Source organism: Mobula hypostoma, chromosome 12, assembly GCF_963921235.1.
Source record: "Mobula hypostoma chromosome 12, sMobHyp1.1, whole genome shotgun sequence".
Classification (NCBI taxonomy): Eukaryota; Metazoa; Chordata; class Chondrichthyes; order Myliobatiformes; family Myliobatidae; genus Mobula; species Mobula hypostoma.
In genome coordinates, this window is record NC_086108.1 from 60,022,495 (window position 1) to 60,094,583 (window position 72,089).

Below are 72,089 nucleotides of genomic sequence, written 5' to 3' on the forward strand. Positions count from 1 at the left end.
GGGAGTGACCCACTCAGGGAAATCAGAGGGAATGACCAACGCAGGGAAATCACAGGGAATGACCCACTCAGGGAAATCACAGGGAATGACCCACACAGGAATATCACAGAGAATTACCCACGCAGGGAAATCACAGGGAATGACACACACAGGGAAATCACAGAGAGTGACCCACACAAGAAAACAGATGGAATGACCAACGCAGGGAAATCACAGGGAATGACCAACTCAGGGAAATCACAGGGAATGACCCACACAGGAATATCACAGGGAATTACCCACCCAGGGAAATCACAAGGAATGACACACACAGGGAAATCACAGGGAGTGACCCACTCAGAGAAATCACAGGGAATGACCCACAGAGGGAAATAACACGGAATTACCCACGCAGGGAAATCACAGTGAATGACCCATGCAGGAAAATCACAGGGAATGACCCACTCAGGGAAATCACAGGGAGTGACCCACTCAGGGAAATCACAGGGAGTGACCCATGCAGGGAAATCACAGGGAATGACCCACCCAGGGAAATCGCAGGGAATGACCCACCCAGGGAAATCACAGGGAATGACCCACAAAGGGACATCACAGAGAATGACCCACTCAAGGAAATCACAGGGAATGACCCACACAGGGAAATCACAGGGAATGACCCACACAGGGACAAGGAATGACCACTCAGCAAAATCACAGGGAATGACCCATTCAGGGAAATCACAGGGAATGACCCAAAGAGGGAAATCACACGGAATGACCCACGCCGGGAAATCACAGTGAATGACCCACGCAGGGAAATCACAGGGAATGACCCACTCAGGGAAATCACAGGGAGTGACCCACTCAGGGAAATCAGAGGGAATGACCAGCGCAGGGAAATCACAGGGAATGACCCACTCAGGGAAATCACAGGGAATGACCCACACAGGAATATCACAGGGAATTACCAACGCAGGGAAATCACAGGGAATGACACACACAGGGAAATCACAGAGAGTGACCCACTCAGGGAAATCACAGTGAATGACCCAAAGAGGGAAATCACACGGAATGACCCACGCAGGGAAATCACAGTGAATGACCCATGCAGGGAAATCACAGGGAATGACCCACACAGGGAAATCACAGGGAGTGACCCACGCAGGGAAATCAGAGGGAATGACCAATGCAGGAAAATCAGAGGGAATGACCCACTCAGGGAAATCACAGGGAATGACCCACACAGGGAAATCACAGGGAATTACCCACACAGGGAAATCACAGGGAATGACCCACGCAGGGAAAGCACAGGGAATGACCGAAACAGATAAATCACAGGGAATGACCCACGCAGGGAAATCACAGGGAATGACCACTCAGCAAAATCACAGGGAATGACCCATTCAGGAAAATCACAGGGAATGACCCAAAGAGGGAAATCACATGGAATGACCCACGCCGGGAAATCACACTGAATGACCCATGCAGGGAAATCACAGGTAATGACCAACGCAGGGAAATCACAGGGAATGACCCACACAGGGAAAACACACGGAGTGACCCACGCAGGGAAATCAGAGGGAATGAGCAATGCAGGAAAATCAGAGGGAATGACCCACTCAGGGAAATCACAGGGAATGACCCACACAGGGAAATCACAGGGAATTACCCACGCAGGGAAATCACAGGTAATGACCAACGCAGGGAAATCACAGGGAATGACACACAGAGGGAAATCACTGGGAATGACCCACGCAGGAAAATCACAGTGAATGACCCATGCAGGGAAATCACAGGGAATGACCCACGCAGGGAAATCACAGGGAATGACCTGCGCAGGGAAATCACAGGGAGTGACCCACTCAGGGAAATCACAGGGAGTGACCCACTCAGGGAAATCAGAGGGAATGACCAACGCAGGGAAATCACAGGGAATGACCCACTCAGGGAAATCACAGGGAATGACCCACACAGGAATATCACAGAGAATTACCCACGCAGGGAAATCACAGGGAATGACACACACAGGGAAATCACAGAGAGTGACCCACACAAGAAAACAGATGGAATGACCAACGCAGGGAAATCACAGGGAATGACCCACTCAGGGAAATCACAGGGAATAACCCACACAGGAATATCACAGGGAATTACCCACCCAGGGAAATCACAAGGAATGACACACACAGGGAAATCACAGGGAGTGACCCACTCAGAGAAATCACAGGGAATGACCCACAGAGGGAAATAACACGGAATTACCCACGCAGGGAAATCACAGTGAATGACCCATGCAGGAAAATCACAGGGAATGACCCACTCAGGGAAATCACAGGGAGTGACCCACTCAGGGAAATCACAGGGAGTGACCCATGCAGGGAAATCACAGGGAATGACCCACCCAGGGAAATCGCAGGGAATGACCCACCCAGGGAAATCACAGGGAATGACCCACAAAGGGACATCACAGAGAATGACCCACTCAAGGAAATCACAGGGAATGACCCACACAGGGAAATCACAGGGAATGACCCACACAGGGACAAGGAATGACCACTCAGCAAAATCACAGGGAATGACCCATTCAGGGAAATCACAGGGAATGACCCAAAGAGGGAAATCACACGGAATGACCCACGCCGGGAAATCACAGTGAATGACCCACGCAGGGAAATCACAGGGAATGACCCACTCAGGGAAATCACAGGGAGTGACCCACTCAGGGAAATCAGAGGGAATGACCAGCGCAGGGAAATCACAGGGAATGACCCACTCAGGGAAATCACAGGGAATGACCCACACAGGAATATCACAGGGAATTACCAACGCAGGGAAATCACAGGGAATGACACACACAGGGAAATCACAGAGAGTGACCCACTCAGGGAAATCACAGGGAATGACCCAAAGAGGGAAATCACACAGAATGACCCACGCAGGGAAATCACAGTGAATGACCCATGCAGGGAAATCACAGGGAATGACCCACACAGGGAAATCACAGGGAATGACCCACACAGGGAAAACACAGGGAGTGACCCACGCAGGGAAATCAGAGGGAATGACCAATGCAGGAAAATCAGAGGGAATGACCCACTCAGGGAAATCACAGAGAATGACCCACACAGGGAAATCACAGGGAATTACCCACGCAGGGAAATCACAGAGAATGACCCAAACAGGGAAATCACAGGGAATGACCCACGCAGGGAAATCAAAGGGTATGACCCACCAGGGAAATCAAAGGGAATGACCATGCAGGGAAACCATAGGGAATGATCCACGCAGGGAAATCACAGGGAATGACCCACCAGGGAAATCAGAGGGAATGACCCACACAGGGAAATCACAGGGAATGACCCACTCAGCAAAATCACAGGGAATGACCCACACAGGGAAATCACAGGGAATGACCCACACAGGGACAGGGAATAACCCACTCAGCAAAATCACAGGGAATAACCCACGCAGGTAAATCACAGGGAATGACCACTCAGCAAAATCACAGGGAATGACCCATTCAGGGAAATCACAGGGAATGACGCAAAGAGGGAAATCACACGGAATGACCGACTCAGGGAAATCACAGGGAGTGACCCACGCAGGGAAATCACAGGGAAATCACAGAGAGTGACCCACTCAGGGAAATCACAGTGAATGACCCAAAGAGGGAAATCACACGCAATGACCCACGCAGGGAAATCACAGTGAATGACCAATGCAGGGAAATCACAGGGAATGACCCACACAGGGAAAACACAGGGAGTGACCCACTCAGGGAAATCACAGGGAATGACACACACAGGGAAATCACAGGGAATTACCCACGCAGGGAAATCACAGGGAATGACCCACGCAGGGAAAGCACAGGGAATGACCCAAACAGGAAAATCACAGGGAATGACCCACGCAGGGAAATCACAGGGAATGACCACTCAGCAAAATCACAGGGAATGACCCATTCAGGAAAATCACAGGGAATGACCCAAAGAGGGAAATCACATGGAATGACCCACTCAGGGAAATCACAGTGAATGAGCCACGCAGGGAAATCACAGGGAATGACACACTCAGGGAAATCACAGGGAGTGACCCACGCAGGGAAATCACAGGGAGTGATCCACGCAGGAAAACAGAGGGAATGACCAATGCAGGGAAATCACAGGGATTGACCCACACAGGGAAATCACAGGGAATGACCCACACAGGGACAGGGAATAACCCACTCAGCAAAATCACAGGGAATGACCCACGCAGGGAAATCACAGGGAATGACCACTCAGCAAAATCACAGGGAATGACCCATTCAGGGAAATCACAGGAGTGACCCACTCAGGGAAATCAGAGGGAATGACCAACGCAGGGAAATCACAGGGAATGACCCACTCAGGAAAATCAGAGGGAATGACCCACACAGGAATATCACAGGGAATGACACACAGAGGGAAATCACAGAGAGTGACCCACTCAGGGAAATCACAGTGAATGACCCATGCAGGGAAATCACAGGGAATGACCCACGTAGGGAAATCACAGGGAATGACCCACACAGGGAAAACACAGGGAGTGACCCATGCAGGGAAATTAGAGGGAATGAGCAATGCAGGAAAATCAGAGGGAATGACCCACTCAGGGAAATCACAGGGAATGACCCACACAGGGAAATCACAGGGAATTATCCACGCAGGGAAATCACAGGGAATGACCCACGCAGGGAAAGCACAGGGAATGACCAAAACAGGGAAATCACAGGGAATGACCCACGCAGGGAAATCACAGTGAATGACCCATGCAGGGAAATCACAGGGAATGACCCACGCAGGGAAATCAAAGGGAATAACCAATGCAGGAAAATCACAGGGAATGACCCACGCAGGGAAATCACAGGGAATGACCTACACAGGGAAATCACAGGGAATGACCCACATAGGGAAATCACAGGGAATGACCCACGCAGGGAAATCACAGGGAATAACCCACGCAGGAAAATGACAGGGAATGACCCACGCAGAGAAATCACAGGGAATGACACAAAGAGGGAAATCACACGGAATGACACACGCAGGGAAATCACAGTGAATGACCCATGCAGGGAAATCACAGGGAATGACCCATGCAGGGAAATCACAGGGAATGACCTGCGCAGGGAAATCACAGGGAATGACCCACTCAGGGGAATCACAGGGAGTGACCCACTCAGGGAAATCACAGGGAGTGACCCACACAGGGAAACAGATGGAATGACCAATGCAGGGAAATCACAGGGAATGACCCACTTAGGGAAATCACAGGGAATTACCCACACAGGAATATCACAGGGAATTACCCACCCAGAGAAATCACAAGGAATGACACACACAGGGAAATCACAGGGAGTGACCCACTCAGGGAAATCACAGGGAATGACCCACAGAGGGAAATCACACGGAATTACCCACGCAGGGAAATCACAGTGAATGACCCATGCAGGGAAATCACAGGGAATGACCCACGCAGGGAAATCACAGATAATGACCCACTCAGGGAAATCACAGGGAGTGACCCACTCAGGGAAATCACAGGGAGTGACCCATGCAGGGAAATCACAGGGAATGACCCACCCAGGGAAATCGCAGGGAATGACCCACCCAGGGAAATCACAGGGAATGACCCACAAAGGGACATCACAGGGAATGACCCAAACAGGGAAATCACAGGGAATGACCCACGCAGGGAAATCAAAGGGAATGACCACGCAGGGAAATTACAGGGAATGATCCACGCAGGGAAATCACAGGGAATGACCCACCAGGGAAATCACAGGGAATGACCACGCAGGAAAACCACAGGGAATGATCCACGCAGGGAAATCACAGGGAATGACCCACCAGGGAAATCACAGGAAATGACCCACACAGGGAATTCACAGGGAATGACCCACTCAGGGAAATCACAGGGAATGACCCACTCAGCAAAATCACAGGGAATGACCCACACAGGGAAATCACAGGGAATGACCCACACAGGGACAGGGAATAACCCACTCAGCAAAATCACAGGGAATGACCCACGCAGGGAAATCACAGGGAATGACCACTCAGCAAAATCACAGGGAATGACCCATTCAGGGAAATCACAGGGAATGACCCAAAGAGGGAAATCACACGGAATGACCAACTCAGGGAAATCACAGAGAGTGACCCACTCAGGGAAATCACAGTGAATGACCCAAAGAGGGAAATCACACGGAATGACCCACGCAGGGAAATCACAGTGAATGACCCATGCAGGGAAATCACAGGGAATGACCCACACAGGGAAATCACAGGGAGTGACCCACGCAGGGAAATCAGAGGGAATGACCAATGCAGGAAAATCAGAGGGAATGACCCACTCAGGGAAATCACAGGGAATGACCCACACAGGGAAATCACAGGGAATTACCCACACAGGGAAATCACAGGGAATGACCCACGCAGGGAAAGCACAGGGAATGACCGAAACAGATAAATCACAGGGAATGACCCACGCAGGGAAATCACAGGGAATGACCACTCAGCAAAATCACAGGGAATGACCCATTCAGGAAAATCACAGGGAATGACCCAAAGAGGGAAATCACATGGAATGACCCACGCCGGGAAATCACACTGAATGACCCATGCAGGGAAATCACAGGTAATGACCAACGCAGGGAAATCACAGGGAATGACCCACACAGGGAAAACACACGGAGTGACCCACGCAGGGAAATCAGAGGGAATGAGCAATGCAGGAAAATCAGAGGGAATGACCCACTCAGGGAAATCACAGGGAATGACCCACACAGGGAAATCACAGGGAATTACCCACGCAGGGAAATCACAGGTAATGACCAACGCAGGGAAATCACAGGGAATGACACAAAGAGGGAAATCACTGGGAATGACCCACGCAGGAAAATCACAGTGAATGACCCATGCAGGGAAATCACAGGGAATGACCCACGCAGGGAAATCACAGGGAATGACCTGCGCAGGGAAATCACAGGGAGTGACCCACTCAGGGAAATCACAGGGAGTGACCCACTCAGGGAAATCAGAGGGAATGACCAACGCAGGGAAATCACAGGGAATGACCCACTCAGGGAAATCACAGGGAATGACCCACACAGGAATATCACAGAGAATTACCCACGCAGGGAAATCACAGGGAATGACACACACAGGGAAATCACAGAGAGTGACCCACACAAGAAAACAGATGGAATGACCAACGCAGGGAAATCACAGGGAATGACCCACTCAGGGAAATCACAGGGAATGACCCACACAGGAATATCACAGGGAATTACCCACCCAGGGAAATCACAAGGAATGACACACACAGGGAAATCACAGGGAGTGACCCACTCAGAGAAATCACAGGGAATGACCCACAGAGGGAAATAACACGGAATTACCCACGCAGGGAAATCACAGTGAATGACCCATGCAGGTAAATCACAGGGAATGACCCACTCAGGGAAATCACAGGGAGTGACCCACTCAGGGAAATCACAGGGAGTGACCCATGCAGGGAAATCACAGGGAATGACCCACCCAGGGAAATCGCAGGGAATGACCCACCCAGGGAAATCACAGGGAATGACCCACAAAGGGACATCACAGAGAATGACCCACTCAAGGAAATCACAGGGAATGACCCACACAGGGAAATCACAGGGAATGACCCACACAGGGACAAGGAATGACCACTCAGCAAAATCACAGGGAATGACCCATTCAGGGAAATCACAGGGAATGACCCAAAGAGGGAAATCACACGGAATGACCCACGCCGGGAAATCACAGTGAATGACCCACGCAGGGAAATCACAGGGAATGACCCACTCAGGGAAATCACAGGGAGTGACCCACTCAGGGAAATCAGAGGGAATGACCAGCGCAGGGAAATCACAGGGAATGACCCACTCAGGGAAATCACAGGGAATGACCCACACAGGAATATCACAGGGAATTACCAACGCAGGGAAATCACAGGGAATGACACACACAGGGAAATCACAGAGAGTGACCCACTCAGGGAAATCACAGGGAATGACCCAAAGAGGGAAATCACACAGAATGACCCACGCAGGGAAATCACAGTGAATGACCCATGCAGGGAAATCACAGGGAATGACCCACACAGGGAAATCACAGGGAATGACCCACACAGGGAAAACACAGGGAGTGACCCACGCAGGGAAATCAGAGGGAATGACCAATGCAGGAAAATCAGAGGGAATGACCCACTCAGGGAAATCACAGAGAATGACCCACACAGGGAAATCACAGGGAATTACCCACGCAGGGAAATCACAGAGAATGACCCAAACAGGGAAATCACAGGGAATGACCCACGCAGGGAAATCAAAGGGTATGACCCACCAGGGAAATCAAAGGGAATGACCATGCAGGGAAACCATAGGGAATGATCCACGCAGGGAAATCACAGGGAATGACCCACCAGGGAAATCAGAGGGAATGACCCACACAGGGAAATCACAGGGAATGACCCACTCAGCAAAATCACAGGGAATGACCCACACAGGGAAATCACAGGGAATGACCCACACAGGGACAGGGAATAACCCACTCAGCAAAATCACAGGGAATAACCCACGCAGGTAAATCACAGGGAATGACCACTCAGCAAAATCACAGGGAATGACCCATTCAGGGAAATCACAGGGAATGACGCAAAGAGGGAAATCACACGGAATGACCGACTCAGGGAAATCACAGGGAGTGACCCACGCAGGGAAATCACAGGGAAATCACAGAGAGTGACCCACTCAGGGAAATCACAGTGAATGACCCAAAGAGGGAAATCACACGCAATGACCCACGCAGGGAAATCACAGTGAATGACCAATGCAGGGAAATCACAGGGAATGACCCACACAGGGAAAACACAGGGAGTGACCCACTCAGGGAAATCACAGGGAATGACACACACAGGGAAATCACAGGGAATTACCCACGCAGGGAAATCACAGGGAATGACCCACGCAGGGAAAGCACAGGGAATGACCCAAACAGGAAAATCACAGGGAATGACCCACGCAGGGAAATCACAGGGAATGACCACTCAGCAAAATCACAGGGAATGACCCATTCAGGAAAATCACAGGGAATGACCCAAAGAGGGAAATCACATGGAATGACCCACTCAGGGAAATCACAGTGAATGAGCCACGCAGGGAAATCACAGGGAATGACACACTCAGGGAAATCACAGGGAGTGACCCACGCAGGGAAATCACAGGGAGTGATCCACGCAGGAAAACAGAGGGAATGACCAATGCAGGGAAATCACAGGGATTGACCCACACAGGGAAATCACAGGGAATGACCCACACAGGGACAGGGAATAACCCACTCAGCAAAATCACAGGGAATGACCCACGCAGGGAAATCACAGGGAATGACCACTCAGCAAAATCACAGGGAATGACCCATTCAGGGAAATCACAGGAGTGACCCACTCAGGGAAATCAGAGGGAATGACCAACGCAGGGAAATCACAGGGAATGACCCACTCAGGAAAATCAGAGGGAATGACCCACACAGGAATATCACAGGGAATGACACACAGAGGGAAATCACAGAGAGTGACCCACTCAGGGAAATCACAGTGAATGACCCATGCAGGGAAATCACAGGGAATGACCCACGTAGGGAAATCACAGGGAATGACCCACACAGGGAAAACACAGGGAGTGACCCATGCAGGGAAATTAGAGGGAATGAGCAATGCAGGAAAATCAGAGGGAATGACCCACTCAGGGAAATCACAGGGAATGACCCACACAGGGAAATCACAGGGAATTATCCACGCAGGGAAATCACAGGGAATGACCCACGCAGGGAAAGCACAGGGAATGACCAAAACAGGGAAATCACAGGGAATGACCCACGCAGGGAAATCACAGTGAATGACCCATGCAGGGAAATCACAGGGAATGACCCACGCAGGGAAATCAAAGGGAATAACCAATGCAGGAAAATCACAGGGAATGACCCACGCAGGGAAATCACAGGGAATGACCTACACAGGGAAATCACAGGGAATGACCCACATAGGGAAATCACAGGGAATGACCCACGCAGGGAAATCACAGGGAATAACCCACGCAGGAAAATGACAGGGAATGACCCACGCAGAGAAATCACAGGGAATGACACAAAGAGGGAAATCACACGGAATGACACACGCAGGGAAATCACAGTGAATGACCCATGCAGGGAAATCACAGGGAATGACCCATGCAGGGAAATCACAGGGAATGACCTGCGCAGGGAAATCACAGGGAATGACCCACTCAGGGGAATCACAGGGAGTGACCCACTCAGGGAAATCACAGGGAGTGACCCACACAGGGAAACAGATGGAATGACCAATGCAGGGAAATCACAGGGAATGACCCACTTAGGGAAATCACAGGGAATTACCCACACAGGAATATCACAGGGAATTACCCACCCAGAGAAATCACAAGGAATGACACACACAGGGAAATCACAGGGAGTGACCCACTCAGGGAAATCACAGGGAATGACCCACAGAGGGAAATCACACGGAATTACCCACGCAGGGAAATCACAGTGAATGACCCATGCAGGGAAATCACAGGGAATGACCCACGCAGGGAAATCACAGATAATGACCCACTCAGGGAAATCACAGGGAGTGACCCACTCAGGGAAATCACAGGGAGTGACCCATGCAGGGAAATCACAGGGAATGACCCACCCAGGGAAATCGCAGGGAATGACCCACCCAGGGAAATCACAGGGAATGACCCACAAAGGGACATCACAGGGAATGACCCACTCAGGGAAATCACAGGGAATGACCCACGCAGGGAAATCACAGGGAGTGACCCACACAGGAAAACAGAGGGAATGACCCAAAGAGGGAAATCACAGGGAATGACCCATGCAGGGAAATCACAGGGAATGACCCACCAGGGAAATCACAGGGAATGACACACCAGGGAAATCACAGGGAATGACCCACACAGGGAAATCACAGCGAATGACTCACTCAGGGAAATCACAGGGAATGACCCATTCAGGGAAATCACAGGCAATACCCAAACAGGGAAATCACAGGGAATGACACACACAGGGAAATCACAGGGAATGACCCACAAAGGGACATCACAGAGAATGACCCACTCAAGGAAATCACAGGGAATGACCCACACAGGGAAATCACAGGGAAGGACCCACACAGGGACAAGGAATGACCACTCAGCAAAATCACAGGGAATGACCCACTCAGGGAAATCACAGGGAATGACCCACACAGGGAAATCACAGAGAATTATCCACGCAGGGAAATCACAGGGAATGACCCACGCAGGGAAAGCACAGGGAATGACCAAAACAGGGAAATCACAGGGAATGACCCACGCAGGGAAATCAAAGGAAATGACCACGCAGGGAAACCACAGGGAATGATCCACGCAGGGAAATCACAGGGAATGATCCACCAGGGAAATCACAGGGAATGACCCACACAGGGAAATCACAGGGATGACCCACTCAGGGAAATCACAGGGAATGACCCACTCAGCAAAATCACAGGGAATGACCCACACAGGGAAATCACAGGGAATGACCCACACAGGGAAATCACAGGGAACAACCGACTCAGGGAAATCACAGGGAATGACCCACACAGGGACAAGGAATAAACCACCCAGCAAAATCACAGGGAATGATCCACGCAGGGAAATCACAGGGAATGACCACTCAGCAAAATCACAGGGAATGATCCACGCAGGGAAATCACAGGGAATGACCACTCAGCAAAGTAACAGGGAATGACCCATTCAGGGAAATCACAGGGAATGACCCAAAGAGGGAAATCACACGGAATGACCGACGCCGGGAAATTACAGTGAATGACCCACGCAGGGAAATCACAGGGAATGACCCACTCAGGGAAATCACAGGGAGTGACCCACTCAGGGAAATCACAGGGAGTGATCCACACAGGAAAACAGAGGGAATGACCAACGCAGGGAAATCACAGGGAATTACCCACCCAGGTAAATCGCAGGGAATGACCCACACAGGGAAATCACAGGGAATTACCCACCCAGGGAAATCGCAGGGAATTACCCACCCAGGCAAATCGCAGGGAATGACCCACACAGGGAAATCACAGGGAATTACCCACCCAGGGAAATCGCAGGGAATGACCCACACAGGGAAATCACAGGGAATGACCCACACAGAGACAGGGAATAACCCACTCAGCAAAATCACAGGGAATGACCCACGCAGGGAAATCACAGGGAATGACCACTCAGCAAAATCACAGGGAATGACACATTCAGGGAAATCACGGGGAATGACCCAAAGAGGGAAATCACACGGAATGACCCACGCCGGGAAATCACAGTGAATGACCCACGCAGGGAAATCACAGGGAATAACCCACTCAGGGAAATCACAGGGAGTGACCCACTCAGGGAAATCACAGGAAGTGACCCACGCAGGAAAATCAGAGTGAATGACCAACGCAGGGAAATCACAGGGAATTACCCACGCAGGGAAATCACAGGGAATGACACACACAGGGAAATCACAGAGACTGACCCACTCAGGGAAATCACAGGGAATGACCCAAAGAGGGAAATCACAGTGAATGACCCACGCCGGGAAATCACAGTGAATGACCCATGCAGGGAAATCACAGTGAATGACCCATGCAGGGAAATCACAGGGAATGACCCACTCAGGGAAATCACAGGGAGTGACCCACTCGGGGAAATCACAGGGAGTGACCCACGCAGGGAAATCACAGGGAATTACCCACGCAGGGAAATCACAGGGAATAACCCACGCAGGGAAATCACAGTGAATGACCCATGCAGGGAAATCACAGGGAATGACCCACTCAGGGAAATCACAGGGAGTGACCCACTCGGGGAATTCACAGGGAGTGACCCACGCAGGGAAATCACAGGGAATTACCCACGCAGGGAAATCACAGGGAATGACCCACACAGGGGAATCACAGGGAATGACCCATACAGGGAAATCAAAGGGAATGACCACGCAGGGAAACCACAGGGAATGATCCACGCAGGGAAATCACAGGGAATGACTCACCAGGGAAATCAAAGGGAATGACCACGCAGCGAAACCACAGGGACTGATCCACGCAGGGAAATCACAGGGAATGACCCACCAGGGAAATCACAGGGAATGACCATAACAGAGAAATTACAGCTAATGACCCACGCAGGGAAATCACAGCGAATGACCACGCAAGGAAATCACAGGGAATGATCCACGCAGGGACATCGCATGGAATGACCCACCAGGGTAATGACAGGGAATGACCCACACTGGGAAATCACAGGGAATGACCCACTTAGGGAAATCACAGGGAATGACCCACACAGGAAATCACAGTGAATGACCCGAACATCGAATTCACAGGGAATGACCCACGCAGAGAAATCACAGGGAATGACCCACGCAGGGAAATGACAGCGAATAACCCATGCAGGAAAATCACAGGGAATGACCCACGCAGGGAAATGACAGCGAATAACCCACGCAGGAAAATCACAGGGAATGACCCACGCAGGGAAATCACAGGGAATGACCTACACAGGGAAATCACAGGGAATGACCCACGCAGGGAAATCAGAGGGAGTGACCCACTCAGGGAAATCACAGGGAATGACCCATTCAGGGAAATCATAGGGAATACCCAAACAGGGAAATCACAGGGAATGACCCACTCAGCAAAATCACAGGGAATGACCCACACAGGGAAATCACAGGGAATGACCCACGCAGTGAAATCACAGGGAATGACCCACACAGGGAAATCACAGGGAGTGACCCACTAGGGAAATCACAGGGAATGACCCACACAGGAATATCACACGGAATTACCCACGCAAGGAAATCACAAGGAATGACACACACAGGGTAATCACAGGGAGTGACCCACTCAGGGAAATCACAGGGAATGACCCAGAGAGGGAAATCACACGGAATGACACACACAGGAAAATCACACTGAATGACCCATGCAGGGAAATCACAGAGAATGACCCACGCAGGGAAATCACAGGGAATGACCCACTCAGGGAAATCACAGGGAGTGTCCCATGCAGGGAAATCAGAGGGAATGACCCACTCAGGGAAATCACAGGGAATGACCCACACAGGGAAATCACAGGGAATTACCCACCCAGGGAAATCGCAGGGAATGACCCACGCAGGGAAATCACAGGGAGTGACCCACTCAGGGAAATCACAGGGAATGATCCACGCAGGGAAATCACAGGGAATGACCTACACAGGGAAATCACAGGGAATGACCCACGCAGGGAAATCAGAGGGAGTGACCCACTCAGGGAAATCACAGGGAATGACCCATTCAGGGAAATCATAGGGAATACCCAAACAGGGAAATCACAGGGAATGACCCACTCAGCAAAATCACAGGGAATGACCCACACAGGGAAATCACAGGGAATGACCCACGCAGTGAAATCACAGGGAATGACCCACACAGGGAAATCACAGGGAGTGACCCACTAGGGAAATCACAGGGAATGACCCACACAGGAATATCACACGGAATTACCCACGCAAGGAAATCACAAGGAATGACACACACAGGGTAATCACAGGGAGTGACCCACTCAGGGAAATCACAGGGAATGACCCAGAGAGGGAAATGACACGGAATGACACACACAGGAAAATCACACTGAATGACCCATGCAGGGAAATCACAGAGAATGACCCACGCAGGGAAATCACAGGGAATGACCCACTCAGGGAAATCACAGGGAGTGTCCCATGCAGGGAAATCAGAGGGAATGACCCACTCAGGGAAATCACAGGGAATGACCCACACAGGGAAATCACAGGGAATTACCCACCCAGGGAAATCGCAGGGAATGACCCACGCAGGGAAATCACAGGGAGTGACCCACTCAGGGAAATCACAGGGAATGATCCACGCAGGGAAATCACAGGGAATGACACACGAAGGAAATCACAGGGAATGACCCGCTCAGGGAAATCACAGGGAATGACCCATTCAGGGAAATCACAGGGAATGACCCAAAGAAGGAAAGCACACGGAAAGACCCACGCCAGGAAATCACAGTGAATGACCCACTCAGGGAAATCACAGGGAATGACCCACACAGGGGAATCACAGGGAATGACCCATACAGGGAAATCAAAGGGAATGACCACGCAGGGAAACCACAGGGAATGATCCACGCAGGGAAATCACAGGGAATGACTCACCAGGGAAATCAAAGGGAATGACCACGCAGCGAAACCACAGGGACTGATCCACGCAGGGAAATCACAGGGAATGACCCACCAGGGAAATCACAGGGAATGACCATAACAGAGAAATTACAGCTAATGACCCACGCAGGGAAATCACAGCGAATGACCACGCAAGGAAATCACAGGGAATGATCCACGCAGGGACATCGCATGGAATGACCCACCAGGGTAATGACAGGGAATGACCCACACTGGGAAATCACAGGGAATGACCCACTTAGGGAAATCACAGGGAATGACCCACACAGGAAATCACAGTGAATGACCCGAACATCGAATTCACAGGGAATGACCCACGCAGAGAAATCACAGGGAATGACCCACGCAGGGAAATGACAGCGAATAACCCATGCAGGAAAATCACAGGGAATGACCCACGCAGGGAAATGACAGCGAATAACCCACGCAGGAAAATCACAGGGAATGACCCACGCAGGGAAATCACAGGGAATGACCTACACAGGGAAATCACAGGGAATGACCCACGCAGGGAAATCAGAGGGAGTGACCCACTCAGGGAAATCACAGGGAATGACCCATTCAGGGAAATCATAGGGAATACCCAAACAGGGAAATCACAGGGAATGACCCACTCAGCAAAATCACAGGGAATGACCCACACAGGGAAATCACAGGGAATGACCCACGCAGTGAAATCACAGGGAATGACCCACACAGGGAAATCACAGGGAGTGACCCACTAGGGAAATCACAGGGAATGACCCACACAGGAATATCACACGGAATTACCCACGCAAGGAAATCACAAGGAATGACACACACAGGGTAATCACAGGGAGTGACCCACTCAGGGAAATCACAGGGAATGACCCAGAGAGGGAAATCACACGGAATGACACACACAGGAAAATCACACTGAATGACCCATGCAGGGAAATCACAGAGAATGACCCACGCAGGGAAATCACAGGGAATGACCCACTCAGGGAAATCACAGGGAGTGTCCCATGCAGGGAAATCAGAGGGAATGACCCACTCAGGGAAATCACAGGGAATGACCCACACAGGGAAATCACAGGGAATTACCCACCCAGGGAAATCGCAGGGAATGACCCACGCAGGGAAATCACAGGGAGTGACCCACTCAGGGAAATCACAGGGAATGATCCACGCAGGGAAATCACAGGGAATGACCTACACAGGGAAATCACAGGGAATGACCCACGCAGGGAAATCAGAGGGAGTGACCCACTCAGGGAAATCACAGGGAATGACCCATTCAGGGAAATCATAGGGAATACCCAAACAGGGAAATCACAGGGAATGACCCACTCAGCAAAATCACAGGGAATGACCCACACAGGGAAATCACAGGGAATGACCCACGCAGTGAAATCACAGGGAATGACCCACACAGGGAAATCACAGGGAGTGACCCACTAGGGAAATCACAGGGAATGACCCACACAGGAATATCACACGGAATTACCCACGCAAGGAAATCACAAGGAATGACACACACAGGGTAATCACAGGGAGTGACCCACTCAGGGAAATCACAGGGAATGACCCAGAGAGGGAAATCACACGGAATGACACACACAGGAAAATCACACTGAATGACCCATGCAGGGAAATCACAGAGAATGACCCACGCAGGGAAATCACAGGGAATGACCCACTCAGGGAAATCACAGGGAGTGTCCCATGCAGGGAAATCAGAGGGAATGACCCACTCAGGGAAATCACAGGGAATGACCCACACAGGGAAATCACAGGGAATTACCCACCCAGGGAAATCGCAGGGAATGACCCACGCAGGGAAATCACAGGGAGTGACCCACTCAGGGAAATCACAGGGAATGATCCACGCAGGGAAATCACAGGGAATGACACACGAAGGAAATCACAGGGAATGACCCGCTCAGGGAAATCACAGGGAATGACCCATTCAGGGAAATCACAGGGAATGACCCAAAGAAGGAAAGCACACGGAAAGACCCACGCCAGGAAATCACAGTGAATGACCCACTCAGGGAAATCACAGGGAGTGATCCACGCAGGAAAACAGAGGGAGTGACAAACGCAGGGAAATCACAGGGAATTACCCACCCAGGCAAATCGCAGGGAATGACCCACACAGGGAAATCACAGGGAATGACCCACGCAGGGAAATCACAGTGAATGACCCACGCAGGGATATGACCCACGCAGGGATATCACAAGGAATGACCAACTCAGGGAAATCACAGGGAGTGACCCACTCAGGGAAATCACAGGGAATGATCCACGCAGGGAAATCACAAGGAATGACCCACGAAGGAAATCACAGGGAATGACCCGCTCAGGGAAATCACAGGGAATGACCCACACAGGGAAATCACAGGGAATTACCCACCCAGGGAAATCACAGGGAATGACCCACGCAGAGAAATCACAGGGAATGACCCACACTGGGAAATCACAGGGAATGACCCACGCAGGGAAATCACAGGGAATGACCCAAGCAGGGAAATCACAGGGAAGGACCCACACAGGCAAATCACAGGGAATGACCCACGCAGGGAAATCACAGGGAATGACCCACGCAGGAAATCACAGGGAATGACCCACGCAGGGAAATCACAGGGAATGACCCACGCAGGGAAATCACAGGGAATAACCCACGCAGGAAAATCACAGGGAATGACCCACGCAGAGAAATCACAGGGAATGACCCACACTGGGAAATCACAGGGAATGACCCACGCAGGGAAATCACAGGGAAATCACAGGGAATGACCCACGCAGGGAAATCACAGGGAATGACCCACGCAGGAAATCACAGTGAATGACCCGAACAGAGAATTCACAGGGAATGACCCACGCAGGGAAATCACAGGGAATGACCCACGCAGGGAAATCACAGGGAATAACCCACGCAGGAAAGTCACAGGGAATGACCCACGCAGAGAAATCACAGAGAATGACCCACACTGGGAAATCACAGGGAATGACCCACGCAGGGAAATCACAGGGAATGACCCAAGCAGGGAAATCACAGGGAAGGACCCACACAGGGAAATCACAGGGAATGATCCACGCAGGGAAATCACAGGGAATGACCCACACAAGGAAATCACAGGGAATGATCCACGCAGGGAAATCACAGGGAATGACCCACCAGGGTAATGACAGGGAATGACCCACACAGGGAAATCACAGGGAATGACCCACTTAGGGAAATCACAGGGAATGACCCACACAGGAAATCACAGTGAATTACCCGAACAGAGAATTCACAGGGAATGACCCACGCAGGGAAATCACAGGGAATGACCCACTCAGGGAATTCACAGGGAAGGACCCACACAGGGAAATCACAGGGAATGACCCACGCAGGGAAATCACACGGAATGACCCACGCAGGGAAATCACAGTGAATGACCCACACAGGGAAATCACAGGGAATAACCCACGCACGAAAATCACAGGGAATGACCCACAAAGGGAAATCACAGGGAATAACCCACACAGGAAAATCACAGGGAATGACCCACGCAGGGAAAGCACAGGGAATGACACAAACAGGAAAATCACAGGGAATGACCCACGCAGGGAAAGCACAGGGAATGACACAAACAGGGAAATCACAGGGAATGACCGACACTGGGAAATCACAGGGAATGACCCACGCAGGGAAATCACAGCGAATGACCCAAGCAGGGAAATCACAGGGAAGGACCCACACAGGGAAATCACAGGGAATGACCCACGCAGGGAAATCACAGGGAATGACCCACGCAGGAAATCACAAAGAATGACCCACACAGGGAAATCACAGGGAATGACCCATGCAGGGAAATCACAGGGAATGACCCACGCAGGGAAATCACAGGGAATAACCCACGCAGGAAAATCACAGGGTATGACCCACGCAGGGAAATCACAGGGAATGACCCAAGCAGGGAAATCACAGGGAAGGAGCCACACAGGGAAATCACAGGGAATGACCCACGCAGGGAAATCACAGGGAATGACCCACTTAGGGAAATCACAGGGAATGACCCACACAGGAAATCACAGTGAATTACCCGAACAGAGAATTCACAGGGAATGACCCACGCAGGGAAATCACAGGGAATGACCCACTCAGGGAATTCACAGGGAAGGACCCACACAGGGAAATCACAGGGAATGACCCACGCAGGGAAATCACACGGAATGACCCACGCAGGGAAATCACAGTGAATGACCCACACAGGGAAATCACAGGGAATAACCCACGCACGAAAATCACAGGGAATGACCCACAAAGGGAAATCACAGGGAATAACCCACACAGGAAAATCACAGGGAATGACCCACGCAGGGAAAGCACAGGGAATGACACAAACAGGAAAATCACAGGGAATGACCCACGCAGGGAAAGCACAGGGAATGACACAAACAGGGAAATCACAGGGAATGACCGACACTGGGAAATCACAGGGAATGACCCACGCAGGGAAATCACAGCGAATGACCCAAGCAGGGAAATCACAGGGAAGGACCCACACAGGGAAATCACAGGGAATGACCCACGCAGGGAAATCACAGGGAATGACCCACGCAGGAAATCACAAAGAATGACCCACACAGGGAAATCACAGGGAATGACCCATGCAGGGAAATCACAGGGAATGACCCACGCAGGGAAATCACAGGGAATAACCCACGCAGGAAAATCACAGGGTATGACCCACGCAGGGAAATCACAGGGAATGACCCAAGCAGGGAAATCACAGGGAAGGAGCCACACAGGGAAATCACAGGGAATGACCCACGCAGGGAAATCACAGGGAATGACCCACACAGGAAATCACAGTGAATGACCCGAACAGAGAATTCACAGTGAATGACCCACGCAGGGAAATCACAGGGAATGACCCACGCAGGGAAATCACAGGGAATAACCCACGCAGGAAAGTCACAGGGAATGACCCACACTTGGAAATCACAGGGAATGGCCCGCGCAGGGAAATCACAGGGAATGACCCAAGCAGGGAAATCACAGGGAAGGACCCACACAGGGAAATCACAGGGAATGACCCACGCAGGAAATCACAGTGAATGACCCGAACAGAGAATTCACAGGGAATGACCCACGCAGGGAAATCACAGGGAATGACCCACGCAGGGAAATCACAGGGAATAACCCACGCAGGAAAGTCGCAGGGAATGACCCACGCAGAGAAATCACAGGGAATGACCCACACTGGGAAATCACAGGGAATGAACCACGCAGCGAAATCACAGGGAATGACCCAAGCAGGGAAATCACAGGGAAGGACCCACACAGGGAAATCACAGGGAATGATCCACGCAGGGAAATCACAGGGAATGACCCACGCAGGAAATCACAGTGAATGACCCGAACAGAGAATTCACAGGGAATAACTCACGCAGGGAAATCACAGGGAATGACCCACGCATGGAAATCACAGGGAATAACCCACACAGGGAAATCACAGGGAATGACCTACACAGGGAAATCACAGGGAATAACCCACGCAGGAAAATCACAGGGAATGACCCACGCAGAGAAATCACAGGGAATGACCTACATAGGGAAATAACAGGGAATGACCCACGCAGGGAAATCACAGGGAATGACCCACTGAGGGAATTCACAGGGAAGGACCCACACAGGGAAATCACAGGGAATGACCCACGCAGGGAAATCACACGGAATGACCCACGCAGGGAAATCACAGTGAATGACCCACACAGGGAAATCAGAGGGAATGACCCAAACAGGGAAATCACAGGGACTGACCCACGCAGGGAAATCACAGGGAATGACCCAAACAGGGAAATCACAGGGAATGATCCACGCAGGGAAATCATAGGGAATGACCACGCAGGGAAATCACAGGGAATGATCCACGCAGGGAAATCACAAGGAATGACCCACACAGGGAAATCACAGGGAATGAACCAAAGAGGGAAATCACACGGAATGACCCACACAGGGAAATCACAGTGAATGACCCATGCAGTGAAATCACAGGGACTGACCCACGCAGGGAAATCACAGGGAATGACCCACGCAGGGAAATCATAGGGAGTGACCCACTCAGGGAAATCACAGGGAATGACCAACGCAGGAAAATCACAGGGAATGACCCACTCAGGGAAATCACAGGGCATGACCCACACAGGGAAATCACAGGGAATTACCCACGCAGGGAAATCACAGGGAATGACCCACGCAGGGAAATCACAGGGAATGACCCAAACAGGGAAATTACAGGGAATGACCCACGCAGGGAAATCACAGGGAATGACCACGCAAGAAAATCACAGGGAATGATCCACGCAGGGAAATCACAGGGAATGACCCACCAGGGTAATGACAGGGAATGACCCACACAGGAAAATCACAGGGAATGACCCACGCAGGGAAATCACAGGGAATGACCACGCAAGAAAATCACAGGGAATGATCCACGCAGGGAAATCACAGGGAATGACCCACCAGGGTAATGACAGGGAATGACCCACACAGGAAAATCACAGGGAATGACCCACGCAGGGAAATCACAGGGAATGACCCACGGAGGGAAATCACATCAGGGCTCGAGAGTGGCTTCTGCCCATATGTGTTCAAGGTGATGCAAAAATGATAATTTTCTGCAGTTTGTCAAAAATGAACTTCAGTTATGTTATTGAATTTTTAAATAATAATCTTTCATTCTTCTCAGATAGTACATTATTCCTCACTGTAGGCGATATACCATTGGAATTCATGCAAAGGCAAGGGGCTATTTAGCTGCAGTAAAAAATATGAGCCACTTAAGCTAATCAAATGCCCTGGCTCTCAGCCCATACTTTGTGTAGGAGTTACAAGGAAGCAGGTTCACAGTTCTGGTAAGTGAGGCAGAAGACATTGATTATGAATAAGCCCATTAATCATTTATTTACAGTCAAACAGAAAAATATTCACTATAAGTTACACAAACTACAGTACTAAACATTCAGTAACACTTCAAACTTTCTTTCTCCCTGGGCCTCATGTCCCATGATCCTCCCATATCCCTTTTGCCAATCAACTGTCCAGCTCTTGGCTCCATCCCTCCCCCTCCTGTCTTCTCCTGTCATTTTGTATCCCCCCCTCCCCCTCCCCCTCCCACTTTCAAATCTCTTACTAGCTTTTCTTTCAGTTTGCCCTGACGAAGGGTCTCAGCCCGAAACGTCGACTGTACCTCTTCCAATAGATGCTGCCTGACCTGTTGCGTTCACCATCAACTTTCATGTGTGTTGCTTGAAATTCCAGCATCTGCAGATTTCCTTGTGTTTGCGGTACTTCATTAAGTCTCCCCAAGTTGCACAGCTACAAAACTAAACATTCAACAAACAGATACTTAGCTAAGTGTACGTGTGGGCCTCCAATATCTGCAGCACACTTTTCCAATGGTTCATCAGCACTGGCCACAACCTCAGTGTGAAGATGAGTGCCTGAAAACAAAGGGAAGCCCCTGAGATACCTGACACTGGACACTGGTGCCATGGCACACAAGGCATAAGAACATAAGAAATAGGAGCAGGAGTAGGCCATCTGACCTGTCGAGCCTGCTCCACCATACAATTCATGGCTGATCTGACCATGGACTCATCTCCACCTACCTACCTTTACCTCATAAAGCTTAATTCCCCTACCATGCAGAAATCTATCCAACCATGTCTTAATACTGAGGTAGCCTCCACTGCTTCATTGGGCAGAGAAATCTACAGATTCACCACTCTCTGTCTCCGAATCTTGAGGTTATGTCCCCTAGTTCTAGTCTCACATACCAGTGGAAACAACTTTCCTGCCTCTATCTTATCTATGCCTTTCGTAATTTTATATGTTTCTTTAAGATCTCTCCTCATGCTTCTGAATTCCAGTGAGTACAGTCCCAGGCAACTCAATCTCTCGTCATAGTCTAACCCCCTCATTTCTGGAATCAACCTGGTGAACCTCCTCTGAACTGTCTCCAAAGCCACTATATCCTTCCTCAAGAAAGGAGACCAGAACTGCACACAGTTCTCTAGGTGCGGCCTCACCAGTATCCTGTACAGTTGCAGCATAACCTCCCTGCTCTTAAATTCAATCCTCCAGCAATGAAAGCCAACATTCTATTTGCCTTCTTGATAGCTTGCTGCACCTGCAAACCAACCTTTTGTGATTCATGCACAAGCACTCCCAAGGCCCCCTGCACAGCAGCAAGCTGCAATTCTTTACCATTTAAATAATAACCTGCTCTTTCATTTTTCCTTCCAAAGTATATGACCTCACATTTACCAGCATTGTACTCCATCTGGCAGACCCTTGCCCACTCACCTAACCTATCTATATCTCTTTGCCGACTCTCTGTATTTTCTGCACAATTTGCTTTTCCACTCAGTTTAGTATCATCAGTAATCTTGAATACCCTACACTCAATTCCCTCTTCCAGATCATTCATGCATATCATGAACAGTTGCAGGCCCAGCACTGAACCCTGTGGCACACCGCTCACCACAGATTGCCAACTAGAGGTACACCCATGTACCCCAGCTCTCAGCTTTCTATTAGTTAAACAACCATCTAGCCATGCTAATACATCCCCAAACCTATGCATCCTTATCTTATGGACATCTTTTATGTAGCACCTTATTGAACGCCTTCTGGAAATCCAAGTAAATAATGTCCATCTGTTCCCCTCTATCCACTAGGCTCATTATATCCTCAAAGAACTCCAGTAAGTTTGTCAAACAGGACCTGCCTTTGCTGAACCCATGTTGCATCTGCCTGATGGATCCATTTCTTTCCAGATGCTTCGCTGTTTCTTCTTTATTGATAGCTTCAAGCATTTTCCCAATTACAGATGTTAAACTAACTGGCCTATAGTTACCTGCCTTTTGCCAACATCATTTCTTGAACAGTGGCGTGACATTTGCCGTCTTCCAGTCTGCCAGGACCTGCCCAGAGTTCTCTCTTTGACCAATCTATTGGAGTTTTTCGAGGAGGTTACCAGGAAAGTGGATGAAGGGAAGGCAGTGGATATTGTCTACATGGACTTCAGTAAGGCCTTTGACAAGGTCCCGCATGGGAGGTTAGTTAGGAAAATTCAGTCGCTAGGTATACATAGAAACATAGAAAATAGGTGCAGGAGTAGGCCATTCGGCCCTTCGAGCCTGCACCGCCATTTATTATGATCATGGCTGATCATCCAACTCAGAACCCCGCCCCAGCCTTCCCTCCATACCCCCTGACCCCCGTAGCCACAAGGGCCATATCTAACTCCCTCTTAAATATAACCAATGAACTGGCCTCAACAGTTTCCTGTGGCAGAGAATTCCACAGATTCACCACTCTCTGTGTGAAGAAGTTTTTCCTAATCTCGGTCCTAAAAGGCTTCCCCTCTATCCTCAAACTGTGACCCCTCATTCTGGACTTCCCCAACATCGAGAACAATCTTCCTGCATCTAGCCTGTCCAATCCCTTTAGGATCTTATACGTTTCAATCAGATCCCCCCTCAATCTTCTAAATTCCAATGAGTACAAGCCCAATTCATCCAGTCTTTCTTCATATGAAAGTCCCGCCATCCCAGGAATCAATCTGGTGAACCTTCTTTGTACTCCTTCTATGGCAAAGATGTCTTTCCTCAGATTAGGGGACCAAAACTGCACACAATACTCCAGGTGTGGTCTCACCAAGGCCTTGTACAACTGCAGTAGTACGTCCCTGCTCCTGTACTCGAATCCTCTCGCTATAAATGCCAGCATACCATTCGCCTTTTTCACCGTCTGCTGTACCTGCATGCCCACTTTCAATGACTGGTGTATAATGACACCCAGGTCTCATTGCACCTCCCCTTTTCCTAATCGGCCACCATTCAGATAATAATCTGTTTTCCTATTTTTGCCACCAAAGTGGATAACTTCACATTTATCCACATTAAATTGCATCTGCCATGAATTTGCCCACTCACCCAACCTATCCAAGTCACCCTGCATCCTCTTAGCATCCTCCTCACTGCTAACACTGCCACCCAGCTTCGTGTCATCTGCAAACTTGGAGATGCTGCATTTAATTCCCTCATCCAAGTCATTAATATATATTGTAAACAACTGGGGTCCCAGCACTGAGCCTTGCGGTACCCCACTAGTCACCGCCTGCCACTCTGAAAAGGTCCCATTTATTTCCACTCTTTGCTTCCTGTCTGCTAACCAATTCTCCACCCACACCAATACCTTACCCCCAATACCGTGTGCTTTAAGTTTGCACACTAATCTCCTGTGTGGGACCTTGTCAAAAGCCTTTTGAAAATCCAAATATACCACATCCACTGGTTCTCCCCTATCCACTCTACTAGTCACATCCTCAAAAAATTCTATGAGATTCGTCAGACATGATTTTCCTTTCACAAATCCATGCTGACTTTGTCCGATCATTTCACCGCTTTCCAAATGTGCTGTTATCACATCCTTGATAACTGACTCCAGCAGTTTCCCCACCACCGACGTTAGGCTAACCGGTCTATAATTCCCCGGTTTCTCTCTCCCTCCTTTTTTAAAAAGTGGGGTTACATTAGCCACCCTCCAATCCTCAGGAACTAGTCCAGAATCTAACGAGTTTTGAAAAATTATCACTAATGCATCCACTATTTCTTGTGCTACTTCTTTAAGCACTCTAGGATGCAGACCATCTGGCCCTGGGGATTTATCTGCCTTCAATCCCTTCAATTTACCTAACACCACTTCCCTACTAACATGTATTTCGCTCAGTTCCTCCATCCCACTGGACCCTCTGTCCCTTACTATTTCTGGAAGATTATTTATGTCCTCCTTAGTGAAGACAGAACCAAAGTAATTATTCAATTGGTCTGCCATGTCCTTGCTCCCCATAATCAATTCACCTGTTTCTGTCTGCAGGGGACCTACATTTGTCTTTACCAGTCTTTTCCTTTTTACATATCTATAAAAGCTTTTACAGTCCGTTTTTATGTTCCCTGCCAGTTTTCTCTCATAATCTTTTTTCCCCTTCCTAATTAAGCCCTTTGTCCTCCTCTGCTGAACTCTGAATTTCTCCCAGTCCTCAGGTGAGCCACTTTCTCTGGCTAATTTGTATGCTTCTTCTTTGGAATTGATACTATCCCTAATTTCTCTTGTCAGCCACGGGTGCACTACCTTCCTTGATTTATTCTTTTGCCAAACTGGGATGAACAATTGTTGTAGTTCATCCATGCAACCTTTAAATGCTTGCCATTGCATATCCACCGTCAATCCTTTAAGTGTCATTTGCCAGTCTATCTTAGCTAATTCACATCTCATACCTTCAAAGTTACCCCTCTTTAAGTTCAGAACCTTTGTTTCTGAATTAACTATGTCACTCTCCATCTTAATGAAGAATTCCACCATATTATGGTCACTCTTACCCAAGGGGCCTCTCACGACAAGATCGCTAATTAACCCTTCCTCATTGCTCAAAACCCAGTCCAGAATAGTCTGCTCTCTAGTTGGTTCCTCGACATGTTGGTTCAAAAAACCATCCCGCATACATTCCAAGAAATCCTCTTCCTCAATACCTTTACCAATTTGGTTCACCCAGTCTACATGTAGATTGAAGTCACCCATTATAACTGCTGTTCCTTTACATGGAGAGGTGGTAAATTGGATTAGACATTGGCTCAATGGAAGAAGCCAAAGAGTGGTAGTAGAGAATTACTTCTCCAAGTGGAGGCCTGTGACTAGTGGTGTGCCACAGGGATCAGTGCTGGGTCCATTGTTATTTGTCATCTGTATCAATGATCTGGATGATAATGTGGTAAATTGGATCAGCAAATTTGCTGATGATACAAAGATTGGAGGTGTAGTAGACAGTGAGGAAGGTTTTCAGAGCCTGCAAAGGGACTTGGACCAGCTGGAAAAATGGGCTGAAAAATGGCAGATGGAGTTTAATGCAGACAAGTGTGAGGTATTGCATGTTGGAAGGACAAACCAAGGTAGAACATACAGGGTTAATGGTAAGGCACTGAGGAGTGCAGTGGAACAGAGGGATCTGGGAATACAGATACAAAATTCCCTAAAAGTGGCGTCACAGGTAGATAGGGTCGTAAACAGAGCTTTTGGTACATTGGCCTTTATTAATCAAAGTATTGAGTATAAGAGCCGGAATGTTATGATGAGGTTGTATAAGGCATTAGTGAGGCCGAATCTGGAGTATTGTGTTCAGTTTTGGTCACCAAATTACAGGAAGGATATAAATAAGGTTGAAAGAGTGCAGAGAAGGTTTACAAGGATGTTGCCGGGACTTGAGAAACTCAGTTACAGAGAAAGGTTGAATAGGTTAGGACTTTATTCCCTGGAGCGGAGAAGAATGAGGGGAGATTTGATAGAGGTATATAAAATTATGATGAGTATAGATAGAGTGAATGCAAGCAGGCTTTTTCCACTGAGGCAAGGGGAGAAAAAAACCAGATGACATGGGTTAAGGGTGAGTGGGGGGGGAAGTTTAAAGGGAACATTAGCGGGGGGGCTTCCTCACACAGAGAGTGGTGGAAGTATGGAATGAGCTGCCAGACGAGGTGGTAAATGCGGGTTCCTTTTTAACATTTAAGAATAAATCGGACAGATACATGGATGGGCGGTGTATGGAGGGATATGGTCCGTGTGCAGGTCAGTGGGACTAGGCAGAAAATGGTTCGGCACAGCCAAAAGGGGCCAAAAGGCCTGTTTCTGTGCTGTAGTTTCTATGGTTTCTATGTTAGACATGTCCTCCATCATGAAGATCGACACAAAATAGTTATTCAAAGCCTCTGCCATTTCCTCATTACTCAATATCAATTCCCCCTTCTCGTCCTCCAAGGGACCTATGTTTACTTTAGCCACCCTTTTCTGCTTTATATAATTACAAAAAACTTTTACTATCTGTTTTTATATTTTGTGCTAGTTTATCTTCATAATCTAGCTTCCCTTTCTTTATTGCTCACTTTGTGGCTCTTTGTTGCTTTTTAAGTTGTTTCTTTTAAAGTTTTCCCTATCTTTCAGTATTCTACTGCTCTTGGCGACTTTGTATGCATGAGTTTTTAGTTTGATGCTTTCTTTTATTTCCTTAATTATCCAAGTCTGGATCTTCCCCATCCTGACTGCCCTTGCTGGAATATACTTTTGTTGAGCACTGTGAAAAACCTCTTTGAAAGTCTTCCATTGTTCCTCAACCATCTCACCATATAGCATGTGTTCCCAGTCTATACTAGCCAAATCCTCCCTCATCACATTGTAGTCTCCATTGTTTAGGCATAATGCACTGGTTTTAGATCGAACTATTGCACCCTCCATTTGTATGAGAAACTCAGTCATACTGTGACCCCTCTTTCCAATAGATCCCTAACTACAAGATCACTAATTTTACCTGTGTCATTGTACAGGACCAGATCTAAGATAACACGTTCCCTTGTAGGTTCAGTAACATGCTGTCCAAGAAAGCCATCACGATACATTCCATGAAGTCCCCCTCAAGACAGACTCAACCAACTTGAATCACCCAATCAATGTGCAAGTTAAAGTCCCCCATGATAACTGCTGTTCCATTCTTACATGCCTCAGATATTTCTCTGTTTATTGCAGGGCTACTGTAACGTTATTTTTCAGTTGTCGATAGACAACTACCACCAGTGATTTTTTTCCCCTTTACTGTTCCTAATCTCTACCCAGATGGATTCATCATTCTACTCCTTAGATCTTATGTCATCTCTTACTATTGCCCTGCTCTCATCTCTAATTAAGAGCACCTCCCTTACATTCCTGCCTATCCTTCCGTATTACCTGATATCCTTGGATATTTAATTCCCAATCCTCTCCACCTTGTAACTATGTCTCTGTAATGGCCACTAAATGGTACTGATTTGTGCCACAAGTTCACTGACCTTTTTTCGAATACTACGGGCATTCAGATAAAGTGCCCTTACACTCATTTTGCTTTTAAAATTACATTATCTTTTACCCTTTTGCACTTGATTTGTCTTCACTCCACTCTTACTTTCCTCTTGGTTATTCTTTGCTTTTACTTTATCTTTATCCACACTTTTCTTTTTTATTTTATCCCTACTTCTCCAATCTGTTGAACCCACCCGCTACTATTTGGTTTAAAGCCCAATCCACAGCCTGAGTTATGCAATTCACTAGGATCCAGGTCCCATCGCAGTTCAGGTGGAGTCTGTCCCATTGGTACAGTTCCCTCCTTCCCCAATATTGGTGTCAATTTCCCATGAATTCAAACCCACTTCTCCCACACCAACCCTTGAACCACACATTTAACTCTCTAATCTTCTTGACCCGATGCCAATTTGCATGTGGCTCAGGTAGTAATCCAGAGATCACCACCTTTTTGGTTCTGCTTTTTAATTTAGTCCCTAGCTGCTCAAATTCCCTCAGCAGAACTTCTTTCTTCATTCTACCTATGTCGTTGGTCCCCACATGGACCACGACAACTGGATCTTTCTCTTCCTGCTACAAATTCTTCTGCAGGTCAGGTAAGATGTTCCGAACCCGGGCACCCAGCAGGCAACACGGCCTTCGGGACTCTCTATCTTCATGACAGAGAACTGTGTCTATCCCTCCGACTGTACTATCCCCAATTATCACAACATTTCTCTTCTCTCCCCCCTCTTGAATGTCTTCCTGAACTACAGAGCCACAGTTAGGTTGATCATCCTTCCTACAGCCCTCACTCTCGTCCACAAAGGGAGCAAGAATCTCAGACCTGTTGGACAAGCTCAAGGGCTGAGGCTCCTCCAGCACTGTCTCTTAGATCCCACTACCCACCTTGCTCACAGTTACACCCTCTTGTCCCTGACCACAGACCAAATTTGAGGCAGCTGATCTAATGGGTGTGACTACCTCCTGAAACAGAGAATCCAGGTAACCCTCCCCCTCCCTGATGTGCCACAGTGTTTGAAGCTCAGATTCCAGGTCAACTTTGATGCCAACCAATGGGAAAGAGCAGCTGCATCCTTCAAACAAGACAATTAATAACCGGCATGGCAGAAACAGATTTCGACCAACGAGTAAGCTAACCATAAACATTACAGGAGGTTACATGATGAAAGAAACTGTAAAATGCGATGCACAGAACTGCACCTTATTGTCATCAGGAAAGGAGATGACTGATTTGGAAAGGAATTAAATATATATTAAGGACAAAATAAGATCTTATTTACAGCATAATATGCTCACTTGGTGCTTTTAGTCTCAGGTTCTGGTCAATATGGTTGAAAGGGCAATCAAGTAATTAGTTAATCATTTATATTTGCGAAATCAATTCCAACAGAAAGCTAATAATTAGAGCATCTTCACTCGAGTGCAAACAAAAGAGTATCTCCCTTGAGGGACTATGAAACCTTTAGTGAAAATTACATTTTCATCACTGTTCTTGAAAGACCCAATTTTCAGTGCAGCTTTGATAAACACTTAAAGTGCAGCCTCCACACACAGTAGTGGTAAGTTAATTTAGTGTAATGTATTGTTTCACTAAACGCCAGATATAAATATATGGGACAAATAATCTTTTATATGTGCTTCAGTTTAAGATTAAATAGTGTGTGAACTATTTAAACATTAAACTGAAACACATATGAACAATGGGCCTCTGAATCACACAACTCTCAGATTAACGGACTGAAACACTACACCTTCGAAGAAATGGCCATTAGTTTGTATTCTGCCAACTCAATGACAAACCAATAAAATAAATTACTGTTGGACGAGATAGGTTTAACATAGCTAAAAATAATGACCTCAGTGATAATATTCGGAGGAAAGGCCATGAAATCCTTTCTTGCTGCTCCCCCTCTGTGATCCCTGCTGCCCTCTGACTCTTTGACCATGTGCTCAATCAGACCCACTACCACAGCCACGTATCCTTCTACCTCCCCTCCCCCACCTTCTCACTCTGACCTCTCATCCCTTTGTCCCAGTCCCAATGAAGGGTCTCGGCCCAAAACATCAACTGTTTACTCTTTCCCATAGATGCTGCCTGGCCTGGTGAATTCCTGCAACATTTTGTGTGTGATACCTCAGGTTTTAGTATAACTTCACTTTGACTTTGTAAAAATATCATAGTCATGTTGCTGGTTCACAGCTGCCAATTTACACAATCATATTGAATCTTCAATTCCACAGAGGGTTTTTGCTAATGTTTTTAGTTTATTTGGTCTCTAAATTGTTCTTGCTGTCTGAATCCACAGACTGTTGTACAGCTTGGAATCAATTTTTTCTCTAACAAATCAGTTACCAGAACAAATCCACAACTCCTCTACAGTCCCAGCATGGACTTCTGTCCATTGAACTTTAAACTTTTCATTGCAGCATTGAATTAGTAACATAGACTCTATCTGCCTCATAAGTATTCATTACAGTCGTTATAATTTGTATGACCTTGCCGTGTCTTAATTAACTCTTGAAAATGCTTCCAATAGTTGATTGTGAAGATCTTTGGATAATCTGAGGATGCTAAAATCACTACATAATTGCAATTTATTTGCCCTTTTTCACAGAACTTCATTTTGATTGCTGCAAAATCATTTTTCTTATAAATCGAAGTCCAACATACCTAATTTTTTACAACTTGGTTAGGATACAGTTTTTGTTTATCAGAGTGCTATTCCTGAAACTAAAAATAGTGTTCATGTGTGCACACTCATGGTACGCATATTGGTGAGAACAATTAGTGGGTGTATATATTAACACACATCAGAGATATCCAGTTTGTGTTGTCAATCATCAAGTAACACAAGGTTGGTGTCAGTGTTACAGTCCTGGAGCTCAGCTCTCCAGCTGCCCTACTCTGGTGTATGACCCGAGGCAGCAGATCATGAAAATCAGTTTCCACCATTCTAAGGGAGCTAGGGCTTTACTCTTTGGAGAGAAGGAGGATGAGAGGAGACATGATAGAGGATACAAGATATTAAGAGGAATAGATAGAGTGGATAGCCAGCGCCTCTTCCCCAGGGCACCACTGCTCAATACAAGAGGACATGGCTTTAAGGTAAGGGGTGGGAAGTTCAAGGGGGATATTAGAGGAAGGGTTTTTACTCAGAGAGTGGCTGGTGTGTGGAATGCACTGCCTGATTCAGTGGTGAAGGCAGATACACTAGTGAAGTTTAAGAGACTACTAGACAGGTATATGGAGGAATTTAAGGTGGGGGGTTATAAGGGAGGCAGGGTTTGAGGGTCGGCATAACATTGTGGGCCGAAGGGCCTGTACTGCGCTGTACTATTCTATGTTCTATGTTCTATGTTCTAACAGTGATACTTCTGATAATAAGTTAAAATAACTAAAAGAAGAGTATCCTGCACCCTCTTCTGTGAAAAGGAAAACTATAGTATGTTCTTCTAGTTTGTTTACACACTGCCACAGTCATTCTCGCCTATCTGTCTGCAAATGACAAGATTGGCTCTAGTGGCCTCACTTTAAATGTCTCCCTTGTCTGGGTTTAACTATGCACTGCCACAGTCATTCTTGTCTGAATATTAAACACAAAATAATCTGCAGATGCTGAGGTCAAAGCAACACTCACAACACGCTGGAGGAACTCAGCAGGTCCGGCAGCATCCATGGAAAAGATCAATCGACGTTGGGTTCTGGCCCGAAACGTCAACTGATCTTTTCCACGGATGCTGCCCAACCTTCTGAGTTCCTCCAGCGTGTTGTGAGTGTTGCTCGTCTGAATATTGTCTTTTACTCTTGCCCTACGGTAGCTTCCACAGCAGCAGTAATGATGTTTTCATTGTGTGGTGACCTACTCCAATGTCTACATTAGGTATGCTTTGAAAAGGAGAGCGACAGACCAATGTGAGCCACGCAGCTCTTAACAATCCTGTGATCTCGGTCTCTGACAATATCAGAGCTTACTTCAGAAGCAGGAATGCACACAATGCAACCAGCTCAGAGGGCATACTTGGCCAAGTGTTGAGGATTTGTTCAGACACCTGGCCAGAGCACTTAACGAGATCTTCAACTCCTAGTTTCAAAAGGACATCGATAATATCAGTGCCCACAAAGTGACTGGAGATGCCTCTTGACACATTTTTAATGCACAACACAGTCACATGAAGGTATCATGAATAGAACAAAATCAATGGTACCAAGTTAAGTACAACAAAGTAAACCAATGGCATGTAGAAACACCACTTACACTGGTTGGACCACACTGGAGAAGCCAGCAGAGTATATTTCAGTCCTTGTAGTGCACAAACTCACATCCTTAAGTCATGATAATTGACACCAATTACACAGTAAGCAACTGAGTGTGATGATAGAAAAGGGAAAAAGTAATCTAGATAGCTTTTTTCTAGTGAGACTCTGATGACACAACAGGGCCCTCAAAGTGCTAGTGGAGTTGTTCTCCACTTCTACATTGGCACCTTCCACTCTTGGCATTAATTGCCATTACTCTCTCAGTAGACCATGAGACATAGGAGCAGAATTAGGCCATTTGGCCCATCGAGTCTGCTCTGCCATTCAATCATTTCTGATCCATTTTTCCTCTCCTCAGCCCCCACTCCCCAGCCTTCTCCCCATAATCCTTGAAGCCACGTCCAATCAAGAACCTATCAACCTCTGCCTTATATACCCCCAACTACCTGGTTTCCACAGCTACCTGTGGTAATAAATTCCACAAATTCACCACCCTCTGGCTAAAGAAATTTCTCCGCCTCTCTGTTTTAATGGACGCCCCTGTATCCCGAGGCAGTACCCTCTTGTCATAGACTCCCCCACCATGGGAAACAACCTTTGCACATCTACTCTGTCTAGGCCTTTCAACATTTGAAAAGTCTTAATGAGATGCCCCCTCATCCTACTAAATTCCAGTGATTACGGACCCAGAGTTATCAAATGTTCCTCATGTGATAACCCCTTCATTCCCGGAATCATCCTTGTGAACCTCCTCTGAACCTTCTCCAATGCTAGCACATCTTTTCTGAAATGAGGAGACCAAAACTGTTCACAGTCCTCAAGGTGAGGGCTCACCAGTGCCTTATAAAGGCATCACATTCCTGCTCATATATTCTAGATCTCAAGAAATGAATGCTAACATTGCAGTTGCCTTCCTCACCAGTGACTCTACCTGCAAGTTAACCTTTAGGTTGTTCTGCACAAGGATTCACAAGTCCCCTTTGCATGTCAGATTTTTGGATTTTCTCCCCATTTAGAAAATAGTCTGCAGATTTATTTCTACTACCAAAGAGCATGACCATGCATTTTCCAACATTGTATTTCATTTTCCACTCTCTTGCCCATTTTCCTAATCTGTCTAGGTCTTTCTTCAGCCCACCTGTTTCCTCAACACTACCTTCCCCTCCACCAATCTTTGTATCATCTGCAAACTTGGCAACAAAGCCATCGATTCCATCATCTATATCACTGATATACAGCATAAAAGGTAGTGTTCCCAACACCAACCCCTGTGGAACACCACAGGTCACCGGCAGCCAACCAGAAAAGGATTCTTCTGTTCCCACTCACTGCCTCCTACCAATCAGCCAATGCTCTAACCAAACCAGTAACTTTCCTCTAATACCATGGTCTCCTAACTTGGTAAGCAGCCTCGTGTGTAACACCTTGTCAAAGGCTTTCTGAAAGTACAAATATACAACATCCACTGCATCCCTTCATCTATCCTACTTGTAATCTCCTGACAGAATTTTAACAGGTTTGCCGGGCAAAATTTTCCCTGAAAGAAACTATGCTCACTTTGTCCTATCTTGTCCTGTGTCACCAAGTACTCCATAACCTCATGCTAACAATTGATTCCAACATCTTCCCAACCACTGAGGACAGGCTAACTGGTCTATAATTTCCTTTCTGCTGCCTTACTGCTTTCTTAAAGAATGGAGTAACATTTGCATTTTCCAGTCCTCTGGCACCATGTCAGAGTCCAATGACTTTTGAAAGATAATTACTAATACCTCCAGAATCTCCTCTGCTACCTCTTTCAGAACCCTAGGGTGCAGTTCATCTAGTCCGGGTGACTTATGTATCCTTCGGTCTTTCAGCTTTTTGAGCACCTTCTCCCTTGTAATAGTAACTGCACTGACTTCTCTTCCCTCGCACCCTTCAACATCTAGCACACTGCTAGTGTCCTCCACAGTGAAGACTGATGCAAAATACTCATTTAGTTCATCTGCCACCTCCTTGTCCCCGTTATTATTTCTCCTGCCTCATTTTCTAATGATTCTATATCTTTCTCACCTCTCTTTTTTTTACATATTTGAAAAAGCTTTTGCTATCCATTTTGATATTGTTTTCTAGTTTGCTTTCATATTTTTCATCTTTTCCCTCCTAATGATTCTTTTAGTTGTTCTCAGTAGGTTTTTAGAAGCTTCCCAATCCTCTATCTTTCCATTATTTTTTGCTTTGTGTATGCCCTCTCTTTGGTTTTACATTGGCTTTGACTTCCCTTGTCAGCCGCGGTTGTACTATTTTACTATTTGAGTATTTCTTTGTTTTTGGAATACACCTATTCTGCACCTTCCTCATTTTTCCTGGAAACTCACACCATTGCTTCTCTGATGTTATTCCTGTCAGTATCTCCTTTCAACTTACTTTGGCCAACTTCTCTCTCAAACCACTGTAATTTCATTTACTCTACTGAAGTACTGCTACATCAGACTTTTCTTTCTCCCTACCAAATTTCAAGTTGAACTCAATCATGTTGTAATCACTGCCTCCTGAGGGTTATTTCAGCTTAAGCTCCCTAATCGCCTCTGGTTCATTACATAACACCCAATCTAGTTAAGCTGATCCCCTCGTAGGCTCAACGACAAACTGCTTTAAAAAGCCACCTCATAGGCATTCAACAAACTCACTCTCAACTTTGCCCTTTTGACATGCTTTTCTATTTCCTATTGCAATACGTGGTCCACATCCCAGCTACTGTTGGGAGGCCTGTATATAATTGCCATCAGGGTCCTTTTACCTTAAAGTTTCTTAACTCAACCCACAAGGATTCAACATCTTCCGATCCTATGTCACACCTTTCTACTGATTTCATGCCATTCTTTACCAGCAGAGCCACACCAACCTTTCTATCCCTCCGATACAATGTCTGGCCTTGGACTCCCAACTACAACCATCTTTCAGTCACAATTCAGTGATGGTCACAACATCATTACCGACAATCTGTAAATATGCAACATGATCATTCACCTTGCCTTGAGATATAACACTTTGAGTACTGCATTGCTACCCTTTCTGATTCTGCATCCCTAATGCACTGACACTCACCATGCTGGATGCAATTATGTCCTGTCATTTGCTTGCCCTCCCTGACAGACTGACTGCACACTATCTTTGCTTTTTTATCATCCATGATCCATGAACCTGAAGCCCTGCCCCCTACACCAACTTCTCAACCATGCATTAATTTGCCAAATCATCCTGTTTCTATCCTCACTGGTGCGTGACCCAGGCAGCAAGCCAGAAATAACTACCTTTCTATCTAGCTCTCTAAATTCTCTCTTCAGGATCTCTGTTTTTCCTTCTTATGTCATTGGTTCCAATATGTACCAAGACATGAGGCTGCTCTCCTTCCCTCTCGAAAATGTTGTGGACACAATCCAAGATGTCCCTGACCCTGACACCTGGGAGGCAACATACCATTCAGGTGTCCCGTTCACATCCACAGAACCGCCTGTTTGTTCCCCTGTCACTACCCCCTCCTTCTCTTCTGCACCACGGACCTATGCTCAGTGCCAGTAACCTGGTCTCCGTGGCATTCCCCCGGAAGGTCATCCCCCACAACAGTATCCAAAGCGGCATACTTAATTTTGAGGGGAATGGCCAAAGGGATGCTTTGTGTTGACTGCCTATTCTCATTTCCTTTTCTCCTGATAGTCACCAAGCTACTTTCCTCCTACAGCTTCAGGGTGACTACTTACTTTCCTGTTACTCTGATTGATCATCTCCTCACTCTCCCGTACAAGCCAAAGGTCATCCAGCTACTGCTCCAGATCCCTAACATGGTCTTCAAGGAGCTGAAGCCGGATGCACAGCACACAGATGTAGTTCCCTGGGAGACTCTGGGTCTCCCAGGACTCCAACAGCCAGCATGAAGAACACACAAGGGCAAAAGTGAGAGAAAGAAAAGAATCTTAACAGAAGCTTACACAGAGCCAATGCCTCTTACAAGCCGAAGCCTCCTTTGAGCCATAGCCTGACACTCCTACTCTCACCACTGGCCTACTTCCACAATGTCTGCCCGCTTGTCCCTTCCGTACTTTTAAACAAGCATCGCCGAGCTGTGAGAAACCTCGTTGCTGTGGCCTGCTCCTGCTACTGATTGAACTGTTGGAATAAGCCTGAACGTCAGCAAAGCTCTCCTTTTGAACAAGCGTCACTGGCCTGCAAGAAACCTCATCACTGTGGCCTGCTCCTGCCTCTAGTTGGACCATCGGAACAAGTACACTTGTTTCTGAGTGTATTTCTGGAAGTCAAATTGACCCTTACAATTAGAGCAATGAAGCTAAAATATAAACAAGCTTATTCAAAGTTCAAAAATATATTTCTTGAATCTAAAATCAATTTTACTGATATCCATACTTATAAAATTAGATAATTGGTCAAGATTCTTAGCGAGGCATAAATTGTGGTTTAGGAGGTTGTTAAAACCTCACATAATTTATGCATTACAATTATATTTTCAGGGTTTTTCCCTATGAGAATAGTTAATAAATACTTGGATTTCTTGTGATTGTACTGGGGAATGTTGTAAAACACCACAAACTTGTAAGGAATAGGAAATAATTAGCGACAGCTTCTGACCACAGTATTTACTACAGCCACTTGTGCTCCAGAAGTTGTTGATATTTTCATGATGCAATCTTAGCAAATTCACCACTGTGCTGAAATTACAGTTGCAAAATCTGAGTCTAATTATTGAGATGCTGAAAAAAATATCCAATTTGAACTTTTTTCATGGGAATTTTTGACAGCCCTGCAATATTGGCATAACTTTGCCAGATGAAAGGAAGTATACATGCAAGAGAAATCTTAGTGCACAGAGAGATGACAAAGAGAGAAAGAAAGAAAGTTAGTTGTTATACTGACACACGAACTTTGAAATCCAGCAAGATAAGCCATCAATTTATCTTCTCTACAAAAGTACCCATGACAGTGCCATATTCACTCAATCATACATGAAGGGCCAATCTACTTTCAATTCTGTTGAAAGGGAGTTGCACCAACAACCTTCGAATTTGAAAGCAAGATTGCTACCAGCTGTTAAACTGCCACTTGAGCCTTTAAATCATAAAAATGATAGATATTTGTGAAGTGAAACCGGGCCATTTGGTCAATCATGCCCATATCAGCCACATGGAGTTTTCTTTCTGGTTACTCTGCCTCCCAGCTCTCGTTGTGTAGCATTCAAGTGCTTATTGTGATATACTTTATATGTGAATGTGGTGTCAACTTCCACCATCCCTTCAGGCAGTGAGAAAGAACACAGAGTAGTCTGACCTCTTGTACTGGATTAACAGACCTAGAATAAATCAAATCTCCCAAAAGAGCAGAGATACAAGGGCTTCAGGATTAGCAAATCTTGGCTAAACTTTCCCAGTGGAGGATTCTTTCATTAGTAGAGGTCATTGGTGCCCTGGTGACCTGCAACAACGTGGGCAAAACCTTTTAACATCTATTATAATGAATAAGAAAATTTCCATTGCATTAACATTTACTGATAGCTTAAGGGTAAAGGAAAATAATAGATAGAAATTTTTCAGCTCACTAGTGATAAAAGATTGCCTACCCAGCTAGAAAATGACCGCTGATACATAACAATGTCCTTAGGCTCCTTCTTTCAACATCTTATCTCTGTTTTCCATAAGCAACAAATAACTTACTGATAAATGTTAATTATACTATGGAATTCTTTTCTCTGAGATCTATTGGTAATGGTGCTGAAGCAGGGAAACGTGTGGTAGGATAATTATCTATACACATCAACCAAGACGTGAATTTAGTTTCCATCACTTGTTAAATTTTATTTGCAGATAAAAATGTGTAAAATAGTATTTCTTATATAGCCCTCAGTTTTTAATTCAGTTTCTTATTGAAGTATTTATAGATGACTGTCATGTCATGTGATGGATTTCCCTGTTAAATCTAAAGCTGTGTCTCCAATGGAAAGGAGATTACAGGCTAATATTGTATTGTATAGCCATTCCATCTAGGTACAGACAGACATACTGTATTACTTAGGAATGTCTCTGGAATAAAGAGTGCTGAGATTTAAGCCAATTAATCCAGATGTTACTCCTACAGAATATAGGAGTGTAGATTTTTTCAAGAACATGGGATTTGGATAGAACCTCTATTTATGGAGGTTCATCAGTAGAGGCTAATAACAACCTCCCAGAGATGGCCATACACCCAAGCCAGATTAAATTGGCAATAATGCAGCACTTTTGGAAATATTGTGAGCTACAGCTATATAAGTATGCAGGTCACCTCCCTGTCTGTTTATTTGTCAAGTAGTTAAGAAGTCTAATCTGAAATTAATTTTGCTAATTTATATTAATCTCAGCTCTAAATTTATAATCAGCAATCAGGAAGAAACATTCAAACTTCATTTACCTAATTATGTTAATGTTCATCTTTAAAATAATCTGCTTTAAAAAAAACCTTTCAAAATCAGCAAGAAATCTAATCACAAACAACAGGAATTCTGCAGATGCTGGAAATTCAAGCAACACACATCAAAGTTGCTGGTGAACGCAGCAGGCCAGGCAGCATCTCTAGGAAGAGGTGCAGTCGACGTTTCAGGCCGTGACCCTTCGTCAGGACTAACTGAGAAATCTAATCAAACTGTTTATGAAGTAATTAGTGAGTAAAAAGAGATATTTTACTTGTAGTCATTCTGATTCTTATTTTTGTAGAATAGCAAACCAAAAGTTACCACACAGAAAAAAGTGAAAAAAATGAACTAGACATTAATTCACAATTGCAAAGCAAAAGCAAAAAGAATGTGAACAGAATTTATGGGGGAATCAAATTACTCTAGATAGTTTTTTTATCACAGATTAAGAGATTCTAAATGTCAAAAGAAATGTCGTTTGCACCATATGTATGATCCTTTCAAAATTAACTGCCTTCAATATTTCTATGTCAAATTCTTCAATCAAAATGCCTGGCTTTCTATTTGGGGGAGGAGAGCTTATACCAAATGTAAACAAGGATGAGCAGAAATCTTCCACTTGAAGTTTAACAGCATATTTAAATTAAACTATAGTATTTTTATCTTAGTTAATGAAGTACTCAAAAAGGTGCTCCTGAAGCCCAGTCAGGGAAAAGCAGATTCCTGCTGTCAACTAGTAATGAACAACACTTAAGAAAAATTGCATATTCAAGTACACACATGAAAATGTTCTTTTATGTGCAGCGGATTCCGGTTAATTGGGCCATCAGTTAATCTGGGCAGCTGCTTATTTGGGGAAATTCTTAAAGAACAAAAACTAATTGAGAAAATTGCCAGAATTCCTTTTGTTTATTTGAGATGCTCTGCCACTTAACTGGGGCCAGCGACTGCTGCCAAACAGTTTCTAACTAGTGTCAGTCACATACATTCGTATGGCCGTTAGACACTACACCTTCCTTAGAGCCAACCGTTTTTAAATCGCGTCAGCTGCATGTGTTTGTGTTCAAAAAGCAGTGATTTTTATCACTGACAGTTGATGAGAAATAAGCATTAAGACAATTTAGAACTGTTTTGCTCAGTACAGTTTCAAACATTCAGGCTTTGCAATCCAGAAATAGCCAGGAGTGAGAATGAAATAATTTCACTACTTCAGTGAGATAGGAACAATGAATGATTTGAAGGCACCGACAATCATCTTGAATGTTACAATGAAAAGGAAGATTTGGATGATGTAATTATATGAAGACAGCCCATTATCTGCACTGGGCGTCCACACTGATTTTGTTCATTTTCAGTCAATCAAAAGAACACAACAGCATACACTGGTACATTATTATACTTTCATAACACTGTGGTAGTATTGGAAGTGTTCAAATTTACTCTGTACTTCATTTAAATACATAATTTGTTACTCAGTTTGTCTTTTTTTATACCTTTTAACTATTTCCATGAAACTTCAGCTAATTGGGGAAGCTGGTTAATCAGGTCAAACTGTACTGGTGCTGATGTGTCCCAGTTGGTCGGAATCCACCACACTGTTTGCATGAGCGAGTGGCCACAGTCCGGTATACTGCTTTGATGGGCGGGCTAAACCAGGTGAGGGTGGCCGGGAACCTCCAACTCTGGTGAGATAGTGATATGCCTACCCCAGCATGCGAAGCCAGTTCTGACGGACTGGGCGGATGAGATTATCTACAAATTCCAATGGCGAAGGCTGCGCTGCAATGCTTCGTGGAGAGTGAGGGGCATGACAAGGCACAGAAGGCGTCACTGTTATCCACTGCAGCTGAGGAAGTCTCCAGATGTGATGATTTTTTGTACCATTGGACCGAGATCTTTGAGGCCAGGACAGTGAAACTGCCCTTCTGCAACAGCTTTTTCACTATAAAACTCCTCCGGAACAGATTTTTCTCCATGCAGCCTGATGAACTGCACAGACAAATGTCATTGTTGGAAACGACAGACAACCAACACACTCCACTTTCCTCTGTGTTAGGGGAGAATAAGAGGAAACAGAATCTCAGACAAAACAGAATGTATGGGCTGCCCAAAGGGATACTGTTAGCCAGAGGAAGAGCAAAAAATATGTCCTCAAAAAATCTCTTGTGTACCCAATATTCCCTTTATCCTGATGATGATCACCATACGTGGCTGTGTCAGTTGGAGTGTGGAACCAAAGTACATGGGCTCTGATTGTCACCCTGTACTGAGGTTCTACCTGTCCTCAGGGTTGCAGAAGGTAGACCCCTCTACCACGCAATGCCCCAGGCAGCTTGTCACTGCCATACTGCCTGTCCTTCAGGGAGGAGTTTTGCCCGGTAAACATCTTTGACCACGTCCATCAGGCAGAAGTCAACACAGAATATACTGCAGGCACTGTAGGACAGGGACACTATGGATTCTGTCCTGAGAAAATAGTCCAGATCCCATGACAGAATAACTCATCGCCAGATCTGACCAACGAGCACCAAGACTTCACTTGGGTGGTGGTGAAAGGCACTCCCCAATCAGAGCTTTCCTCTACAGATGACAGACCATCTCCAACGTACACTGCCAGTGGTTGGGAAGAAACTGTCACCCATCTTTCTGTTAACTGCAGGTTTGCTAAGACTGTGTAGAGACGGATACAAGGGTCCATATCCCACTTTATCCCCAGCGGCTGTATAACCAAGAGCTCGCTGATTTACTGGCTGTTCCCATGCACACACACACTGAGACAAAAGTCAAGTGCTGCTGGAAGGTTATCAACTCAGTAAAGGATGCCCTTTGGTCTGCCTGAAACTTGCCAGTTTTCCACCACACCAAGTTGTGTGTGAGGGAATGCTTCAGATTGGCACAGCCTAGGCTGCAGGAGTACATGCTGAGGGACACACTGAAGTTTCGTGCAGCCAGTGCTAAGTCTCTGTGGAGGAGGGCCACAGTCTAGGTTCCTTAAACTGCTATGCATGGGGAGGCAGAGTATCACCTCAGCGAGCCAGGTGAGGGGTAATGGGGCTGAGCTTATTCGTGGCTTTTTGTATACAGGGTTTTTTTAAGAGTTTACACTGCCATATTTTTATTTTAAATCCTAAATAATTAGACATAAGGCTCTTGCACAGACCTCTGATACTATAGAGATAAACTTTTGATCTGTCATGACCCCTGCACTTTATTTATCTCCCTGCACTGCACTTTCTCTGGAACTGAAACACTACATTCTGTTTTCTGTTTTTGTTTCTTTTATACTACCTTGATGTACTTATGTATGGAATGATCTGTCAGAATGGCATCCAAACAAAAGCTTCTCACTGTATCTCAGTGCCTGTGACGATAACAAACCAAAAACCAGTAAGAGAAGGTAATCAATAAAACGATGCATATATACAAATACCAGCCTTGTTAGAAACAGGAAGCAGGAACTAGGGGCTGCCTGGGGAGTAGAGAAACACAGTGAAGTCAGAATATTAGAATAATCCACAAAGAAAATCAATACACTTTCAGGAAGCTGGAATGCTCAAGAACTTCAGAGTGGGTGAAAAATGACTGATATAATACGAGAGGTGATGATAAGTTCGTGGCCTAAGGTGGAAGGAGTCAATTTTAGAAAACCTAGCAATTTTCAATTACTTGAAACAGAAATACCACAGAAGTTATCAGCTTCAAACTTTCTGCATAATCACTCAAAGAGTTAAACAGTATGTGCATGTAACGAGAGCTGTATAACCTGAGGCCACAAACTTATCAATCACCCCTCGTAGCATATCTCAGGCAAGGTGCTAGCATGGGTATGAAATTAGTTTTCTAATTGCCATATCTTGAGTCAGTTGTAGAATGGGGTAATATCACAGCAGCACATGCCTCAAATAGAGGGTTCAGTCATTGATATCAGACAGGGTTCATAGAAACATAGAAACATAGAAAATAGGTGCAGGAGTAGGCCATTCGGCCCTTCGAGCCTGCACCGCCATTTATTATGATCATGGCTGATCATCCAACTCAGAACCCAGCCTTCCCTCCATACCCCCTGACCCCTGTAGCCACAAGGGCCATATCTAACTCCCTCTTAAACATAGCCAATGAACTGGCCTCAACAGTTTGCTGTGGCAGAGAATTCCACAGATTCACCACCCTCTGTGTGAAGAAGTTTTTCCTAATCTCGGTCCTAAAAGGCTTCCCCTCTATCCTCAAACTGTGACCCCTCGTTCTGGACCTCCCCAACATTGGGAACAATCTTCCCGCATCTAGCCTGTCCAATCCCTTTAGGATCTTATACGTTTCAATCAGATCCCCCCTCAATCTTCTAAATTCCAACGAGTACAAGCCCAGTACATCCAGTCTTTCTTCATATGAAAGACCTGCCATCCCAGGAATCAATCTGGTGAACCTTCTTTGTACTCCCTCCATGGCAAAGATGTCTTTCCTCAGATTAGGGGACCAAAACTGCACACAATACTCCAGGTGTGGTCTCACCAAGGCCTTGTACAACTGCAGTAGTACCTCCCTGTTCCTGTACTCGAATCCTCTCGCTATAAATGCCAGCATACCGTTCGCCTTTTTCACCGCCTGCTGTACCTGCATGCCCACTTTCAATGACTGGTGTATAATGACACCCAGGTCCCGTTGCACCTCCCCTTTTCCTAATCGGCCACCATTCAGATAATAATCTGTTTTCCTATTTTTGCCACCAAAGTGGATAACTTCACATTTATCCACATTAAATTGCATCTGCCATGAGTTTGCCCACTCACCCAACCTATCCAAGTCACCCTGCATCCTCTTAGCATCCTCCTCACTGCTAACACTGCCACCCAGCTTCGTGTCATCCGCAAACTTGGAGATGCTGCATTTAATTCCCTCATCCAAGTCATTAATATATATTGTAAACAACTGGGGTCCCAGCACTGAGCCTTGCGGTACCCCACTAGTCACCGCCTGCCATTCTGAAAAGGTCCCGTTTATTCCCACTCTTTGCTTCCTGTCTGCTAACCAATTCTCCACCCACACCAATACCTTACCCCCAATACCGTGTGCTTTAAGTTTGCACACTAATCTCCTGTGTGGGACCTTGTCAAAAGCCTTTTGAAAATCCAAATATACCACATCCACTGGTTCTCGCCTATCTACTCTACTAGTTACATCCTCAAAAAATTCTATGAGATTCGTCAGACATGATTTTCCTTTCACAAATCCATGCTGACTTTGTCCGATCATTTCACCGCTTTCCAAATGTGCTGTTATCACATCCTTGATAACTGACTCCAGCAGTTTCCCCACCACCGACGTTAGGCTAACTGGTCTATAATTCCCCGGTTTCTCTCTCCCTCCTTTTTTAAAAAGTGGGGTTACATTAGCCACCCTCCAATCCTCAGGAACTAGTCCAGAATCTAACGAGTTTTGAAAAATTATCACTAATGCATCCACTATTTCTTGGGCTACTTCCTTAAGCACTCTGGGATGCAGACCATCTGGCCCTGGGGATTTATCTGCCTTCAATCCCTTCAATTTACCTAACACCACTTCCCTACTAACATGTATTTCACTCAGTTCCTCCATCTCACTGGACCCTCTGTCCCTTACTATTTCTGGAAGATTATTTATGTCCTCCTTAGTGAAGACAGAACCAAAGTAATTATTCAATTGGTCTGCCATGTCCTTGCTCCCCATAATCAATTCACCTGTTTCTGTCTGCAGGGGACCTACATTTGTCTTTATCAGTCTTTTCCTTTTTACATATCTATAAAAGCTTTTACAGTCCGTTTTTATGTTCTCTGCCAGTTTTCTCTCATAATCTTTTTTCCCCTTCCTAATTAAGCCCTTTGTCCTCCTCTGCTGAACTCTGAATTTCTCCCAGTCCTCAGGTGAGCCACTTTCTCTGGCTAATTTGTATGCTACTTCTTTGGAATTGATACTATCCCTAATTTCTCTTGTCAGCCACGGGTGCACTATCCAACAATATTAAACATAACGAGCAATTATTTCATTCCTATTCATTATTGATGGAGGAAAATTGGACAGGCCACCCAGCAAAATCCATGGGATGATTTAGATAATATATGAAATGGCGGATACTGATTCGCCCACCCAGTACATCTCTCTCCAGGTTTCTATATCCATTGAAGTCAAAGATAATGAAAATGAACAGATCAACACCTTTGCTTAAAATCCCATTGCTAGGTTACTAAAATTAATAATGCTAATAATACTAACATAATTTAAAATCAAAGTTAAGAACAATTTTGCTCTGCTTATTTTTAATTGTTGTAGACATCGGATCCAAGCAAGCTGTCAGTGTAAGCTTTCACTTTATATATAAAGGTTAGACTACTCAACCTCTATTAATAGATGGGAATGGTCTGCTCTAATGCACTTGAGGTGATAGTGATGAAGTTTCGACTCAAAGCAGTATTGCTTTATTTAAATTGATCTTCACGAATTACAGCTATCAAGCACAGTGAACAATTTCCAACACTTTTAATAACTTGCTTCTATGTTTTTCTAATATTCCATGTCTGACAATCTATATTAATGCAATAGCTTTAGTGTTCAAAGTAAATTTATTATCAAAGTGCGTATGTCATCAAGTACTGCCCTGAGATTCATTTTCTTCAGAACAAAGAAGTACAATAGAATCATTGAAAGACTATGCACAAAGAAAGACTGACAAGCAGGCAATGTGAGAAAGAAGACAAACTGAAAATACAAAAAGAAACAGATAATAATAAGTAAATAAATAATACTGAGAACATGAGTTGTAGAGTCCTCAAAAGTGAGTCCAAATGTTGTGTTCAGTGCTGCGGTGAGTGAAAATGTCACACTGGTTCAGGAGCCTAGTGATTGAAGGGTAATAACTGTTCATGAATTGGGTGATATGGGACCTAAGATTTTTGTACCTTCTTCCTGATGGTTGCAGCGAGAAGAGAACATAGCCTGGATGTTGAAGGTACTTGAAGACTGACGCTACTTTCTTGTGCCATCACTCCATGAAGATGCGCTCAATATTGGGAGAGCTTTTCCAGTAATGGACTGGGCTGTATTCATTACGTTTCTGTTGGTTTTTCCATTCTTGGGCACTGGTGTTTCCATACCAGGATGTGATGCAGTCAATCCCGATACTCTCAACTCTACATCTGTAGAAACTTGTCAAAGTTTTGGATGACATGCTGAATCTGTGCAAACTTCTAAGAAAGTAGAGGTGCTGCCACACTTTCTTTGATATGGAATTTATGTGCTGGATGTTATCATATTAAAGGACAGATCCTTTAATATGATAACATCCAGGAATTTAATGTTACTGAACCTTTCCTCCTCTGACTTCATAATTGGCATTAGCTCATGGACACCTAATTTCTTCCTCCTGTAGTCAAAAAGCAGCTCTTTGGTTTTGCTGATGTTGAATGAGAGGCTGTTGTTGGGGGACCACTTAACCAGTGCCACATTAGAAATCATGAACACAAGAAAGACTGCAGATGCTGGAAATCCAAAGCAACGCACACACACAAAATGTTGGAGAATCTCTGGAAGTCAGGCAGTATCTATGGAAATGAATAAACTGTCAACGTTTCAGGAAAGGAAGGGGGAAAATACCAGAATAAAAAAGATAGGGGAGGGGAAGAAGGAAGCCAGGTGAGTAGGAAAGATGAAGAGCTGGAGAGGAAGGAATCTCATGGGAGAGGATAATGGACTATAGGAGAAAGTGGGGGGGGGTCAAGGGGAAGTGATAGGGAGGTGAGAAGACATAAGATGAAAGCGTGGAGAACAGAAGAAGAGGGAATTTCTTAACCAGAAAGAGAAATCAATATTCATACTATCAGATTGGAGGCTATCCAGACGGGATATAAGATGCTGCTCCTCCACCCTGAGGGTGGCTACGGACTGACATGTGAAAATGGGAATGGGAATCTGAATTCAAATATTTGGCCATCGGGAAGCTCTGCTTTTGGTGGATGGAGCAAAGGTGCTCAACAAAGCAGTCCCCAATTTACGATGGGTCTCTTCAATGCACACACATCGGAAGCACCAGACACGATAGATAACCCCAGCAGATTCACAGGCAAAGTGTTGCTTCATCTGGAAGGACTGTTTGGGGCACTAAATGGAGGTGAGGGAGGAGGTGAGTGGGGAGGTGTAGTACTTTTGCCACTTGCAGGGATAAGTGTTGGGAGGGAGATTAGTAGGAAGGGATGAATGGACAAGGGAATCGTGGAGGGAACAATCACTGTGGAAAGCAGAAAGTGGGGGGTGGGGAGATAAAGATGTGTTTGGTAGTAGGATCACTTTGGAGGGAGCAGAAGCTGTGGAAAATGTTCTGTTGGATATGGAGGCGCATGAGGTGGTAGGTAAAGACAAGAGGAACTCTATCACTGTTAAAGCAGAGGAAGGTGGGGTGAGAGTGGATTCAGGAAATGGATGAGATGCGGGTAAGGACAGCATCTATGGTGGAGGAAGGGAAACTCATATGATAAGCCTTTCAATCCCGGAATCATTTTCATGAACCTACTTTAAACCCTCTCCAATGTCAACACATCCTTTCTTAGATAAGAGGCTCGAAACTGCTCACAGTACTCCAAGTGAGGTCTCACCAGTGCCTTATAAAGCATCAATGTTACATCCTTGCATTTATTTTCTTGTTCTCTCAGAATGAATGATAACATTGCATTTGCATTCCTTGCCACTGATTTCGCAAAATAACATTTAGGGGATCCTATACGAGGACTCCCATCCGTTTGCACCTCAGTTCTCTGCGTTTGGAAAATACTCTACATTTTTATTTCTTCTACCAAAGTGTATGATCATATACTTCCTGACATTGTATTCCATCTGCGACCTCTTTGCCCATTCTCCTAATCTGTCTAAGTCCTTCTGTAGCCTCTCTAATTCCTCAACACTACCTGCCCCTCCACCAATCTTCATATCATCTGCCATCTTGGCCACAAAGCCATCAATTCTGTCATCCAAATCATTGACATTTAACGGAAGAAGAATTGGTCCCAACACAGACCCCTGTGGAACACAACTAGTCACTGACAGCCAGTTGAAAATGCTCCCTTTATCCATACTCTTAGGTCTTGCTAATCAGCCACTGCTCTATGAATGCTTGTATCTTTTCTGTAATACCATGGGCTCATAGCTTGTTAAGCAGCCTCATGTGCGGCAACTTCTCAAAGGCCTTCTGAAAATCCAAGTACACAACATCCACCAATTCACCTTTGTCTTTCCTGCTTGTTATTTCTTCAAAAAATTCCTACAAATTTGTCAGGCAAGATTTTCACTTGAGGAAACCATGCTGAATTTGGCTTATTTGATCATGTGCCTCCAAGTACCCTGAATGACATCCTTAAAAATCAGCTCCAACACCTTCCCAGCCACTGAGGTCAGAATAAAAGGCTTATAATTTCCTTTTTTCTGTCTCTCTCCCTTCTTGAAGTGTGGAGTGACATTCCAATCCTCCAGAACCATGCCAGAATCTAGTGATTCATGAAAGGTCATTACTAATACCTCCACATTTTCTTCAACCACCCCTTTCAAAACCCCAGAGTACACACCATCTGGTCCAGATGATTTATCTACTTCCAAACCTTTCAGTTTCCCAAGCACTTTCTCCCTAGAAATGGTAACTTCACTCAATTCTGCTCTCTGACACATTCAAATTTCCAGCATACTGTTAGTGCCTTCCACAGTGATTCTGCAGGATTCCCTAAAGGTTAATTTGCAATACTTGGTTCTTCTGATATTTCCTTGTCCCCCATCACTACCTCCATGGCATCATTTTCCAGTGGTCCAATATCTACTTTCAACTCTCTTTTACTCTTTATATATCTAAAGAAACTTTTGGTATCCTCTTCAATATCATTGGCTAGCTTATCTTCTTATTCCATTTTTACTCTATTTATGACTTTTTAGTTGCCTTCTGTTGGTAATTAAATGCTTCCCAATCTTCTAACTTCCTATTAATTTTTGCTCTATAATACACCCTCTCTTTGGCTTTTACGTTGGTTTTGGCCTCTCTTGTCAGCCTCAGTTGTGTCACTCTGCCTCCAGAATACTTCTTTGTTGGGATGTATCTGTCCTGCACCTTCTGAATTGGTCCCAGAAATTCCAACCACTGAGAGAGAGAGAAAGAGTGAAACTTTTAACTTAACACCATCATTCCCACAACCCTGATTTGAGCAGTTACAGAACCTGGGCCGCTGTACCTCCCTCTACAATTGGATCCTCAACTTCCTAACTGGAAGACCACAATCTGCGCGGATTGGTGATAACATCTCCTCCTCGCTGACGATCAACACTGGTGCACCTCAAGGGTGTGTGCTTAGCCCACTGCTCTACTCTCTCTATACCCATGACTGTGTGGCTAGACATAGCTCAAGTACCGTCTATAAATTTACTGATGTTGACCATTGTTGTAACAATCTCAGATGGAGACGAGAGGGCATGCAGCAGTGAGATATGACAACTAGTGAAGTGGTGTCGCAGCAACAACTCAGCATCAGTAAGAAGAAAGAGCTGATTGTGGACCTCAGGAAGGGTAAGACGAGTGAACACATACCATAGAGGGATCAGAAGTGGAGAGAGTGAGCCGTTTCAAGTTCCTGGGTGTCAAGATCTCTGAGGACCAAAGCTGGTCCTAACATATCCATGCAGTTATAAAGAAAGTACAACAGTGACGATACTTTATCGGGTGTTTGAAGAGATTTGGTATGTCAAGAAATACACTGAAAAACTTTTATAGATGTACCATGGAGAGCATTCTGACAGGCTGCATCACTGTCTAGTATGGCGGCGGGGAGGGGTGGCTACTGCACAGGACTGAAAGAAGCTGCAGAGAGTTGTAAATTTAATCAGCTCCATCTTGGGTGCTAGCCTACAAAGTATTCAGGACATCTTCAAGGAGTGGTGTCTCAGAAAGGCAGCGTCCATTATTAAGGACCCCCTGCACCCAGGGCATGCCCTTTCCTCACTGTTACCATCAGGTAGGAGGTACGGAAGCCACGGTACACGCTCAGCGATTCAGGATCAACTTCTTCCCCTCTGCCATCCGATCCCTTTATGGACATTGAACCCGTGAACACTACCTCACTTTTTCAATATATATTATTTCTGGTTTTTGTACGATTTTAAATGTATTCGATATACGTATACTGTAATTGATTTACTTATTTATTTATTAGCATTATTTTATTATTTGTTTTCTTCTTCATCTATATAATGTATTGCATTGAACTGCTGCTGCTAAGTTAACAAATTTCACGTCACAGGCTGGTGATAATAAACCTGATTCTGATTCTGTATTCTGATTATTTTGAAGTAGAGATTGATAGGTTCTTAACCTTAAAGGTGCCAAAGGTTGCGGGGAGAACGGGACTGAAAAAGACTATAATTGAATGCAGAGAAAATTCATTGGGCTGAGTGGTCTAATTCTTCTCCTGTGTCTTATGGTCCTGACAGGGTGCATGTGAAGGGAATGTTTCTTCCTGTGGGAGAATCCAGAACTGGGGGCCACTATTTGAAAATAAGATGTCCCCCATTTAAGACAGAGATAAGACAATTGTTTTTCTCTGAGAGAGTCATACATTTTCTCTGAGCCGAGGATACAGAATCTTTGAATAGTTTTGAGGTTGAGGTAGCTGGATTCTTGATAAGATAGGAGGTGAAAGGTTATCAAGGATAGGCAGGATTGAGGAGTGGTGGTTACTCTGCCATTCAATAATAAGTTAGAATCATTGAACTCTACAGAACAGAACAGGTCCTTTGGCCCATCTAGTCCATGCCCAACAATTAATCTGCCTAGTCCCATTGACCCGCACCCTCACCATAACCCTCCATTCCCCTCCCATCCAGGTACCTATCCAAATCGAATCCACATCTGAAGTGTAACACCTCATTGAAAATACCGTTTGTAGATTGACTTGACTATTTACAGTGAAGAAACTTCATTTCCTTGTGTTTGCATGAGGGGTCATGTGGTTATTCGTGACATCATATGCAAATACAGTGATGATGCTCTTGATGACATATTCTCACATGGACATACTGACTGTGACAAGTTATTAGAGTACAATTGAATAAATTTGCACACTTTATCTAATCTCCTGAGTCCTTACTTATTTCTTTAGGCACAAATTGCTAAAGTCTCTCCAGAAACCAGACATAAACCTGGAATGGGATTCTGCATGTGCAGTTCCTTTGACAGAAAATTATGCTGTGGAAGTGGTGTGGTCACATTATTGTTGGCAGGAAATCTTTGACTTTGGTAGGAAATCCCTGACACGAAACAGGGCTATTTGTGAATTAAACCAAGCTATTCTGCCAGTGAAGATGGGTTCAGATACCTGTTCAACATGAGTTAACATGTTATTACCTCAAAGGACAATTGATGTCCTATTCAGTAAGGTTGTGAAGTGCTGCAAAGCACCATCTGAAATCTTTGAACCTATAAATCTAGTATCTTCTGCCCCAAAGCCTGAAGAAACAATCTGCGATTCTGTGGTTGAGATAAATAATTTGCCACATCACTGCAATTTTGGGACAAGCTCATGTTGACAACATCCAGACAAAAGCGAAATTGAAAAATATAGTCTATTTCAAATGGCAGAGGATATGTGTGATGGTAACAGTTACATCTCTAGTAACAATGGTGGATTCTTTATAAGACCCAAGTCATGTAGGCACAAAGAATTGATTCTTTGGGAAGCTCTTCCAACATGGCCACCAGTCAAGCAACATACATCAAAGTTGCTGGTGAACGCAGCAGGCCAGGCAGCATCTATAGGAAGAGGCGCAGTCAACGTTTCAGGCCGAGACCCTTCGTCAGGACTAACTGAAGGAAGAGTGAGTAAGGGATTTGAAAGCTGGAGGGGGAGGGGGAGATGCAAAATGATAGGAGAAGACAGGAGGGGGAGGGATAGAGCCGAGAGCTGGACAGGTGATAGGCAAAAGGGGATACAAGAGGATCATGGGACAGGAGGTCCGGGAACAAAGACAAGGGGGGGGACCCAGAGGATGGGCAAGGGGTATATTCAGAGGGACAGAGGGAGAAAAAGGAGAGTGAGAGAAAGAATGTGTGCATAAAAATGAGTAACAGATGGGGTACAAGGGGGAGGTGGGGCCTTAGCGGAAGTTAGAGAAGTCAATGTTCATGCCATCAGGTTGGAGGCTACCCAGACGGAATATAAGGTGTTGTTCCTCCAACCTGAGTGTGGCTTCATCTTTACAGTAGAGGAGGCCGTGGATAGACATGTCAGAATGGGAATGGGATGTGGAATTAAAATGTGTGGCCACTGGGAGATCCTGCTTTCTCTGGCGGACAGAGCGTAGATGTTCAGCAAAGCGGTCTCCCAGTCTGCGTCGGGTCTCACCAATATATAAAAGGCCACATCGGGAGCACCGGACGCAGTATATCACCCCAGTCGACTCACAGGTGAAGTGATGCCTCACCTGGAAGGACTGTTTGGGGCCCTGAATGGTGGTAAGGGAGGAAGTGTAAGGGCATGTGTAGCACTTGTTCCGCTTACACGGATAAGTGCCAGGAGGGAGATCAGTGGGGAGGGATGGGGGGGACGAATGGACAAGGGAGTTGTGTAGGGAGCGATCCCTGCGGAATGCAGAGAGATGGGGGGAGGGAAAGATGTGCTTAGTGGTGGGATCCCGTTGGAGGTGGCGGAAGTTACGGAGAATAATATGTTGGACCTGGAGGCTGGTGGGGTGGTAGGTGAGGACCAGGGGAACCCTATTCCTAGTGGGGTGGTGGGAGGATGGAGTGAGAGCAGATGTACGTGAAATGGGGGAGATGTGTTTAAGAGCAGAGTTGATAGTGGAGGAAGGGAAGCCCCTTTCTTTAAAAAATGAAGACATCTCCCTCGTCCTAGAATGAAAAGCCTCATCCTGAGAGCAGATGCGGGGGAGACGGAGGAATTGCGAGAAGGGGATGGCGTTTTTGCAAGAGACAGGGTGAGAAGAGGAATAGTCCAGATAGCTGTGAGAGTCAGTAGGCTTATAGTAGACATCAGTGGATAAGCTGTCTCCAGAGACAGAGACAGAAAGATCTAGAAAGGGGAGGGAGGTGTCGGAAAGGGACCAGGTAAACTTGAGGGCAGGGTGAAAGTTGGAGGCAAAGTTAATAAAGTCAACGAGTTCTGCATGCGTGCAGGAAGCAGCGCCAATGCAGTCGTCGATGTAGCGAAGGAAAAGTGGGGGACAGATACCAGAATAGGCACGGAACATAGATTGTTCCACAAACCCAACAAAAAGGCAGGCATAGCTAGGACCCATACGGGTGCCCATAGCTACACCTTTAGTTTGGAGGAAATGGGAGGAGCCAAAGGAGAAATTATTAAGAGTAAGGACTAATTCCGCTAGACGGAGCAGAGTGGTGGTAGAGGGGAACTGATTAGGTCTGGAATCCAAAAAGAAGCGTAGAGCTTTGAGACCTTCCTGATGGGGGATGGAAGTATATAAGGACTGGACGTCCATGGTGAAAATAAAGCGGCGGGGCCAGGGAACTTAAAATCATCGAAAAGTTTAAGAGCGTGAGAAGTGTCACGAACATAGGTCGGAAGGGATTGAACAAGGGGTGATAAAACAGTGTCGAGGTATGCAGAAACGAGTTCAGCGGGGCAGGAGCAAGCTGAGACAATAGGTCGGCCAGGACAGGCAGGTTTGTGGATCTTGGGTAGGAGGTAGAAACGGGAAGTGCAGGGTGTGGGAACTATAAAGTTGGTAGCAGTGGATGGGAGATCCCCTGAGCGGATAAAGTCGGTGATAGTGTGGGAGACAATGGCCTGGTGCTCCTTAGTGGGGTCACGATCGAGGGGTAAGTAAGCGGAGGTATCCGCGAGTTGTCGCTGTGCCTCGGCAAAGGTAGAGGTCAGTACGCCAGACTACAACAGCACCACCCTTATCGGCGGGTTTAATAATAAGGTTAGGATTAGTGCGGAGGGAGTGGAGAGCAGAGCGTTCCGAAGGAGTGAGGTTGGAATGGGGACAAGGTGCGGTGAAGTGGAGACGGTTGATGTCCCGTCGGCAGTTGGCAATAAAGAGATCCAGAGCAGGCAGAAGACCAGAGCGGGGTGTCCATGAAGAAGGGGAGGGTTGAAGACGGGAGAAGGGGTCATCGGTGGGGGTGGAAGAGTCCTTGCCGAAGAAGTAGGCTCGGAGACGGAGACGGCGGAAGAAAAGTTCCGCATCATGGCAAACACGGAACTCGCTGAGGTCTGGGCGAAGGGGGACAAACGTGAGGCCCTTACTGAGGACAGAGCGTTCTGCCTCCGACAGTTGAAGGTCGGAGGGGATGGTAGAGACCCGGCACGGATGAGAGCTGGGATCAGAGGGGGGAGGGGGGAGGCTGGGGGTGTCAGTGGAGAGGGGAGGGTTGGGGTGAGAGGAAGATGGAGCCTCTGAGGGCCCAGGAGTTGACGGTGGGATCTGAGGAAGACGGGGCTGCGGAGTAGTGGTGGGGGAAGGGGAGACGGGAGTCACAACAGCAGCACATAAAGACCCGGCCTGGAGTTCAAGGCTGGAGTCGCAGTTGGTGGTTGCGCAATCGCTGTGAAGGTGTCCATGGTCGGTGCTGGAGTCCGGGTTTTGAATATGTCCTGAGGTGTTGGAGCCGCCGAGATCAATGGCAGGGGCCGCAATCTGAAGTTCATGCCTGCTAGCGTCGGGGCCGACAGGCTCTGGAGTACGTAGATGTAAGATCTTGCGATCTTTGCCTAACATGACAAAGTCAAAAAACGGCGATTGCAGGCGTGAATCCGAAATGGCCACCATTCAGCTGTGTTTGTTAAGGACAATAAATAGTTTCAGGAGCAGGAAAACCGAATGCATAGCATCAGGAAAATCCCAGTAGAAAACAGCAACATGGTATCCAAGTGAAGCACTAAGCATTGATCATTGTAATTGAAATGTTAAATTAGTGAACTGGGGCAATTCTGTTCTTACGTTACTTTTTAAGAAAAAAAATCAAACTGATTATAAATTGGACAGTGCTTCCATTTAATTGGCCGATGTAAAAAGACCAAGGAATGCAGAACTAGTGTGGATGTCCTTTTGATCTCGGAGTTAAAAGATTTCTGTCAGCATTATCCTCATTTGCTGCAGCCAATTTTAATATAGCAAAATTGTAATGTTTTTCGGCATCTCCAGGGCAAGATTGCATGGGAAATTACTATTTGTACCGAATTTGAAAAGGCACTCTTTCTCAGGGTGCACTTTGATGCAAATGAGCAGCACATATGGTATTAGCATTCATATAATAGCTGTTTCGCCTTCTCCAACCTACATGTCAAAACTCTTTGAACCAGAGATGTGCAGATACACTTCAGTCAGGTACACTTCTACAAATTTACCTAAGGGCATCTGGACAGCATGCTTACTGATCTCATAATGAGACTGATCTATTTTCTGCAAACATCATCAACAGTTTTAAATTCTTATTAACTTTATCCAGACCTTGCCCCAGTTCCATTATCCTCCCGCAAGTCCCATAAACTGAATAGCTATGACAGCCTAATAGGTAAAGATATAAAAACAAAAATGGTTGCGAAGCAGGAGGATTCAAAAGCCGAGAGCTGAGAAGAACTCTGGATAAAAGTTTTGTGACTAGTGGAGTAAAAGAGTAATACCAAGAGCTACAAGCGGAGCCTGAGTAATTACATTATAATTATGCATTTAATCAGTTTAATCACAATGCACAAAGAAGCTGCTTCCAGCAGTGTGAATTTGGAAGCAGATAGCTCTGCTGAATTATTCCAACTGGAAGAAGATTTAGTAGTACCTGGGGAATAGCCACACAAAGAAAGCAAGCCAGGAAGATCAGCAGGTCCAGCAGTAGGAGAATTGTTTATTGAAAGGTTTTTCTAGGAATCTTGGACATCAGGTTTTCTGTAGACACCTGAGAAACAACTTCTGACCTCACGTAACTCAATGGGCAAATTCCCCCCTGTCTGTCACTGCAGTTTTGAACTATATGCAGCTCATCCTCCTCCACTGACCTGAAGTCTTTGGTGCATGGTTTGGGTGGGAGGAGATGGGGCTGGTCATTTTAAACTGTCCTTATCTTCAGGCTAGCAACTCGGTTTGCAGACACATCACTGCTCCAATGCAGGTACAATTGGATCATAAATTCCCACAATGGGAAAACAGTGCTGATTTAAATGATTCTCAGTAGAGATTCATTTGTTGAATAGAATGTCTTTGTGTACAAGAGTTGCCCATTAATGCAACTCATGGCAATTAATGACTTAGTTTAAATTGTTAAATTCCTACTGTTCAGTGCTGGCCCTCAAGCTCTGAGATGTGGATGCGATGTCACTAAACGTCCAGTAACATGGTCAAAATCAATGAATAAATGATTTTTTTCATCTGCTATATTCCACCAAATTATATTTCCGTACAAAGCAGAAGGATGCCATTCAACCCATCGACTCCATGCTGTCTCTCAGAGCAATCCTATTAATCTCAATCCCTTATTTTCTCGTGAACTAAGGTTCATTTTATTGTCAAAGTATGCATGTACAGTACAACTCTGACATCTGCCTACTCCCAGTAGCCATTAAATACAGAAAGACCATGGGCGCTGATGAAAAAAAAGACATCAACTTCCCCCCCACCACCAACCAGCGCGAGAAAAAAAGCAAAACCTGCAAACCCCAAAATACCCCGTTTTCCCACAGCATAGAAACAGCCACAATAGCAATCAATGACCCTCTACACAACAATCCCCGACCCCTCACTCGCAGAAAAGAACAGCAACAGTAGCAAAAACCCCCAATACCACCTCTTACACATAAAAAATTAACAGATCACTCACCCACCAATCGTCCACAAGAAGACACCAAAAAGCTGAAGGAAACCAATATAAAGTATTGTCCAATAACCACATAAATCTCCAAATATGGGAAATGTCTTTTCACTGCATACATGGACAGCAGCAGCACTAACCCAGTCCTTACGTAGAGTTACCGCCAACCTGGGTCCCAACAGTGCCGACCTAGGTCTGAATATACCGATCCAGCTGCTAATTGTCATGCACTGAGCCATTGCTGACCCCCTCTGCATTCAGACCAATGCTTCAATCTTCCTCGCCACCTCGAGATGGAGTTATTCATGACCCCACGTATCATCTCTGATGTCCAGGAGGCAGTTCTCTGGACACGGCATAGTGCTGGATCCTTCGACCAAGATTCAAACTATATTCCACAGGCTCCAATAGTTTCCGCGGCACAAACAAAACAAAAAGAACAAGCAGAAGGCATAGAAAGGGTGAAGTAATTGGAAAGATTTGCTATCTGGAAGATGTCGCCCGAGGAATCGTTGTTCAGTGGCGCCATCTTGACCGGAAATACTCTCTCTCACATGCCCACCAACAGGCACTGATGTTAGGGGCAATTTGCAGAATCTAATTATCGTAATAGCTAACATGCATTTGGGATGTAATTGGGGGTGAGTGAAACAGGAACATCTGGGTGAAAGGCACACCATCACAGGGAGACTGCACAGATACAGTGCTGGCTGCTCTGAGTCAGCTGTATTGTGCCACTTGCACTGCTAGATTCAGAACTGGTCAATGTATCATTCTCCTCCAGCAGCCTCATACCAAAGTTCCAAAGGTTTGTCACAGCCTTGTGCACTTAACAATCCTGCAGTCATCATGATCTCATCTCACACACCACCAGTTATTCATCTGTGGCAGGCGCAATGCAAACAGTTTTGCTTTTTATCAAGTGATGTCTCTATTTCTATCCCTTTGAATATAGGAGGCAGCATCAGATAATCAGAGGTAATCAGGGCGGACTGCATGACAGATGGAATTTAATGCAGACTAGCACGAAGTTTTGCACTTCAGTAGGACCAACCAGAGTAGGTCTTGCACAGTAAACAGTAGGGCAGTGAGGAATGTGGTAGAACAAAGGGATCAGAGAATACAGGTCCATAATTCATTGAAAGTGGTGTCACAGATAGAGAGAGCCATAAAGAAAGCTTTTGACACATTAACCTTCATAAATCAAAGTACTGAACACAGAGGATGGGTTGTTATGTTGAAATTGTATAAAGCATTGGTGAAGCCTAACTTGGAGTATTGTGTGCAGTTTTGGTCATCTACCTACAAGAAAGATGTGAACAAGGTTGAAAGAGTGCAAAGAAAATTTACAAGGATGTTTCTGGGTCTGGAGGATCTGAAATATAAGAAAAGATTGAATAGGGTAGGACTGTATACTGTAGAACGTAGAAGATTGAGAGGAGATTTGGAAGATGTACAGATAGAATAAATGCAAGCAGGCTTTTACCACTGAGGTTTGGTGGGACTACAATGAGGGGTCATGGGTTAACGGTGAAAGGTGAAAACTTTAAGAGCAACTTGAGGAGAAATTTCTTCACTCAAAGGGTTGTGAGGGTTTGGAAGGAGCTGCTGGCACAAGTGGTCCATGCGAGCTTGATTTCAACATTTAAGAGAAGTTTGGATGGGTGCATGGATAGTAGGGATATGGAGGGCTGTGGTCCCTGTGCAGGTCATTGGGAATTCATTGGGAATAGGCACTTCCAATGATTTTCAGCGTGGACTAGATGGGCTGAAGAGTCTGTTTCTGTGCTGTACTCTATGACTCTAAAGTGCAGCATTCTAACAGGCCAGTATGAATCTCAGTACTGAGGTTTTCTCCAGGGGCTCAGAGAGTGAGTGAGTGAGTGAGTGAGTTAGTTAGTTGCTTTGTGACATCAGTGGCCTGCTCCATCTCATTTTCTGTGGCTGTACTACTTTCATTGTTGTCATACTTCGTGCCCATCTGCAAGCTACAACTGGAGTCAGAAACTGTGACATTTGCAGATAATTTTGAATCGTCACCTTTTGATTTTTTATGGTGGCCCAAATACATGAGATAACAGACTGCTGCGGAGTGAAGTCTTCATAATTGTTGCTAGGATATTGGGCACAGCTTCAAATGATGTACTTGCCCTGTGTCACACTCCAGCTAGATAGTGCCAGAGTGGAATCTCTTCTGGTTCTACCATGGAGTAGAGCTGAGTACTCTGAAATAATGAACTATGATCAACTCTCTTCCAACAGAGACTATCAGTGACTTCCTTTATATTGCATCAAGGAAAAAACAACAAAAAGTTGCACATAACCCCAGCACCAGACTTGAAAGCGTCCAGTGCATTAGTGTTTACACCCAAGTTTACAAGGACAGAGGTTGAAGTTGTCAGTGCAACTGTTCTTAAAAGAAAGGACTTGAAGATGTAATCTAGCAGTGTAAATTCCTTTCTGTCGTGCATAATTTTTGGCTTGAAAATTGCATTTCTTACTGTTCTTTTCACATCTTTATGGATAATTGTCATGTGGGGCGGTTCATAAAAATTTCTAAACTGCTTTAATGTATGCTGTGAAACCTCCTTCATATTATGAATATTGAATTCCTCCTCAAATCAAGCAGCTGTTACTCTCGTCATTACATTGCTTACTTACACCACCTACTTACCTATAAACTTGTTTTAATTTACATTTCATTTGGTTCAGGTTTCCATAGCATTTTTTCCTGAATGGTACTTGTTTTTAATTCCACTTTTCTCACCTCCTATTCTGGAAGTTCATAATTTGCATGAAGCTAGATTAAATGTGTTCACATCATTTTAACATAAGTACATTATGGTTAGGTTGATCACATCTTACCAGATGATGAAATCTCTACTTTATAGCAAGGATCACTGGAGAGATGAGGAGACTGCGAACCATATTTAGATTTCCTCTGCCTTGTGCAGAGGTATGATGGTAATTATATTCCTGAATAGTGCGTGATGCACTCTTTGATGCAGAACAGGAAGTTAAATGATTGTAAAATTATTTCATTTCTGTTTTTGCTCCAACATTGCTGCCACAACCAACCACAGACTGGGCCATGGAGTTTGGGTGCCTTCGCAGGTGGGCAGCCGAAAGGGATCAGCGATCACGCTCACGAGAATGCATATTCTGGCCAATTAGGATTTCTTTATGGCTATATTTACTGTAACTCCTTTCCTTTTGTTTCAGCCTTGATCGAAGCTCGGCAACAGCAATGCTCCCCCACTTACCCAGTCCCTGTTCCGCATAAGAAGACTGCACGTTATACTGATGCTGTAAAAGAGCGGTACTAACTTAATATTAAGTTACAGCTTCCAAGCTTTGGTGTCAGTGTTAGATTTTTAGTTCTCGAGTTTTATTTAGCTCGTATCCTGTGCATTTCTTACTAAAATTCAGTGAACAGCTCATTCTGCTTCAGTGACTCGTTCTACACGTGGGCTATCACCAAACATCACGTTAATTACTAATAGATTTTAACTCTTTGCAAATGCTGAAAACCTGAAATAAAAAAATGGAAAAGCTAAAGATACTCAGTAGCGTCAGAGCAAAGCAAAACAGAATTAACCTTTCATCAGAACATGGTCTTCAATTTGAAATATTAACGTTTTCTCTTTTCCTCAATACTGCCTGACTGGCTATATAAATCCAGCATTTTGGGAATGTAACCATGACGTTTAGAGCTCATATGTTTCATACCTTACAGAGTAGGTCACCAATCTAACTATGCTAATCATAATTGCAAGGATATTTCAACCTACATTCATACTGAATGGTTGTGTACATGTTTGGAGCCTTGCAAAAAGGTGCCACTATAATCAAAGGAAGAATACAAAGGCAATTGTTCCATAGAAGTTCAATAAAGCTCCAACAAATTAAGGAAATAATACTCAGCACTGATGATTATTTTAAGGAAGTGTGTGTGCTCAGATTACTTGTGGAAAGGATTTGCTCCTGAACTCTGAAATTGAATGAGAGTGGGTGGTTCTTTGGCTGTTGAAGATTGGACGTGCATTCTGGGACAATAGGTGCAACCGTGACTTCCTGTAAAGCAACCAGAAGGCATTGGAGAGAGTGAAGCTGCAGGAGGGATGGAGCTTGCAAGAAATGCTAGCCATTTACTTAGAGGCCCTGTCCAGTGCAGAGGCCGTTCAGATGGTAGCAGCCTCCCAGAAGTGGAGATCTTTCGCTCTGCCCTGGCCAAATACCTACAACCAGAACCTGTCAAAGCCACTTCGTCCTTATTTCAAAAAGTCTCCAGATTTTTGTCATGCACTGCAGGGAACATATCCAGAATCTTCCAGGCAGGAACCAAGGAACGCATGAAGTAAGTCACTGCGGAGAGTTTTGCCATGACCGGAAATTGTGCAACATCTGTGCTAAATATGAGATTAAAGATTCGCTGTATTTGTCACATCAAAACATTGAAAAAATACAGTGAAATACAGGAGTGCATTAAATCAAATCAGAGACAAATTGTGCTGAGCAGTCCATATCTTCACCTGAGACTTATCGGAAAGATCAGGCTGAACTCGCATAGATGCAGTTTATCTCAGCACATGGAGACATATATATAGGCCCAGCAATGGTCCCTCTCCATCAGTGTAACTAACATACAGTCACAAGAAATGAATGCAGGTGTGGGAAGAATTTCAGTGGAACTACGCTGACATTTTCATGTCTTGTCAATTCAAGCTGTCTCACACCAACGTACATGAACACAGGCTGAAGGAGTGGTTGCTAGGATACAAAAGATGCTCTTCAACTTGGCTGATGATAGCCACAAAAAAAACCCTGACCATTGAAGTGAAGACCAGATCAGCACGTTGAAGATGCAGTTCAGGTGACTGAATAATCAGTTCACTGTACTTTGGAGCATTCAGAATTGCCCTAGTTTGTTGTCCGCGGCACAGCAGCGGGCTCAGAATTGCAGGAGGAGGAAGGTGTGGAGTGCACATTGTCGGTAGACAAAACAGAATGAGGAGAAGGATAACCACTCATCAATAACACTTCTGAATATTGCTAATGCTGGCAATCTGAAATAATAACTGAAAACGTTGGAAACACTCAGGAAATTAGGCAACATCTGTGAGAAGTCAAAATAAATTTATTATCAAATTACACATCACCAAATACTACCTTGAGATTCATTTTCTTGCAGGTATTAACAGGAAAATTCAACAATAGCATTTATGAAGTATACATAACAAATACTGACAAACAACTAGACAAAGACTGACATGCAACCAGAGTTAACATCTCAGGTTGAAGAGATAATGATCCCAATCCAGCAATAACGACCCACACTGCTGCCTGGCATCAGTTACTTACTGCAGTAGGGCTTTAAGTTGAGCCCAATATCCATTACTCTTTTCAATAACTTCTCACGGGCCAGAGATGCATTTCACCCTTAACACTCAGCTAGATGCCAGCTTAATCCAGATAAGAGACACATTGAAGGCACAAGATGTTTTTGCATCCAGGTTCTGCACGTCAAGGATTGAGGGAATTATCTGATGACCTGCCAATCCTGAGCAGGACTTCAGACAGGAAACATCTGGGCTCTTCAGTTATACCCTGGCCACCATCGCCTGCTCTTGTTCACTTGAGTCAGAAAACTTTCTATGCAACTCAATCAGCTGACATGCGAGTACTTCAGCTGGGATCTGGTAAGCACGAGTCCTGTAATGGTCTACTTTTACAATGAGTCAACCTTCCATTGATATATTGTTCCCAAAATCTTCTGATTTTTGCAGATATGAAATACCCAACAGATAGTAGAAAACAAGTTCAAGATTGTTATATAGCACTTCCTGTACACAAGTGTAAAATAGAATGAAATAACTTCTCCAGATTTTTGCAGTACAAAAACGATAATAAAAACAATAAATATAAATACACAAGATAGCTTATACACATTGATTGTGTGTCCGTAATGTGATGCTGGGCTGTACACGAGGTGACTGACAGGAAATAAAGTAGTCTTGGACTTAATGGGTGAGGGGTTGATTAGACTAGCTGTTTGGAGAAAGTAACTTTTTTAATAAAATTTCATGATCCTGGTGTGGATGCTACATGGTCACCTCCCTGATAAGACCACAAGATATAGGAGCTATTCAGCCCATCAAGTCTACCCTGCCATTCAGTCATGGGCTGATCCAATTCTTCCAGTCATCCCCACTCCCCTGCCTTCTCCCCATATCTTTTTATGCCCTGGCTAATCAAGAACCTGTCTATCTCTACCTTAAATACACCCAATGACTTGGCCTCCACAGCCACTTGTGGCAACAAATTCCACAGATTTACCACCCTCTGACTAAAGTAACTTCTCCACATCTCTGTTCTAAATGGACATCCTTCAATCCTGAAATCATGCCCTCTTGTCCTAGACTCCCATACCATGGGAAATAACTTGGCCATATCTAATCTGTTCAGGCCTTTTAACATTCAGAATGTTTCTATGAGATCTCCCCTCCTTCTCCCGAACTCCAGGGAATACAGCCCAAGAGCTGCTAGACATTCCTCATACAGTAACCCTTTCATTCCGGGAATCATTCTCATGAACCTTCTCTTAACCCCAAGAGTGAGGCAAACAATCCATGAGCAGAATGGGTTAATGCTAGACAGTAGGGTAGTTAATTCCAGAAAGGCAAGAATGCTAACATACAGAGTCTATTTCACCCTCTGCTGAAATCACCTTAATGACAAGTCAGCTGATGATATAGCAATTCCTGACAGAGACTTCAGTTTATCTTGTCCAAAGGTCAAAACGCCATTGATTTTCAGTGCTTCCTCCTCTGCATTTACTAAGCGAGGCATCAGTGGAAAACTACCTCCCGTCCTCTCCTTCGCCCATAGGATTTGAGCTCTTTTTATGGGATGGGGAAGAAAGGAGATGAACAACTAATGGGGTGCGTATTTATTGTATTTGGTCTGTGCGCTCAACAGAGCGGGTGTGTGATTGAAGAATAAAGGAACACATGTAGAAAAGGTAGACAGGTTCTTCCCAGGTTACAGCAGGGAGCAGGGTTCCATTCCTGAGAAGTCAGTAACCCGAACAGTTCATGAGTCAGAAATGTGGCCATGAACTGAGTTCTCATGCAGCAGAAGATGCTTGCAGCCCTGTAGCTACCAGCAAAACCATCCCCAAGTTTCCAAAATGCTCATTCTATATATATAGCAGTACAGAACTGATTTGTAAACTGGAGAGGTTCCGAATCAATAACTGTGCAATTTTAGGATCAGGTTAGTCCATTAAGAGTTTTCCTGCACAAAATCCTGCAGCTTGATACAATGCTTCTATGCTGACCTCCTGAGGTCCTCCAGCTATACTTTATTTGGATCATTCTTCCCATGGTTACAGTAGAGCAAGCAGTCATGGTACTGTACTTCACAGTCATGGCAGTGAAAACAGTGTGCACCCTTTGAACAATCCCAATTTCCTGGTTCTGGAACTATAGCCTCTGTGCCAAATCTTCCAACTTGAAATTTCCTTTTAGGTTTGGCCTTTTAAGCACGGAAGCAGAATTTGTGTTATTCAAGGCCATACCACTGTCTATTTGTGTGTAAACAATGTCACACCAAGAAATAAAGTTAAAAGAGGTTTAAACTTTAAAATGCCACAGATAAACACCCTGAAATCGATTCTGATTTTCTCACTAGATGTTGGCCTAGCCAACTCTCAGCAGCCCACAAAACAATTCACTCAGCATATAAATCAATATTACCACAGGCAAGTCAATAAAATAGAATTGAAAGTGCATGTAGCGTGCAGTAAAGAGCTCACTGTCTTGGTGACAAGACCTCAATGGTGGAAGAGTATGTACAGTGTAAGGAAAGATGCTGTTACTCAGTCTGGCAGTCCTAGTCCTGATGGTCTTGTACCTCCTCCCTGATTGTGGTGGGTCAAAGAGATTGTGGAATGGGTGGTTGGAATCCTCGACTATGCCTTGGACCCTTCATATACAATGCTCCCAGTAAATGTCACAAATGGGGAGGGGGGTAGGGAAAGGGAGACCTTATGATTCTGTTGGTAGTTTTTACTTTCCTCTGTAGGGTCTTGCGGTCTGATGCCTTGCAGCTTCCCTGCCACAAAATGATGTATCCAGACAGGACAATCTCAATGGTGCTCCTGTAGAAAGTTGTTAGAATGGTGGGGAGCGAGGAACCTCGTACGTTTCAATTCTCCTCAAAAAATGAAGACACCACTGTGTCTTTTTGACTAATGAGATGTGGATCCAGGTTAGATCTGTCACAGCTGACTAGATAACTTCATCAGTTTAACTTCCTTCATACGGAATATGGGTGGATCCAATTGCAGAGAAAAGTCACACAAAATTAGAAGAAAAAAATCCAACAAGGCTTTACTTGATTCCTCAGCAGGCAAGGTACAGGCAGCAGGTCCAGAAATCTCACAAGCAAAGTGAAAATCCAAAAACAAAACTAACTGGAGTTTCAGAAACTAGAGATTCCTATAACAAAGGTTAAAAAGTAGCCCAACAGGCAAGTGAGCAGGAAGGAGTTGGCCTTGTCATCTCTGTCTCCCTCTGGTGGCCAATTCAAGTAGTGACAGTGCCCCCTCCTCCTGACAGCCCAGGACAATCAGGATGGTGGCAGTGGAAAGCCTGGATCAGATTTAGGTCTAAGATATGTCATGCTGGCACCTCACTACACTCCTCTGGACCATATCCCTCATAGTCAATCAGATAGTGGAGGCTGTGACCATGACATCAGGAATCAAGCAGCCTCCTCACCAAAAAATGAGGCCACCACCTGCAATGCAAAGGGAGGATGGGAAGGGAGCTGGAGGAGAGAGGAGAGGTTTCTACTGAAAGACATGGAAAGTGGGACTTACTCGCTGATGCCGGCAGAGCCAGCTTGTACATGACAGAGTTAACCCGTCTGATGATCTTAAATGGCCCAACCAATCTGAGCCAATTTTCTGGACTCTACTCACAAAGGCAAGTCCTTAGCTGGGAGCCAGACCTCCTGTCCTGGCCTGAAGGGAAAAATAAATCTTTTCCCATCGGCTTGCTTCTGGCGTTAGGTTAAGGTGCGCCTCAGGGCTGCCCGAGCCCTTCTCCAGTCTTCCTGCATCAAGCAACAAACTTTCTGCAGTCAGAACCCCACCTCCACGTCCTGACTGGGGGGAAAGTGGCAGCTGAAACCCGAGTTGGCATTCAAATGGGGATAAGCCGGGGGAGGTGCTCTGCAGAACGTTATGTGCCAGTTCTGCCCAGATCAAGAGCTGGCTCCAGGAGGATGGATGGCTCCAGAGGTATTTCACGAGGTCCTAATTAACCTGTTCTGCTTGACCATTGGACTGGGGGTTGAAAGCTGAAGAGGGACTGATAGATGAGCCAAAAAGAGACCACAAGTCTTCCAGTAATGGGGGGCCACGATCAGACACAGTGTCGACAAGAATGCCATGAATCCTGACAATATTCTGCAGCGAAATATCAGTTTCTTTGGCAGAGGGAAGTTTAGACAGGGCAATGAAGTGAGCAGCTTTAGAAAGATGGTCTACCGCCACCAGAGTAACAGTGTTACCTTGTGATGGTGGCAGGCCAGTATTGAAATCTATACAGATGTGGGATGAGTAGAGGGTGCAGAAGCCCAGCAGAGTGCTGATTAGAAGATTTATATTTAGTACAGACAGAACAGGCATGAACAAATGATTGGATATCCCTCATCTCTGGCTACCTAAACATCTTCAAATACACTCCAGTGTCCTCCATGCCCCAGGATGCCTACCAAAATGGGAAGTGTGATCCCACTGGGGGACCTCACACCTTACTGCCTGCGTAACAAACAAACATCCCACTGGAAACTTATCGGGGATGGCTTCATGCATTGTGCCTCATGGACAACAGGAGCCAGAATGTTGTCTCCGGATACGATGGGCTCTGGTGAACGGTCCTTCTCTGAACAGTCATACTGCCAGGGAAGGGCACTGACTTTCACATCCTTTGAGCCTGCTCTGTAAGAGAAAGTACAGGTAAAGTGTGTTTTTAAAAAAGTGCCCACCTGGCCTACTGGGAATTCAGGCAGTTAGTCTCCTGGTTAGCAGCAAGATTTTTGTGAGCCATCAATACAAAAACCTTTCAGCCAGCGGTGCCACTCTTGACTGCTAGGATCCCTCAGTTACCGACATTATAGTTCCTCTCCGCAGGGGACAGGCATCTGTAAAAGAATGAACAGGGGTGAACCCTACTGTCAGTCACAGACCTCAGAGCAGCTCCAACACCAACCTCCGACATAGCTACCTCACCAGTAAAGGGTAGCTCAGGGTTTTAGCGCATCAGTATTGGGGCTAAAGTGAATCGCCTCTTGAATTCATCAGTCATCCAATGAATACGGGACAGGGAGCACTTAGTAAGTGCAGAGATGGGTGCAGTAATCAACCTGCAATTGGCAATGAAGCGCCTATAGAAATTGATAAAGCTGAGATGGGTCTGCACCTGCTTTAAGGTCTCTGGCTGTGGCCTGTCAGTGATGGCTATAACCTTCACTGGCTTCATCTCATGTCTTCTGGAGAGACAACATAAGCTAGGAAGACGACTTTGGAATGGAACTCAATTTTTAAGCTTCGCAAAGAGGTGACTTTCACAGCTTCTGGAGGACCTGCTGAACATGCTCCAGGAGAGAGTGTTTGAAAAGGTTACACAAAAACAAAGCGGTTCAACATTTCACAGAATATCATTTATGGAGGCCTGAAAAACTGCAGGGGTATTTACCAATCTTAATGGTATGACGAGATATTCCCAGTGGCCAGTAGGGGTGCAAAAGGCAGCCCTCCATTCATCACCTTCTCTGATGCATATCAGACTGTAGGCACTATGCAGACTGAGTTTATGAAATGGTGGCTTTCTGTAGAATCTCAAACATAGACAACATCAATGGGAGAGGACAACAGTTTTAACAGTAATTTTACTGAGACCTCAATAGTCAATATAGGGACAGAGGCCACCACCTTTCTTGGATATTAAGAAGCTAGGACTGGCTGATGAGACAAAAGGGCAAATAAAACCAGTTTCCAGAGTATCCAGGATATATTCGTCCATGGCCATGGTTTCTGGTGTAGAGAGAGAATACAAACGACCTCTAGAAGGAACAGTACCCGTGAGAAGTTCAAAGGCACATTCATATGGTCTGAGTGGTGTCAACTCAGTAGCTCAGTATTTACTAAATATCTCTCTAGGATCATGATAGTCAGGAAGCAAATGCACAAGGACTAATGAGTAGTCGAGAGAATCTCCAGGATTCACCCCTTCAGCTGCTGCAGCTGCTTCTTCGTGCACCGTGGACACTGGGAAAGCAGAAGAGTTGCAGGAATTCAAGCATGCAGAGCTCCAAAGAGATCCAGTGGCCCAGAAGAACTATGGGTCACGAAGCCTCAGCCAGGGATAACCAAGGGTCAAAGGGTCTCCGAAGGACTCGAGGAGATACAGAGAAATTATTTCAAGGTGGGTTTTCCCTGTGGTCAAACAGAGAGGCTTATCTGTACTTGATTACTCTCGAGCCAGTGGGCTTGCTATGTATAGCATGAACCTTCTGGGGGAGAGACAAGCCTCAGAGTGAACACGCATCTTCCATGCCAATTTAATATCAAGGAAGTTATCAGCTGCACAGTAATGCATAAAAATGCATAATGCACCACAGGTCCACTCATTTGGGTCATTCCAGGCTGGTAGTAGTAAACAGGAGTGGGGTCTCAAGTTGGGGCATTCCGCTCACTAAAATCCTCCCAACCGCCAGTGAGTTTTTGGCTTTTACTGCTAGCTCAAGGTAGGAGAGACACAGGTGGCCACTAGATCCACAGTAAAGGCGATACCATTCTCTTGCATCTCTCAGCCTCCTCTGGTGTCAGGCAAGTTCAGCCTAACTGTCTCAGTTCATTTTCTGGCTGTGGACTAGAATGGGAGATGGTGATCTCAGTAACGATGGACTTGGAGAAGCAGTGTTTGCTCCTCCTGTCACAAACAGTTGTCAATTCAGATGGCCACAGTTATGAGCTCCTCCAGGCTGGACCCCCATTCCCTACTGGTAAGTTCATCCTTCACTTCTTTAGAGAGGCCATTGCGAAAGATTGTGACGAATGCTTCCAAGTCCCACTTGCTTTCAGCGGCCAGAGACCAGAATTCTATTGCAAACTCCAACAGATCATGTCCCTGGCACAGATCTAACAGCCACCTCATTGCTTCCCAGTGAGTGGGTGGTCAAAAACCTGTTTAAGGTTGTCCATGAACACCTTTCGATCACTGCAAATTGGAGATTGCTGGGACCACAAAGCAGTTGCCCTCTCTCGTGCACAATCTGACATTAGACATAACATCAGTGTTCTTGGATTTATCAGACTGAAGGCAGGAGCTGAAAGACAAGGACAAACTGAGTCAGAAAACCTCTGCAGCTAACTGGATTGCCATAACACCAGGGAGCATGGATCTTGGGCTGGCACATTTGCAGGTGACACTGTCCCAGAAGTCTTTGTGCAGTGTCAATGCCAAGAACTTTGAGTAATTCATGAATGTAACAGCTGAAGAGACTCTGATAACTATTTAACAGCATCCATAAGCTGTAGCTGTAGTTGATCCTGATGTGTACCCAGCAAGGCTCCGTGCTTAACAACAGCAGCTCAGAGCTATTCCCTCCCTGCTGGGTCTATCTTGATAGCTCAGACTTGCTGTCACAACTGACTAGGCAAGTTCTTCAGTTTTAACTTCCTTCCCACTGAATAATGGTGAACCCAAATGCAGAGAAAACTCACACAAAATTAGAGGGAAAAAATCCAAAAAGACTTTACTTAATTCCTTAGCAGGCAAGGTAAAGACAGTGAGTCCGAAAACCTCATAGACAATGTCAAAATCCAAAAACATTAACCCATTTCAGAAACTAAAGGCTCCTACTAGGCTTCACTTACAAAAGATGACTCCAAGACTGCAAAAGAATAAGGGACGATGAAGTTATATAGAGCTACAAACAAGACTCCGGTGATAATAATGAACTAATAGGCAGGTGAGCAGAAAGAGATTGGCCTTGTCATCTCTGCCTCCCTCTAGTGGCCAGTTTGAGGTGTGACAAGATCCTCTGTTAGGTGTATGTACACCAAGGAATTTAATTGAGAGTTCAATCAGTTAACTGCATTGAAATTAAAAGATGACAAACTGGCTAGATAGTTTATTCATAAACTCTTATAGAAGAGTTTGATGATCATGAAATTAACATGGATTTATAGCAGAAAGCCGATTGATGTAGTGAGTTAGCAAGGAAGAGTTAGGATGAGGCACTGGATGATTGTCAGCAAAGTAAAATAATAGGCGAATTGTAAGGTGAATTTCTTGGCCAGCTTAGGGGAGTAGGAAGAACAGCTAGTAAATCCAAACTGCAAATAAGTGAGGTATTGAACATTTTTCTTTATGCCGTTGACATATAGCTCTCAGGAGACCCAAAATCCAATGCTTGTATAGTTCTATATTGTTACCTCCACATATGAAGAGCATTTAAGTTTTGAAAAATGGGAACTACAATAACTGTAATAATTAATAGTTGAAATAGAAACCTCAGACTTAGCTGTGTTGAATCATGCGAGAGCAAGATAAAAGACAGAGAGAGAGAGAGAGAGAAAGAGCAAAAGATTATATAAAAAGCTGTGTTGTGAGAAGACTGAATGGGAGCTTCACGACTGATTGCAGGCTACTCCTTCCAAGGTCTAGAGAGCGTGCAGATTTCAGTATGTGATGTGTTCCTCAGTAGTGATGGGCAGCACCTATTACTGGAGACATTGTTATAAATGGCAAGCAGGGGGATGGAAGGCCAATTGTGGAAGCCTATCTGCAAAGAGATACAAGAGACAGATCTGGAGCAAAAGTCAAGGTGCTGGAGGAACTTAGCAGGTCTTCAACATCTGAGAGAGCAAAGAGATAGACAGCCTTTTGGCTCAAGATTCTGCATCAGAAAATTCGACTAACCTTTTGCTATCACAGGTACTGTCCAACCCACCAAGTTCCTCTAGCAACTTGTTTTTATGCCGCATCTGAAAAGAGTCTAACCCACAAAATACTCCAACGTTCCACATTCTATGTGGATCTGTCTGATCCAGGCTGCTGTGCTGTGACTGAGATATGTAAAATGCTGTGGGAAGGCACCCACACTTTTGTGCTCTCTCTCTCTGCAGGAGTTACGGTCATGCTGTTTCTCAGCGTTTTTTTAAATCATAAAATCTTTTCACACAGCCACCCCAGATTTATGCCACACTTCACTATATGCTGCAGGTGACACCCTGGAGTTTGGAATTTGCTAGCATG